Below are 70,568 nucleotides of genomic sequence, written 5' to 3' on the forward strand. Positions count from 1 at the left end.
CCCACAGCCAAAGCTCTCTGGGCGGTTTACAACCGTTTGTCCATGATTGACTGCACGTTTAGGTGAGGTGCAAGCAGGGGGCAAGGCAATGCCTGGCACCACCACCACCACTAGCCAGGCTGCCTCTCTCCAGCAGTCCACGGGTCGCCCTTTGGAGTGCCCTGGGAGTGGAAGACGTACTCCCTGATCCAGAAGTATGGTTTTTTGAGAAGCAAACAGGCGAGTCCTCGCCTTTGAGAAGCAACCTTTCACTTGAACTCATGGAAGTCATTGACTTCAGCACAGCCACTACATAGAGGCTGTGGACCTCTGGGTGACTCCATCAGTGTGCTGATTTTGAGAAGCAACCTTTCACTGAAACTCATTCACTTCCCCAATTGAGGGTGAGGGAGGTTACACTCCAGCAGTCCACGGGTCGCCCTTTAGATAGCTCGGGGATCAAATGGAGTCCTTGATCTGTGTGCTGATTTTGAGAAGCAACCTTTCACTGAAACTCATTCACTTCCCCAATTGCGGCTGGTACTCCAACAGTCCACCGAACGCCCATAGCACAGCCACTTAGTGCATAGGGACAGTTTAAGTTTCCTCCTGAGAAGTGAGCACTCACTTCAACTCATGACAGCCATTGACTTCACCACAGCCACTACTGCGGATGCTGTGGTCCTCCAGGATGTGGGGATAAGTAGCAGTCGCTGGTCGAGCTTCTCTCCCCAGTCTCATATGGAGCAATTTTGAGCTCTCACTTCGACTTCAAGTTCAGACACTTGAGCACAGCCCCTACGGTGGAGGCACAGCTGGCCGTGCCTCTCTCCCCAACCACTGACTGCACAGGGACAGTTTAAGTTTCCTCCTGAGAAGTGAGCACTCACTTCAACTCATGACAGCCATTGACTTCACCACAGCCACTACTGCGGATGCTGTGGTCCTCCAGGATGTGGGGATAAGTAGCAGTCGCTGGTCGAGCTTCTCTCCCCAGTCTCATATGGAGCAATTTTGAGCTCTCACTTCGACTTCAAGTTCAGACACTTGAGCACAGCCCCTACGGTGGAGGCACAGCTGGCCGTGCCTCTCTCCCCAACCACTGACTGCACAGGGACAGTTTAAGTTTCCTCCTGAGAAGTGAGCACTCACTTCAACTCATGACAGCCATTGACTTCACCACAGCCACTACTGCGGATGCTGTGGTCCTCCAGGATGTGGGGATAAGTAGCAGTCGCTGGTCGAGCTTCTCTCCCCAGTCTCATATGGAGCAATTTTGAGCTCTCACTTCGACTTCAAGTTCAGACACTTGAGCACAGCCCCTACGGTGGAGGCACAGCTGGCCGTGCCTCTCTCCCCAACCACTGACTGCACAGGGACAGTTTAAGTTTCCTCCTGAGAAGTGAGCACTCACTTCAACTCATGACAGCCATTGACTTCACCACAGCCACTACTGCGGATGCTGTGGTCCTCCAGGATGTGGGGATAAGTAGCAGTCGCTGGTCGAGCTTCTCTCCCCAGTCTCATATGGAGCAATTTTGAGCTCTCACTTCGACTTCAAGTTCAGACACTTGAGCACAGCCCCTACGGTGGAGGCACAGCTGGCCGTGCCTCTCTCCCCAACCACTGACTGCACAGGGACAGTTTAAGTTTCCTCCTGAGAAGTGAGCACTCACTTCGACTCATGACAGCCGTTGACTTTACCACAGCCACTTCCTGGTGGATACTTTGTTCCACCACGATGTGGGTGAGGAGGATTAGTTGCAGCAGCTGGCCGTGCCTCTCTCCCCAACTACTGACTGCATAGGGACAGTTTAAGTTTCCTCCTGAGAAGCAAGCTGTCACTTCAACTCATGGACTTCCCCTATGTGCGGGTGGTACTCCAGGTGTCCACCGATCGCCCATACCACAGCCACTTTGTGTGTACGGACAGTTTAATTTTCCTGAGAAGTGAGCACTCACTTCAACTCATGGACTTCCCCAATTGCGGCTGGTACTCCAACAGTCCACCGAACGCCCATATCACAGCCACTTAGTGCATAGGGACAGTTTAAGTTTCCTCCTGAGAAGTGAGCTTTCACTTCGACTCATGACAGCCATTGACTTCACCACAGCCACTTCTCGGTGGATGCTTTGTTCCACCAGGATGTGGGTGAGGAGGATTAGTTGCAGCAGCTGGCCGAGCGTCTCTCCCCAGTCTCGCAATTCAAGTTATCTGAGAAGTGAGCTTTCACTTCGACTCATGGACTTCCCCTATGTGTGGGAGGTACTCCAGCAGTCGACCGATCGCCCATAGAACAGCCACTTAGTGTGTACGGACAGTTTAATTTTCCTGAGAAGTGAGCACTCACTTCAACTCATGAAACTCATGAAAGCCATAGACTTCCGAAGCAACCTCTCTCTCCTCAGTCTCATCCTCTTCCTCTTCCCCTTCTGCTGTAACCCGTCTTTGAGAAGCAAGCTTTCACTTAAACTCATCATTCACTTCCCCAACTGAGGGAGGTAAAGTCCAGCAGTCCACGGGTCGCCCTTTGGAGTGCCCTGGGAGTGGAAGACGTACTCCCTGATCCCGAAGTATGGTTTTGAGAAGTAAGCTGTCACTTGAACTCATGAGCCTCTGTGCAAAAGCTGTCCTTGTGTGTGTGGTTGTGAGTGTTACTGCAGCTGCCTGTCTCGCTGCGAAAATGAAACAGGCAAGTCCTCGCCTTTGAGAAGCAACCTTTCACTTAAACTCATGGAAGTCATTGACTTCAGCACAGCCACTACGTAGAGGCTGTGGACCTCTGGGTGACCCGATCAGTGTGCTGATTTTGAGAAGCAACCTTTCACTGAAACTCATTCACTTCCCCAATTGCGGCTGGTACTCCAGTAGTCCACCGAACTCCCATAGCACAGCCACTTAGTGCATAGGGACAGTTTAAGTTTCCTCCTGAGAAGTGAGCACTCACTTCAACTCATGACAGCCATTGACTTCACCACAGCCACTACTGCGGATGCTGTGGTCCTCCAGGATGTGGGTGAGGATTAGTCGCAGCAGCTGGTCGAGCTCCTCTCCCTGGTCTCGTCCCACCCCTCTTCCGCTGTAACGCCCTCTTTGAGAAGCAAGCTGTCACTGAAACTCATGAAAGCCATAGACTTCCGAAGCAACCTTTCACTTCAACTCATTGACTTCCCCTTTGAGAAAAAGCTAAGCTCCAGTAATGCACCGTTTTTCCGTGGGACAGCTCTCTTTCGAGAAGCTGCACTGCATATGCAGCAGTGCCATGGCTTTGAGAAGCCGAGACCCATCCCAGCCACCGGGAACCGGAGGAAAACTCCAGCAGTCCACGGGTCACCCTTTAGATAGCTCGGGGATCAAATGGAGTCCTTGATCTGTGTGCTGATTTTGAGAAGCAACCTTTCACTGAAACTCATTCACTTCCCCAATTGCGGCTGGTACTCCAACAGTCCACCGAACTCCCATAGCACAGCCACTTAGTGCATACTAGGGACAGTTTAAGTTTCCTCCTGAGAAGTCAGCACTCACTTCGACTCATGACAGCCATTGACTTCACCACAGCCACTTTGTGTGGGATGCTGTGGTCCTCCAGGATGTGGGGATTAGTAGTAGTCACTGGTCGAGCTTGTCTCCCCGGTCTCGTCCCACCCCTCTTCCGCTGTAACCCTGTCTTTGAGAAGCAAGCTGTCACTTCAACTCATGGACTTCCCCTCAGAGAAAAAGCTAAGCTCCAGCAGTCCACCGATCTCCCGTAGCACAGCCACTACGTTTCCTGAGAAGTGAGCTCTCACTTCAACTCGTCTTGTAGTGCGCCCGCCGAGTTGAGCACAGCCACTACAGTGGAGGCGCCTGCCCGCCTGCCTGGGAGCCATCCTTGTGAGGTAGCTGGATCTGCTGGGACTGACTCCCCCACAGATCTATGGCTTACTTGTGCAAGGTACCAGCTTTTCTGGGCCCGCCAACCCATGCCTGCCTGCCTGTCTGCCCGCCTCCCCCGGGGTGCTGCTGTGGTGGGGCATCTGCCAGGACTGACTCCTCGCCTACTCTGCCTGCCTCTCTGCCCGCCTGGTGCCTGGTTTGCTCCCAATCGTCCTCCTCTGTGCCCCTCAAGGCGTAACTGCTGGCTTAGAAAGAAAGAACCAGCCATCTTTGCCTCACTTTGCGCCCACTTATGGGTTGGTTTGCTATGCGTTAGTGCTCAAGCCATCCTTGCGGCACTACAATGCATGCTGCCTGCCTGCTTTCCCTCCCTTCTCCCCTTCCCGCCTTGCAGCGATGGTGTATGTGTCTTGCTTTGACTAAGGGGAGAAGTCCTTCCTGCGCTCACTTAGACTTTATCAAATTCAATAATCCCTTTTTCAAATGTGCCAGAAGATTTAGGGTTATCTCGTGGCATGTTGGGATTGCCTTGGAACTGGCCCCATTGAGCTGTCTGCAATTGCAACTTTAAATCCCTGACATACTGGAGTGTTCAAATTTCAAAAGTTCCCCTAACATCAGGGGATGATGGGATTGCCTTGAAACTTGGTGTCCATGGGGACACATGGGTAAGCTGTCATGGGACCAAAGGATAGGTTTCTAACGTGCAAATTGACGTAGTTGTAGAATGGGACTTGATTTGGGGTGAGTTAAAAAGTTTAAGCCGCGCCAAAAATCAGGGGATGATGGGATTTGCTTGCAACTTGGCGTGCATGTGGACACATGGATAAGCTCTCATGGTGCCGAGTTTGAGGTTTCTAACATGCAAATTGACGGAGCTATCCCAAGGGGTGTGAATGGGGTGCCCGATTTTCATAAATTCCCCAAAAATCAGGGGATGATGGGATTGCCTTGAAACTTGGCGTGCATGTGGACACGTGGATAAGCTATCATGGTGCTGAGTTTGAGGTTTCTAACGTGCAAATTGACGTAGTTGTAGAATGGGACAATTTGGGGTGAGTTAAGCCATGCCAAAAATCAGGGGATGATGGGATTTGCTTGCAACTTGGCGTGCATGTGGACACATGGATAAGCTGCCCTGGTGCCGAGTTTGAGGTTTCTAACATGCAAATTGACGGAGCTATCCCAAGGGGTGTGAATGGGGTGCCCGATTTTCATAAATTCCCCAAAAATCAGGGGATGATGGGATTGCCTTGAAACTTGGCGTGCATGTGGACACGTGGATAAGCTATCATGGTGCTGAGTTTGAGGTTTCTAACGTGCAAATTGACGGAGCTATCTAAAGGGGTGTGAATTAGGGTTATGGGAGGTGCGTTAGAGGGTAGAGCCGCGCCAAAAATCAGGGGATGATGGGATTTGCTTGCAACTTGGCGTGCATGTGGACACATGGATAAGCTGCCCTGGTGCCGAGTTTGAGGTTTCTAACATGCAAATTGACGGAGCTATCCCAAGGGGTGTGAATGGGGTGCCCGATTTTCAAAAATTCGCCAAAAATCAGGGGATGATGGGATTGCCTTGAAACTTGGCGTGTGTGTGTATACGCCCATGAGGTGTCATGGTGCCAAACGTGAGGTTTCTAACTTCAACGGAAAAAAAGTTGTTTACTTTTTTAGCTTTCAATGCAACCCTATGGGGGGGCAAAAACGGAGCTCCGGATCCGGATCCGGAGCTCCGAGCGGAGCGGAGCGGAAGTGGGCGGAGCGGGGGCGGGGCGGAGCGACCCGCTCCGAAAAATGGCGGATCTGCAAGTGAAGCGGAGCGGGGGGTCCGTGCACACCCCTACTTTCTACATTTGCATATATAGATATAAATCAACATATGCAAATTTTATGTGGCTTTACGTCCTGTGGGCCTGGGTCCTGTATCTTTTAAGTGCCCAGTGACCATCCCTGGGGATCAGTGTTGTGCTCCACAACCTCCTTTCTGTGCCTGAAAATGGGTCTAGAGTTATGTAACTGCCACGTGTGGATCAATCTCGTGGGCTGTGACCGTCGGCCCTGGGAGAAGGTTGCATTCCCAGACTGAAATAGGTAGAATGTGCAACAACATCTACCTACTAATTTTTCTTAAAGGGTATTATTTTTCTCATCAGGGTACATCCCTTTTTGGGGCCGCCTCCTGGCATTCAGATCAGGTTCTGAGCTCCAGCATTCAAATGATACCCTGCATATGTAACCTTTGTCCATCTTCCGGATATTTCTGCCACCAGGGCTTGGGAATTAGCATTAAATTTATTTATTTATTTATTTATTTATTTATTGCATTTCTATACCACCCAATAGCCGAAGCTGTCTGGGTGGTTTACAAATTTAAGACAATTCAAAACAAAACAATAGTATAAAACCATAATATGAAATACAATATAAAAGCACAGCCAACAGCAGCAATGCAAAAATACAAATTTAAAATACAAATTTAAAACAGCAAAGTTAAACTTAATTTATAGACTGTTAAAATGCACTCAGTGATGCAATGCAAGGAAGCCCTGATGTGGGACCACTTCCTTGTTCCTGGTTCTTTCTTGTCCATGCCCAGGTGCATATTTTTAGAACAACAGAATCACGCCCGTGCAACAGCTGACATCACGCTGCTTTCTCTCCCACAAAAACTGCAGTATAATGGCTTGGCAAAGACAAAAGCCTTGAACTCCAGCCAGGATTCCTCATGGCTAGCTGGACTTGTATCCCCAAATGACCTGGCAAAATGCCCCTGAGAAATTGTTCTATATATCAAAGCATTGTCTCTAGTTCAGAGAATGAGATAGGATGTGGGATTTTATTATTGTTGTTGTTGTTCTTATTTATATATTTATTTAAATTTTTATATCCCGCCCTACATCACAAGGATCTCAGGATGGCATACAGAGAAAACCATACATATAAAACAGAACAATAAATATACAATTCTAAAACAGATTAAACCATTAATATGTTAAGATCAGTATGAAATTTTAAAACAGTACAATCCAATTAAACCAAGACAGTGTGTGCAGGCTGGTGGATTTAGCCATCAAAGGCTTTGTTAAAAAGCCATGTCTTAACCTGGTGCCGAAATGAAGCCAGTGTCAGCGCCAGTCGGGCCTCCAGGGGGAGGGCATTCCACAGCCAGGGTGCCACCACAGAGAAAGCCCTCTGCCACATCCCACCATAGCGTATGTCTCGTGTTGGTGGGACACGGAGAAGGGCTCCTCCAACAGATCTCAGGTCTCGGGCAGGCGGATATGGGGAGAGGCGCTAGTAATAACGTTTCTCATAAGATCTATCTAAACAGATATAGATCTATAGATATGGTGCTTTACAGACCACAAAAGAACTGCCCTGAGAAGTTTACAGTCTGACATTCAAAAGGGGAATAACAACAAAGGAAGGGGATTGAGAGACAGAGAGACAAAGGCCAAAGGGATGACAGGCAGGGCCGGCGCTACCATAGAGGCCACTCAGGCGGCTGCCTAGAGTGCCAAGGTAAGGGGGGGGCACCAAACGCCGCACCCAGAAGCTGCTCTCCCACAGAGGCTCTAAGAGGGCGGCTTCTGGGCGCACCATTCTGAAGCCCCAGCATCCTGGCTTCACTTCGGCTGGGCGCCCACCCAACTGAAGCGAAGCCGCCCTCCCCACTCCAGCGTCCTGGCTTCGCTTCGGCTGGGCACCCACCCAGCTGAAGCGAAGCCCCGCCCCACCCTCCCCACTCCAGCATCCTGGCTTCGCTTCGGCTGGGTGCCCACCCAGCCGAAGCGAAGCCACGCCCCCTCCCACTCCAGCATCCTGGCTTCGCTTTGGCTGGGTGGGCGCTGAAGCGAAGCCAGAACGCTGGGGTAGGGGAGCGGGTGGGCGGCTTTGGAATGGTGCACCCAGAAGTCGGTCTCCCAGAGTGGCTTACGGCTGGGCGCACTGTTCCGAAGCCGCACCCCCCACCCCCCAGCTTTGCTTTGGCTGGTTGGGCGAGATGGCGCCCTGCGCCCAGGTACGCTGGGGTGGGGGTGGGGGTGGGTGGGTGAAAGCAGCTCACTTGCCTAGGGCACAAAATAGTCTGGCACCAGCCCTGTAGACAGGGACAGAACATGCAGCCATTTCTGTTACACGTAATTGCAGAAGCTGCGACGGCTGGCCGGGGGTGGAGGGGTCTCAGGTGCCAAAGCCTTCGTGGAAAAGGTTAATTTTTAAATTCTAAAGGTTATTTTTTTATAGGCATGCAGCTTCTACATCCAATGCCAACCATCCTTATATATCATTTATTTATTTCATTTCTATACCGCCCAATAGCCGAAGCTCTCTGGCTGGTTCACAACAATTCCCAAAATAAAATGCAGCATAAAAAATAAATAAAAAATGCCTTATATTTGTGTTATTTCAATACAAGAGAACTTTTTTGAGGAGGGCCTTTTTATGGTCAAAGGACAGCATGCAAACACTTTTAAAATAGATAAATCTGCGGTACTCCGGTGCTGCTTTTATCACACGTCAGATGCCGGCTGTGCAAACCAGGAGCAAATGGTCACATGTTGATTTAACGGCTTGCTTTCCCCAATGACCCCTGGACAATACTTGGCCCACCCCTTTGTCTGCCCCACAGCGGCCTGGCTGGTGTGGGGGGGGGGCGGGGGGCATGAGATGGCCATGGGCAGGACTTCAGTTGTGAAGCACACAACTTACACACACACACACACACACCACGCACATTCCTGATAAGGTAGAATGTCTGCCAAGTCTGGAAGATGGAAGACTCTGAGCATGTGCAGAGTTTTTCCATTATAAACTCGCTTAAATCTCAGCAGCACCGTGACTCCAGGACTCAGTGGCGCTTCTGCTGCTGCCCTCAACACCCGCTGCTTTCTGGGGCCTCAGGATCCAGGTGGAAGACTCTGAGCATGTGCAGAGTTTTTCCATCATAAACTCGCTTAAATCTGAGCAACACCGTGACTCCAGGACTCAGTGGCGCTTCTGCTGCTGCCCTCAACACCCGCTGCTTTCTGGGGCCTCAGGATCCAGCCCTAAGAACCACCTCTGGATCAGACCAAAGTCCCGCAGCCAGGTGCCCCCCCCCCCCCGGGTATGCACTATGCAGGCATCAGGGCCCGGGCGCTTTGGGGCAGCAGCAGCAGCAGCAACAACAGGGCGGGGCGGGCGAGTGTCTTTAGTACGTCGTCTGTCATGGAACGGAAAGGGTTCCCTGAGCATGGGCAGAGCGCCCTGTTCCCCGATTATGGCACCGGGCGGCGGAGCTCTTGCGCCAGCCCTGGCCCCGGGGGAGGAGGCGGCGGCGGCGGCGGCGGGGCCGGTTGCCCGGAGACGAGGTACACAATGGGGGCCGGGCGAGCTCCGGCCCCGCCGCCCGGCTCAGTGCTGCGGCCTCCGCTGTTGCTCCACAGGCGTCTCTGCGGTCCGTCTCGCCGCGCGGCGGCTCTCTCTGCGGTCCGCCTCCAGGTCGGTGTTCCAGCCTCGCCGGATCCCAAGCCGTTTTCGCGCACGGTGGATTCCACCACCCACACCCCCATTTTTTTTTTTTTTTTTAGTTAGCTGAAAGATTTTGAAAGGGGTGCCTCCCGCCCCCGCCCCCGCCCCCCCGCCGCCCGATCCGTCCCAACGGGGATCCCTTTTCCAAAAGGCCCCCCTCCGCGCCTCGAGGGTCTCCCCTCCTCCTCTCCTGGTCCCGAACGCGGTCTGCGGGGGTGGGAGTGTGGCGCGGGGGCGCAGAGCGCTGCGGGTGCCGATCCCAGCCCGCTGGTGCCGAGGAGAGCCGGGGGCGCGCACACAGCCCTCCGCCCCCGAACCCTTTGGCGGCCTCTCGTTCATGACCGACTCCCTTGGGGCCTGCCTGGCGAGGGGGGGGACAGGTAATCCCGGGGCTCCTCTCCCCCCCTCCTCCAGGAGTGCGGTATCACTTCCAGACTTGCACACCTGTGCCAGGCGCCGGACAGCACAAGTCCCTGTGCCCAGCCTCCATCTTCCCTGCTGCTGCCACAAACTGTCATTATTGCCGCCGGTGTGGTCCGGTGGCGGCGAGCATGTTGGAGAGCCGGGTTCTAGTCCCTGCTCGGCCAGGAGGCTCACAGGGTGACTTTGGGCCAGTCACTGACTCTCAGCCTAACCTACCTCACAGGGTTGTTGTGAGGAGAAAATGGGGAGGAGAAGGACCAAGTAGGTCCCTTTGGGCTCCTTGTTGCAAGAGGGCGGGGGGAAGGCAGGAATACTAAGAAGAATTGATTTATTGCACTTTTTATACCGCCCAATAGCTGAAGCTCTCTGGGCGGTTCACAGAATAAGAAGGGTGGCTTTGCAAAGGGGTGTGTGTGTTATACAAAGGCCATGGTGCTGCTCACGGGCAGCTGGGCAGCCCCTGTGTGAGCAGAGGGCTTGACCAGATGGACCCTGGGCCTGATCCAGCATCAGGAGGGCTCTTCTGCTGTTCCTATGCAAGGGAAGTGCTCATGACCAAGTGCCTGTTCTGTTTTGTTGTCCCTGAAGACCTAGCAACCAGGGCACAGAGAGGAGTCCCGAAGCCGCTGCCCTCTGGCGTCTCTCTGTGTGTTTCGTTTCCTTTGAGAGTTATTCAACAGACTAGCTAGGCAGCACCCACCCACCAAAAGCCCCCTGTCTTAGTTACATTTTCCTAGGGAGCAGGTTCCCCCACCCACCCCGAGATCTGTGGGGGTCCCTAGCACGGTTTACGAGCACTATTTTTCTTCTTCTTCTGGCACCAGTTTTGGGGAACAGTTAATGTATACGAAACAAATGGCGTCCAAGTCCTGTGGCAAAATCAGGCCTCCTGAATTCATTTACACCCACCCACCCCTGTTGCTAAAGGGGATCGATGCATTATATAGAAACGTAAAGCACTTATCGAAGGAAGTACGTACAAATGGAAAGTACGACTAATTCTACCCCTAACCACCATCCCCGCTTTCCGCCAGCAAATGCCAGCCGGTATTAAAATGTTGTGCGATGCCTTTTTAAAACAACAGCAACAGCAGTTATTTCGTTGAGCTCAGGTTTTGGTGAGTGTTTAATTAATCAATCAATTAATTAATTAATTAATGCATGTCTATACTCTAGCCTATTTCAGCTTAAAGTTCTTCCTGCTGGTAACTAAGGCTTTGGATTTCAACTGTTTAGAATGGCAGCGGGGTGGGGTGGGGGAGACAATCCAACGATTGGAGGGCGGGGAGATACAGGTGAGGCCATCTGGGGAACCCCAAAGGGCTGGACTTGGGACCCCAAGAGAGCCAGGTTCTGCACCCATGGCTTAGACTCTGAGCCTTTCCTGTGCTGGACAATTGGCTGAATTCTGTCTCCTCCTGTTTCCTTTCAGATCAAGTAGAAGGATAGCGTTAAGAATTGGACATGTCCACAGATGTATGGGTGGGAAGCTGGCGACCCCACCGTCCCCGGGGACCTATCGCTGCCCTCTACAGCAGCCCGGGGCCCAAATACGGGCTCCCAACGAATGTCGGTGAGCGAATACCGAGAGTTGGGCTCTGGGCACGGGCCCGTTCCTGTGAGAGGGGCGCAAGAACCCATATTCCCTGCCCTAGCCCCAGCGTGTGCCATGCTTTCACCACGGAGGAGGCATTCACACCTTACAAAGAGCAGCTCTCTCCACCGGACTACAACCCCCGTCCTTCCCAGCCAGCACAGAAGGTGCCATCTCGCAGAAGGCTGCCTTACGGAACGCCTCTTCATCCTGTTTGCAACTCAAGACGCTCTCTCCTCTTCCTCCTTGCAGGCTATCCACAACATGACCCTTCTCGGTACCGTGCACCCGCGTACAGCTTTGGCACCCGCCGGTTCCAGGAGCAAGAGAGCTGCTCTCCCGGTCCGGGCTACCTGGTCCCACCCAACATGACCATGAGGGGCCGGGACGGGATTCCTGCGTACTCCATCTACGGACGCCCCCGGGACATTACGCCTTTTATGACTCCCGGGCCAGGTCAGACTTGGGCATTTTGATATGAGCAGGGGCTGAGCAGGGGGTTGGACTCGATGGCCTTGTAGGCCCCTTCCAACTCTGCTATTGTACGATTCTATGACGCACCTCCAGGATGCCATTCAGAGGGAGCTAAAAGACTGGTCTCCCCATTTTTCCTCTGAAAATAAAGGGGTACCAACAAGTAGGGGTGCGCAGAGTGGGTCTTCTCCACTCCGAAATTCAGGACAGAGCTCTGTTGAGGCAATTTTCTGCCCCAATTTTGGAGCGGCTCCCTTTACTCCACCATGCTTTGATTCAGGGACTTCCTTCGTCTGCAAGTTCTATATGTTTCATTATACAGCCACTAGATGGTGCTGTAGTATGGCGGAACAGGACTATTACACAAAGCTGATATAGCAGATTAAAGTTCCTTGCTGAATTTTCTCAGATCTTAAAAAAAAAATGAGATAAAGGTCAGTTAGCACGGGAGAGGCCCTGGAGGTTGACGATGTCATGTAAAGGACTTGCAAACATCCATGAGTAACCAATCTTGATGGCAGGATAAAAGCCTGGTGTGGAGAAAGTGTCAAAGTCTTGTGTCTGAAAATGCTTGGTGAGTCGGTGAATTCACCCTGACTCTCATTGCTTTCCACAGGTCGCTATTCCCCAGAGAAGGCCGGGAGGTGGGCCTACCCCTCCGCCCCCAACTACTCACTTGCTTCGCGGACGAAGGACTTTGAGAATGACCAGACGCCAGGTGAGAAAAAGAGAGAGAGAGAGACAAAGGCGCAACAGGATCCCAAGTGTGGCTTCCGTACTTCTATCTCTACGCTCCTTTCCCACTAAGTCAGGGATCCAGTACCTCAGTCCCGGGTCCAAATCCGACCCTCCGGGGCTCCCCAGTTGATCAAACCACCTTCCTCCAACCCCACCTTTCCCCAAACTATTGGCCATTTGGTGGTTTTCCATTTGTGCAGCTTATCCCCTTTCTAAATGGTCTAGAAAGAGGAAGAAGGCCATTTCCAACCGGTTGCAGGGCTTGGCTAGGGAGGTCCTGCTGGTCTCTCGTGAATGAAGGCAGCGTTTGTATCCCTTGTCCAGAGTTGCCCTCAGCAAGAGCCAACATGTGGCAAAAGCCCTTTCTAACGCTACACCGCGATGCTGTGTCACGTAGAGGTTTCAGCAAGCCCGTTGAGACCTTGCAAGTTAGAACTAGTTTGGAACGTCAGATGCTGTGCAAACTTCTCTCCGTCAGCATTCTCAGGGAAAGATTATTATTATTATTATTATTATTATTATTATTATTATTATTATTTATTTATTTATTTATATAGCACCATCAATGTACATGGTGCTGTACAGAGTAAAACAGTAAATAGCAAGACCCTGCCGCATAGGCTTACAATCTAATAAAATCATAATAAAACAATAAGGAGGGGAAGAGAATGCACCAAACAGGCACAGGGTAGAGTAAAACTAACAGTATAAAGTCAGAGCAAAATCAAGTTTTAAAAGCTTTAGGAAAATGAAAGGTTTTTAGCTGAGCTTTAAAAGCTGTGATTGAACTTGTAGTTCTCAAATGTTCTGGAAGAGCGTTCCAGGCGTAAGGGGCAGCGGAAGAAAATGGATGAAGCCGAGCAAGGGAAGTAGAGACCCTTGGGCAGGTGAGAAACATGGCATCAGAGGAGCGAAGAGCACGAGTGGGCAATAGTGTGAGATGCGAGAGGAGAGATAGGAAGGAGCTAGACAGTGAAAAGCTTTGTAGGTCAACAGAAGTTTATATTGGATTCTGAAGTGAATTGGAAGCCAATGAAGAGATTTCAGAAGTGGAGTAACATGGTCAGAGTGGCGAGCCAAGAAGATGATCTTAGCAGCCGAGTGGTGAACAGAAACCAACGGATTGATGTGAGAAGAAGGTTGCAGTAGTCCAACCGAGAAATAACCAGTGCATGAACAAGCGTCTTGGCAGAAGAGACAGACAAAAATGATCGAATCCTGGCAATATTATACAGGAAAAAACGACAGGATTTAGCTACTGTCTCAATATGAGGAATAAAGGAGAGCGAGGAATCAAATATAAAGCCAAGACTACGAGCTTCCTTGACTGGAGTAAGCGTAACATTATTGACAGTAAGAGAGAATGGGAGATGAGGAGAAGGTTTAGGAGGAAAAACAAGCAATTCAGTCTTTGCCATATTAAGTTTCAAACGACGATGAAGCAACCAAGCTGAGATATCTGAGAGACATGCCGAGATACGATCGTGAACATCAGGAGAAAGATTCACCTACCTCCCCCAGCCTTGAGATTGTAAGACTTCTCTGGGAAATGGATAAAGTGTTTAGAAAGGCAGGGGGAGGGTTGTTGCTGAAGGAGTCGCTCCTTCAGTCGCTCCTGTACAGCACCGTGTACACTGATGGTGCTATATAAATAAATAAATAATAATAATAGTAGCGTCATCTTGGTGGGCTGAGCAGTGCCACCCTGTCTGAACATGGCCCTCAACGGGCTTGCTGAAACCTTTTCCCGACAGGAGCATTGCCCAGTCATTTGTACCCATGCCAGCTCTGAAAGCAAGTCCAGGCTAGCAGTCAAGGACACAACCCGGGCCTTTGTGGTCCATGTATAACTTGCCACTGCAGGCTGACAGGTTATGATGTGGGTGGGAATCCAGGGTGGGATTCAGGTCAAGTCAGGCTACCTAGTCTTTTAAAGCAGGGGCGTGGAACCTCAGGTCTGTGGGCCAAATGCGGGCCACCTGGGGGTAGCACCCCAGCTAAGATGACCATGTGTAAAGGAGGACTGGGCTCCTGTATCTTTAACAGTTGTATTGAAAAGAGAAATTCAGCGGGTGAAATTCCCTCTTCATCATAGCAGTTAAAACTGCAGGAGCCCTGCCCTCTTGACCAGATACAAAAGAGGGCAGGGCTCCTGCAGCTCTAACTGTTGTGATGAAGAGGGAATTTCACCAGGTGCTGCCTGCATACAAATGACACCTGCTGAAATTCCCTTTTTAATACCACTGTTAAAGATACAGGAGCCTGGTCCTCCTTTCCATAGGGTCACCCTAATTCTGGCCTTCTAGGGTTCCCCAGAAAGCCACACCCCCTTTTCCCTGATGGCTGATTGTTTGGTGGCTTCCTGGTCTTTGTGCAGCCACCACCTGCCCACATTCTAAAAGACTGAAATGCCTCTCCTAGGCCTTAGTTACTGGCAAAAATGTGCTGGTGTTTTTGCTCCTCCCCCTTTTGCCTTGGCCCCGCCCACCCCTGGAATGTCAGCTCACCAGTGCTCCTCTGAAATTGAATTCGGCCCTTGGACCTCCAGAGGTTTGAATCCAGTCCTTCATGGCTGGCTGGGGGGATGGTGGGAATAGCAGGACTTTTGTGTCTAAAGGGAAGGTGCCATCAATGTCGCTAGAGAATTCCATCCATACAAAATAAAAAAGCACTTGATAATACGATGCAGAGATGCGTGTGTTAAATGTTTTGTCACTTGATGGGGTGGGGGGTGTTCTGTGGAGGAGGTCGTGCACTTGAGTTATTGGCTCTGTGCGTATTTCTAGATCTTGCCATGTTGTTGCATGGATCATGTTAGGTTGATAGCGGCAGCCTCGTGTCATCAGTGGGGGGCAGCCTTATCCCTCAGTGAGAATCCCACCCAGGGTGAGCATTGAATACGAGCCGAGTGGTGAAATGGTTCCGGCCAGAGCAAGATCACTGCATCTCCTGCTGCTGCTGCTGCCTTGGGTGTGGGTCTGCGTGTGCTGTGGAACAGCTGCCACAGCTTGGTGGCCAAGGCACCATTCAAGAACGACAGGGAGATGGGACGGAGAAGGCCTCTCTCCAACAGCACTCCTGTCTGTCAACCGTCCCTCATGTCACACCCTTTCATCATGTGACTCCTTTGCTGAGGGAACTGCACTGGCTGCCTATTGGCTAGGTTTAAGGTTTTGGTACTAGTGTACGAAGCCCTAAACAACTTGGGACCAGGATACCCGGGAGAGAGCGCCTTCTCCCCTACCAACCTGCCCAATCACTGAGGTTGTCAGAGGGCAGGCTCCTGGTGGTTCCAAGTGGACCTGTGGCCCAATTGGAATCCACCAGGAGAAGAGCCTTGAGTGTGGTGGCCCCTTCTCTGTGGAACTCCCTGCCCCTGGAGGTCAGGCAGGCGCCAAGACTAGGCTGCTTCAGGTGCCTCCTGAAAACCACTCTGTTTGAAGAAGCCTTCTCCAGCTGACCAGCCACCTTCTTTTCTGGTCCTTTATTTTAAATTGAACAATTTTAATTTGCTCTTTATCGTCTTTCTTTTTATCTTCGCTGCTCTGGAATCTTTTTTAGATATTGAGCGGTATAGAAATAATAATAATAATAATCTTTTGGGTGTAGTATGAATCATCATCATCATCATCTTTAGGGTGTAGTATGAATATGCCAATCACCATGCTAGTTGGGCAGGGGGATAGAAATTGCAGTCTAACGCAACTGGAGGGCATCAGGTTGGGGGAAGGCTGACCTGGCCGAAGGAGAGCTGCCTGGAGGGGCGGGGGCCTGGCTATAGCTCAGTAGGGCAGAAGGGCCCCTGCTCCGCATGCAGAAGGCCCCAGGTTCGATACCCGACATCTCCAGGTGGAGCTGGGAAAATCTACCTGATCCCCTGGAGAGCCATCGCTGCCAGCTAGAGTTGACAATACTGCGCCGGATGGACCATGGCTCTGGTTTTGGTAATGAGGCAGCTTCCGATAGGGTTCCTATGGGATTTGCGGACCCCTCCTCCTCCCCCTCCCCCTAGGGCAGCCTTCCTCAACCTGGGGCGCTCCAGATGTGTTGGACTGCATCAGTCCAACACATCTGGAGCGCCCCAGGTTGAGGAAGGCTGCCCTAGGGGAACCTCCTGCCTCTTGGTCTCACTGATGCCCTTTCAGGACGTTCCTTAGCTCCCCGGATGCTGGAGGCCTCGTCTCCGCCTCTCTCGCCCACGGCGCTTCTTTCCAGGGTTTGGGGAGCCAGAGGCCTCTGCTGGGTTTGCATGGAGCTTCTCCCAACTCCCCCACTACCAAACCTCTGTACGCTAGCTGGGGGTTATGGGATTTGTATTTCAACACATCTGGGCGCTGCCAGGCAGGGGAAGGCTGGTTTGGGCCATCCCATGTGGAGTCCCGATTTTTCTCTGAGCCCCTCCCCTTCTCTCCCCTCCTCTAGGGCCTGCAGCCTATGGGCTCCCTCCCATGCTTGGGCCCAGGGTGGTCAACAAGAACTCAGCCCCCAATTATTCAATTTTTGGACGCAGCACAATCGGCAGCTTCTACGAGGACCTCAGCAAGGTGAGCAGCAGCCCTGGCGAGTTTTTGACACCTAGGATGGGGGGTTGGACTAGATGGCCTTATAGGTCCCTTCCAACTCTACTATTCCATGATTCTATGATTCTTTAAGCCAACCACCAAGCCCTGGGCCGATTTGCCTGCATCTCAGATCCCAGGCAGCAAAACTTCGTGCCCTCAAGGAAAGACGGGCCGGCTTGCATACCGGAGTTCCACCCTCATCCCATTCCATGGCTTCCTTCTAAGCTTTCTGTTTCCAGCACTTGGACCCCCAACCAGGCCTGAGTAACACTGAGTAACGCTGTCCCTATTCCTGGCCTCCACGTGTTCAGAGGGCTTTAGGAAAGACAGCGGCAGAGAGGCACCCCAGGGGGCTGGGGCTGGGGCGGGGGCAGAGGTCCCAGCCTGGAGGTGCAGCAGCTCCTCCTGGGAACGCACTGCTGGTGACCCTTGGCCTTTCTTGTACGGCAGACTCCTGGACCCTGCAACTACCGCCTGGTGGACCCCAGCATCTACAAGTACCGCCAGCCTCAGTTCAGCATGCTGGCTCGCAACATGCCCCCCGGGGACAACACGGTGAAACCGGGCCCAGGAGCGTACAGTCCTGAGAAGGTGAGAAGGGGAGGGGCATCTGTAGCACACGTGTGTGTGTGTGTGTGTGTGTGTGTGTGTGTAGGAGGGGATGTCTTGCAGCAAAGATGTGACGATTATGGGCTGGTGGTGGTAGAAGAAGGGTCTCCCCTTGCATCAGAACTGGAGTGAGTCTCTTTAGCTTCATTAGCTTCCCTTCTTTGGAGGACCCAGCAGTGACCCTTACCTCTGCAAGCATTCACACACGTGCCGACAACTTTAGCGAACCCGTGAAATTCCTCCCAGCCACCCAGCGGTGCTCTCGGTAAAGACTAATCCACACATGACCTTGGTGGCATTGCTGACACGGCTCCAGGAGGGCTTGGATCCAGGCGCCCCGTGGGCCAAGCCAGTGCTGTGGGCCTCCTCCCATGCTCAGCAACTCCCTTGCCTCCGGTTTCTTGGCAGACGCCACAGCTGTTATAGAAGGCGCTGGGATAAGCCAACGGTCCAAGTTGCTCAGATGTCAAGCCTGAGTCATCTGAAAGTTGCGCTTAGGCTGGGTCCCAAGCAAGGCTCCCTGGCACCTAGGTGTCCCCACCACAGGACTAACTACATGAAGGGGGGCAGGTTAGGCCAGGGAATCTGCAACCCCCCTTGAGCTCCTTGGAGCAGAATGTGGCCTTGCTTTGCTCATCCTGGGATCTTTCATCGGAAGTCTCTCGGTGGGACTGAACCGGCTCTTCTCTGCATGGCGGTGACCTGCTTTTCTCCTCTCCTCTCCCTTGCAGTACGCCCAGAATCGTGGTTTGACCTTCGGGATCCGCCACTCGGACTACGTAGCTCCTCTCATCGTGGATGTGGTGGAATAAGCCGGCCCAATTGGCTGGGACGGGTTGGGCAAGAAATGTTCATTTGGAAACACTCACATCTCTCCACGCTTTGTGTGGTTGTTGCTGGCGGGGCTGGGGAGGGTTGGCAGCATCGAAGGCTTGGGAGGCTCCTCCCAGCCGGGGGCTCAAGGACCACCCGCCTCAGTCTCCTGCAGCCTCCTTAGAATCATAGAATCATAGAATAGTAGAGTTGGAAGGGGCCTATAAGGCCATCGAGTCCAACCCCCCTGCTCAATGCAGGAGGTTTGCGTCTCCTTTCCCCCGGATCCTTTGGCTAGATTGCCCTGGGGCTAAAAGAGAGTAGGGGCAGGTGGGCTGAGCCAGGGTGGGCTGCTCTAGGGAAAGAGGATCGAGCGACAGTGGGTGGAATGAGGTCCAAGGAGGCGAGGATTTCCCCTATTGATATCCCAGAGCTATTATCAGGGTTTTGCGTTCTCTGCACCCAGAAATGCTGGATTCTGCAACCTGTATAAATTATGCAAACTAAGCAAATTTACATACACTTTCCAAGTTGCATAATTTATTCTGCTTCTGTCAGTCAGTAGCCCCACCCTCTGGCATCCAGGACCCCTAATCCTCCAGTCTTCAGATACTTTCACAACCATCATGGCTAGGAGCTTGGCACTTTTTCCAAATGGAAACTGAGATTCTTCGGACGCTAAAGTCTGTGCCCAAGACCAAACGCTGCACTTTGACTGTGCCTGTGCACAATCGCAGCCGGCACAGGGCTCTGGCTAGAAATCTGGTCCCACTGTGCAGTTGTCACTGCATATTAGACAACAGAGTTTGCAGAGCTGGAGCTAGAAGGCGTTCCGGTCTCGTTCAGCCTGCGGCATTAAGGTTCTACTGAAACATCTCCGTTGGCTGACGTTTTCCTTGCAAGCTTTCGACAGAGGAAATTTTGCAATCCTGCTGAGAGGCTGATTCCATTGATGATGGGCAGAGAAGTATCCGCACTGGTGTGTTGCAGCAAAACCAGCAAAGAGTCTTGTGGCACCTGTAAGGCTCACACATTTATTCTGCCAGGAGCTTTCGCAGACACTGTCCTCTTCATCAGATGCTGAGGTGTTCTTCCTGAGGAGGAGAGCTTTCTGATGTTCAGCCTAAATTTACCTTCCATTCTTTGCAGCTGGGATGGGGTGGACCTGCTTGAGTGGTGGTGGGGGGAAGGGGAGTTAGCAATGAGCCGGATCTTGCCTGTGGGTTTTGCTCATTTTGGGGACTGGCAGCAATCTAGAATCAGATTTTGGCAAAAGTAATAGAACCTGGTGGGGTCCTGGAGGCATCAGCAATCTTGCTGGCTGTGCCATGCAGGACCTGGGGCTTCCTGCCTGTTATAGCCCAGTCTGCTCATCCTAGGAGTCCCTGAAGTTGCTGTTGTGTTTCTTAGAAGGCTCCTGCTTTCGATGGGAGACAAATGCTAGGTAAAATTGAGGGGAGACATGAGAGCACTCTTCAAATACTCGAAAGGTTGTCACACAGAGGAGGGCCAGGATCTCTTCTCGATCCTCCCAGAGTGCAGGACACGGAATAACGGGCTCAAGTTACAGGAAGCCAGATTCCGGCTGGACATCAGGAAAAACTTCCTGACTGTTAGAGCAGTACGACAATGGAACCAGTTCCCTAGGGAGGTGGTGCGCTCTCCCACACTAGAGGCCTTCAAGAGGCAGCTGGACAACCCTCTGTCAGGGATGCTTTAGGGTGGATTCCTGCATTGAGCAGGGGGTTGGACTCGATGGCCTTGTAGGCCCCTTCCAACTCTGCTATTCTAGGATTCTAGGATTCTATGAAGGCAGTTGGCCTCTGCATGGCAGTTGCTGGGAATACACCCAGGAGAGTGCTGTTGCTCACCCGTCCTGCTTGTGAGCTTCCCAGAGACACCTGGTTGGCTACTATGTGAACAGAGTCCTGGGGCAGATCCGCACGTCGGCCCCAGAGCGCATTTATGCGACCCCAGGGCACCCCGAAAACGATAGTCTGTACTTGCCTGTAAAAAGAAACGAGGAAGAGATGCCGACGCCACCCAGCTTCCTGCTCCCCGGCTGGGACGGAGAGCTGGGTGGAGAGCGGAAAAAGCTCTCTACCTCGCCTCCTTCAAAAAGAGCTCTCTGAGCCGGCCGGGGAGCAGGAAGCTGGGTGGCGTCGGCGGCGTCATCATCGTCATCTCTTCCTCGTTTCTTTTTACAGGCAAGTACAGACTATCGTTTTCGGGGTGCCCTGGGGTCGCATAAATGCGCTCTGGGGCCGACGTGCGGATCCGCCCCTGGACTAGCCAGGCCTCTGGTCTGATCCAGCTGGGCTTGTCTCGTGTCAAGCCAGCTGGATTCCATTGACTCCCGGTCTGGGCTGGTGTTTTTTCTGCTGTATAAAAGAGAAGTCTGCGTCCGTCACTTTGCAACCATTGCGTCTCTTCCCATCCTCATTGGAAACAGTGAACAGCTATTCCAAGTCCCTTTTTGTTATGGAGATCTTTCTTTTTAAAAAAAACATCTCTCCTCCAACATTTCTCCTCTCTCTCTCAACCCCACCCCACCCCTTCCATCCAAGAGCGGAAATGAATTTGGTTCGCAGGGAGGGGTATCTCAAAGGCATTTTCGTAATTACTAGCTGTACCCGGCGTAACATACGCCGATGTCGCATATCTAAAAGTTTATTGATTAAATATCATTGTGGGGGTGTGGGCTGCTTGGACACCGCCGATACAGTGCCGTCTGGCAGACCTGGGGGGCAGGGGAGCAGGTGTCCCCCTCTCCCCAGGGTTCCTGTCAGCCTTGGGCCGCCCGCCCAGCTCGCATGAGATTAGGCCGGGGCCGGGGCTCGCAGCAGGTGAGCGGCCACCCACCTGGCCACCAAGGGCCCTGGCCGTGCCTCGCTCATGCTCCGGACTGTGGCGCTGCCCCCTTCATGGGGGGGCGGGGGGAGCAAAGAGGCAGAAAGGAGGGGGTAGGATTACCTTGGAAAGCCCAGAGGAGTCAGGCGAGGGGCTTAGCAACCTGTATCAGCTGAAACCTTTACGGAAACATACCTAAGCGTTATATATAGATAGATTTCCAAAAGTGAGGATTTGTATTCACCCAATGTAACGTTTTTTCTCCTAATATGCCCAGTTATGGAGGTCTTTTCATTTAAGGACGTGAAAAATAAATTTAGGGTCCATTCCTATGCGGGTACAGCTGCTCAGCCTACGGCTTAAGGGCGCTCCCTCTTCCCTCCCCCTCCCATCTCGTGCCTGCACTGCAGCCCCCTCTGCAGCAGATGCAACAGGAGAGCGGAGCGCGCGCCCCACCTCTCCACCTGGGGACCACCGGCCTTAAGTGCGCGTAGCCCTGCTCTAGATTGCACAGAGAGAGATGCATGGTGCATGGAGTGGGATCATTGCAGCCCAAGGTGTAAAGGTATTGATTGAACAAGTCGACGCTTCATATTATTCCTTTTGCAAGACATGATGTCTGTGTTCTGAGAGTATTTATCCCCCCAAACGTGAATTTTGAAAGGCGCCGTTTGAATGTAGAGGCCACCATCTGTGCGCCGACCAGCCCAGAAGCGATCTAGATGAACCTCTCCAGCCCAAATAGCCTCCGTCAGCCTTTCCCGCCTGGCGCCCCTCCAGATGTGGCTGAGTGAGAGGGAATAGCACCAATGGAAGTTGGAGAGAAAGGAGAGGCAGGCGCCGGGGCTGTGGCTGATGTACAATGAACTATTTTATTGTTTCGAAATTTAAAATGGTTCATTTTAAATTTGGAAACAATAAAAAGTTAATTGTACATCAGCCACAGCCCCGGCGCCTGCCTCTCCTTTCTCTCCAACCAGCCCCTCCAGATGTGCTGGACTACAGTCCCCTCATCATTCCTGCATGATGGGAGTTGCAGTCCAACACATCTGGCAGGCACCCAGATGGGGAAGGCTGGCTTGTGCTAGCCAAGTGACATGTCAGATCCCCCTCTGGGCTAAAGGGGCCAGGATCCATCCTGCCTGGAGAGTTCACATCCCCTGGATAGGGTGACGGGTCCCAGCCCCACCCACTCCGATGCTTGCAACCATCCTGAAGCTGGTGGCGGTTTGCCGTGTGTGTGTGTGTGTGTGTGTGTGTGTGTGTGTGTGTGTGTGTGTGTGTGTGTCGGTGCTGTATCTTACCTCCTGCCCCAAAGACTGTGCACAAGTTGCTGTTGGTTTGATGTATCATTCTCCCTTCACCGATTAAAAAGGAGTGATGCCTGCAAAGCACTTTGCAAAGTGGGAAATAAACAAAAAAACCTCTCGGCTGTTTGTGGGTTATTGCTGGCCCACGGGCTCATTACACACATCCTGGCCGGTGGAGGTGTTTCCTTCTCCTTCTCTCCCCCTCTCCCTCTCCCGGATCCCACCCCCTCCTCTCCCAAAGACACCACAAGTGCTTTGGGGGCTGCCAGGCTCTGCTTGCAAAGGAGAGTCCAGACCCACTTTGTTCTTGCAACCCCACAGGCACATCCTGCTCCCCTCTCCGTCCCCTCAATAGGCACGGGGGCGGCCCCCTTTGCATGCGTGTTACAGACGCAGCACCTGGGCTGTAAGAAAAGAAGGCAACCCTACCTGGCTGTGCTTTGGCATGCAAGCTCAACACTTGGGAAGGTGAGGCTACCGGCCAGGGCTGCACACTTTGCACAGCGTTTCCAGGGCATCCAGTGTCCAGGATTATTCTTATTCAGAAGTTGTTGAAATTTGGCTCTGACTCTGGAAGGAAAGTACAGTGTTAACTTTGCCAATTTCTTCGCTGACCTTCACAACTGTCCTTTGAATGGAGTGGTATGCACACACAACCCTTCCCCCTCCCCCTGGCAAATTGACATGCTGTGAAAAGTTCCACCAGCTTTTTTCTGCTCATCAGGTGGCTGCTAAAACTACAAGAACAGGTCAAGCGACCACCCACCCACCCCGGTCTGCCACCCCACAGTCAGCTGTAAACAAGGGGAGACATGAGAGCACTCTTCAAATACTGAAAATGTTGCCACACAGAGGAGGGCCGGGATCTCTTCTCGATCCTCCCAGAGTGCAGGACACGGAATAACGGGCTCAAGTTAAAGGAAGCCAGATTCCGGCTGGACATCAGGAAAAACGTCCTGACTGTTAGAGCAGTACGACAATGGAACCAGTTGCCTGGTGAGGTTGCAGGCTCTCCCACACTAGAGGCCTTCAAGAGGCAGCTGGACAAGCATCTGTCAAGGATGCTGTAGGGTGGATTCCTGCGTTGAGCAGGGGTTGGACTCGATGGCCTTGTAGGCCCCTTCCAACTCTGCTATTCTATGATTCTATAAGGAGCCATCCTGCCTATAATCAATCTCCAAAGCTATTTCCAGTCCCAGCAGTCCCAGGAGTCAAAGGAAGGCATCTTTGGAGAGTGTGGGGCAGAACCCATCAGCACCATTTCCTTGAAATAAGAAAGGACTGAGCTCTCTTTTGGAGCAGCCCCAAAACCCCTGCCCCAGACCTAGGGGTGGGTATCTCTATACCACATCACTTTTTATTTATTTATTACATTTATATACCGCCCCACAGCCAAAGCTCTCTGGGCGGTTTACAACAATTAAACTTTGCAGCTGATGTGGTATAGAGGTGGTGGGCTCTCCCACCCTAGAGGCCTTCAAGAGGCAGCTGGAGAACCATCTGTCAGGGATGCTTTAGGGTGGATTCCTGCACTGAGCAGGGGGTTGGACTCGATGGCCTTGGAGGCCCCTTCCAACTCTGCTGTTCTATGATTCCCTCAAACCCCTGCAGCATCGCAGCTGTGGGGCAGGAATAATACATTCAAATGGCAGGAGGGAGCATGGGCTGTCTGGCCAAGTAACTGCAGCACCAGTGGCCAGTCAGCTCAGCAAGCCCACCCTCCGCCCCCTGCCCTGCCTTCCCGTGCTTACCTGAATTTACCCTGGGACTTTCACCCACCCCCAGCAACACCCAGTGACTGAACCTGCACTGAGGCCACCACTGGCAGACAGAGGAACAGCACTGAGCTTGGAGCAACAGCAACAAAATCATGGTAAAATCACGCTGCAAAAAAAGAGAGAGCAGTTTTTCGGGTAGAAGCCCAATGTGGCTGCGAGATGGGGGCAGCGTCATATAAACTGCGCAGCCCCGATAGGGTAAGCAGACTGTATAGACACTTCTTTGGGCTCCAAGCTTGTCCCTCTGCCTCACGGGCCCATTTGTGCAATGCAGTGCTGGAGCTGACCAAGCCAACCATACGTGCCTCTCCCCATATGGACTACTATTGAGTAACGTCTGGAACACACCAGGACCGGTGCTAGACTATTTTGCACCCTAGGCAGGTGAGCTGCTTTCACCCACCCACCCCCATGTACCTGGGCACGGGGTGCCATATCCCCCGCCCAGCCGAAGCGAAGCCAGGATGCTGGGGGGGGGGGGGCTGGCGGGCAGGCAACTTCAGAACGATGCACCCAGCCGGAAGCCACTCTGATAGAGCAACTTCCGGGCGCGCCGTTCCGAAGCCACCCGCCCACCCCCGTACCCCAGCGTTCTGGCTTCACTTCGGTGCCCACCCAGCCGAAGTGAAGCCAGAATGCTGGAGTGGGGGGAGGGCGGGCGTGGCTTTGCTTCAGCTGGGTGGGTGCCCAGCCAAAGCGAAGCCAGGATGCTGGGGCGGGCGGGCAGCTTCGGAACGGTGCACCCGGAAGCCGCCCTCTCAGAGCTGCTGTGGGAGAGCGGCTTCCAGGTCCGGCGTTCGGCGCCTCCTTACTTTGGCGCGCTAGGTGGCCGCCTGAGTGGCCTCTATGGTAGCGCCGGCCCTGGAACAGACAGTGGCCTCCCCCATCCTGATGCTAACTGGAAATGCCCGTTCAAAGCTGGTGCCCCGCCACTGACCTTCAGCCTCTCCCCCTCGGAAATCAACAACCGGGGCCGGTGTAATCATTGATGGGGCAGATTAATCAGCAGCCCAAACCCAAGGCGATCCAAGCACGGGCCTAAGGGATTAGAAGCCAGAGGCTGATCAGGGCAGGAGATCATAGCCAGGGCACTGGGCAAAGGAGATGCTCCCTTGGTGGTGGTGGGGGGGGGACAAGACAAGCACCACCGCTGTCCAGGTGGGAGCAGGAGGCAGGTGAACGAGCAGGTTGCAAGGGTGAAGGAGAGAAGCAGCTCCCCGGGTGGGGCGGGGAGGGCTTGGGAAACAGAGGTTTTATTAACCCTTAAGCCTCCCAGTTGACTAGTCTGGAAAGACGTGGAGCTTATGAAGAGGAAACCACCAGAAAGAAAAGCAGAGCGCGACGGCTCACTTTTGCCGCCAGGGCTGCTAGCCAGGACAGCCAGGCAGCCGTGGGCCTAAACGTCTGGAGGGCGCAGGTTGGCTTGCTCTGTAGCCCTAAGTGGAGCACGTCCCCCTTTGACTGGCCCTCTTTCTGTCCCTTTAACAGCAGCCTGCCTGGCCTATGCAGCTCTTGCTGATCAGGTTTCCCCATCTGCATGTGAGTAAAGGCCCTGGGGTGGGGGTGGGGGTAGGGTGACCATATGAAAAGGAGGACAGGGCTCCTGTATCTTTAACACTAATGTAGGAAAGGGAATTTCAGCAGGTGTCAATTGAAGTGAGTGAAATTCTCTCTTCATCACAACAGATAAAGCTACACTAGCTATAGTAGAGTGGCCAGATACAAAGGAAGGCAGGGCTTCTGCAGCTTTAACTGTTGTGATGAAGAGGGAATTTCACCCTCTTCAACTGACACCTGCTGAAATTCCCTTTCCTACATTACTGTTAAAGATACAGGAGCCCTGTCCTCCTTTTCATATGGTCACCCTAGGTGGGGGCAGGTTGCTCTTCAAGGCACAGGAGCAGAGCTAGTACCAAAAAGAAGCTGGCAACCCCCACTGAGGAAGGAGAGGAACGGGGACAGTCACTCTGGAACGTTTTGAGCCAACGAGGTGAGGGCAAACGAAGTAGCCAAGCTAGAAACATTAAGAACATCAGAAGAGCCCTGAGGCTGGATCAGACCAAGGGTCCATCTAGTCCAGCACTGTGTTCACACAGGGGCCAACCAGCCATCGGCCAGGGACCCACAAGCAGGACACGGGGCAACAGCACCCTCCCGCCCATGTTCCCCAGCAACTGATGCACACTGGCTTACTGCCTCAAATACTGGAGGTAGCACACAATTCTTCCTGGCCAGCTGAGAAGAGAGGCAGAAGCAAAGGGAGCCCCACAAATGCTGCTGCCTTCTCTTTTCCGCCTTGTGGCTCCCCTGGCTCACAGAGCAGTGTGTCACTGGCTCATTTACAGATTTTCATATACTGCTCTCTCTCTCTAACAACATTCCTGAGCAAAAAAAAGAAAAAGGGATTGAAGTCCAGAGGCGGGCAACCAGGATGATGAGGGGTCTGGAAACAAAGCCCTATGAAGAGAAACTGAAAGAACTGGAGAAGAGAAGGTTGAGGGGAGACATGACAGCACTCTTTAAATACTTAAAAGGTTGTCACACAGAGGAGGGCCAGGATCTCTTCTCGATCCTCCCAGAGTGCAGGACACGGAATAATGGGCTCAAGTTAAAGGAAGCCAGATTCCAGCTGGACATCAGGAAAAACTTCCTGACTGTTAGAGCAGTACGACAATGGAACCAGTGACCTAGGGAGGTGGTGGGCTCTCCCACACTAGAGGCCTTCAAGAGGCAGCTGGACAAGCATCTGTCAGGGATGGATTCCTGCCTTGAGCAGGGGGTTGGACTCGATGGCCTTGTAGGCCCCTTCCAACTCTGCTATCCTATGATTCTATGACTCTATGAAACACAAAATAATCATATTTAAAATCAGAGTGTCATCAGACCAGCATTTTATTGCACGCAAGCTACTGCCCACTTATGGATGTTTCTGTATCCTTTAGACAACCTTGTCCGCTTCCTGCATGCCTCCCAGTCCTTCCTGCCTGTTTTCCATCACAAAACACCCCCCTTTTAATCTGACTTTAAAAAAAAACACGGAATGTGCTGCCATCTCCTGCTGTTTGCACGATAAGCACCCCTGAATGGTCCACGTGATTTTTGTTTAATTCCTCGTTCTTCTCCTGGTAGAAAGAGGAAGTATTGTGTGACAGGAGCAGGGGTGGAGAAACGACAGTAGGGAACCACGATTTCCCCCCATCTGATGACGCTCTCAGATTGTGACAAACAACCACGCAAACGCACGGTCAGTCAAAGAAGGCTTGTTCGAATTAAACTCTCGTCAGCAGGTACGGAAAACAAAGCAAAGTAATTGCTTGCCTGACTTCAATTAGCTGGGAGTTCCATAGAGGGGGAGCCAAAACACCAGGGGGTCTCCCCCAAATGGACTCCAGATGGACCAGAGGTCCATGTAGAAGACCCACCAGGGGTGCCTGTTCTGATGACCTCAGTGACCAGGCAGGCTGATCCAGAAGAATGTGCTCCCCCAAAGTGTTTTGACTCGAAGTGAGGCAGGTGGCTACTAGGAGGAGGGCCTTCTCCACTGTGGCACCCCGGTTGTGGAATGAGCTCCCCAGAGAGGTCCGCCTGGCGCCTACACTGTACTCCTTTCGTCGCCAGCTGAAGACCTTTTTATTCTCTCAATATTTTAACACTTAATTTTAACTTAAATTTAAATTTTACTGTATTAACTCTGTGTTTTAATCTTATATCAATTTTGCTGCGTGGTTTTTATCCTGGTTGTGCTTTTTATACTGTATTTTGTAATTGTGCTTTTAACATGTTGGTTGTTTTATGATGGTTTTAACTTTTGTGAACTGCCCAGAGAGCTTCGGCTAGTGGGCAGTATAAAAATGTAATAAATAAATAAATAAATAAATTTGGGCGACTCTAGATTTTTAAAAGAGAGGGGGAAAGAGGCGCTGCCCTCTGCAACATGGTCTCTATCCCCACGCTTGGGATGTCTCTCTGTTTGGGGCCTTGTGATGAGAGAGAGGAATCTCGGGGAGAATTCGTCGCTTGCTCAAACCTGAAAGGGTCACAGGGAGCAGGGTGGTGGTGGTGTCCTTGCAAGTTGGCACCAAGCCGCACCAGGAGGCCACATGCACCCAGCGCCAGCGTGCCCGACTTGGACGGAGCCCTAGGGCCTCACTCCTCCCATTCCAAAATGTCATTTGGGTAACCAGGGCGCTTCGTCTTTCCCAAGCAGCCACTTGCGACACAGGGAGGCACCAGCAGCAAGCCAGCCCCTGTGGAGCTGAACGGAGATGGTTTGCCAAGAGCACCGTGGAAGCCCCTCGTTTGCCTCGGCTGGGTGGTGCAGGAGACTTTGAACTGCTGCCCATGTAAAGAGCTTTGCAGAGTCCACTGCAAAGTACAACAGCAGCGGGAAAGGAAAGGTGAGCAGAGGACACGGACGGACGGCTGGGATTCAGCCGGGGAAGCGGCAGAGGGCCAATCCTCATCGTCGCTGGCTTCTGGATCGCTCGTGCTTCAGTACTACCAGCTGGAGCCGGAGTAGAGGGTTTTTGGCTTGCAGGGGGAAAAGGATCTTGAATATTGTGATCAGACGACTGTGGTAAGAGCCAGGGTGTTGGGACAGCGATGAGCTGGGGAGAGAGATGAGGCTCCGGGGGATTTTTGGGAACTCAAGAGTAGCCTGTACAAATCAAACGCATGTGCTCCTGAAACAGCCCCTGTTCCGCACCACCACCAATACTGCCAGTTATGCACGTTGGCTTTGCACGTTGGGTCTGGAAACAAAGCCCTATGAGGAGAGACTGAAAGAACTGGGCAGGTTTAGCCTGGAGAAGAGAAGATTGAGGGGAGACATGAGAGCACTCTTCAAATACTTAAAAGGTTGTCACACAGAGGAGGGCCAGGATCTCTTCTCGATCCTCCCAGAGTGCAGGACACGGAATAACGGGCTCAAGTTAAAGGAAGCCAGATTCTGGCTGGACATCAGGAAAAACTTCCTGACTGTTAGAGTAGTATGACAATGGAATCAGTTACCTAGGGAGGTTGTGGGCTCTCCCACACTAGAGGCCTTCAAGAGGCAGCTGGACAACCCTCTGTCGGGGATGCTTTAGGGTGGATTCCTGCATTGAGCAGGGGGTTGGACTCGATGGCCTTGTAGGCCACTTCCAACTCTGCGATTCTATGATTCTATGATTCTAGTTCCATTTTAGCCAACCGGGTGAGCTCAGGGCTTCATCAGATGAGTGATTTATTGAACACTCGCTACTATCCAACTTACAGATGTTCGTGTGTCCTTTAGTCAATGACATCCGCTTCCTGCTCCTTTCACTCATTTTTCCATCGCAAAATAGACCCCTTTTAATCTGACTTTTTTTTTAATGGAATGTGCCGCGATCCCTTATTATTATTATTAGTATTAGTATTATTATTTATTTATTTATATAGCACCATCAATGTACACTTGCACACTTGCTGTGTGCAGGAAAAGCGGCGTGATAAAAAACGCCCCGTGAATGGGCCACGTGGTCATTGCTGCTTCCTCTTTCCCCTCCAGGCAATGGAACCAGTGACCTAGGGAGGTTGTGAGCTCTCCCACACTAGAGGCATTCAAGAGGCAGCTGGACAAGCATCTGTCAGGGATGCTTTAGGGTGGATTCCTGCATTGAGCAGGGGTTGGACTCAATGGCCTTGTAGGCCCCTTCCAACTCTAATATTCTATGATTCTATGATTCTATAATGAAGGGCAAAAGTGGGGGCGGGGAAGCAACGGTAAGGAAATGCGATTTCCCCCTGTGTGATGACGCTCAAAATCCTTCAAAGAAATTTCGTCATCTTATTATATAGTTCATTGAAATTTCTCTTTCATCTCCGGGGCTACCTGCAAATTCATTTCAAACTTTGATATGTGCAAAATTTCAGTGACAGACACCTTATTGTCCAAGTTGTCCCACCTCCCGTTATCGCTAGATGAAGTTTGAGCTGAGCCGGCTTTGGTCCTCTGCCAACACCTAGGGCAGAAGGGCAAAGATCACAGGACCAGCATGAACCCTGCTGTCTCCATAATCCAATATTGAAAATCAAGCCAAAACACCCCTCCAATTTTAAAGCCCTTCATTGTTTGGGAAAAGTACCCCCACCCTCCACATGACTTGACTTTCTGCCTCTATCCCATGTGAAATGATTTGCTGTTTTTCATTCATTTTATATCATTCCATTCTATTTCTCATGACCCCCAACATGAAACCTGCCTCTTTCACAGCTGCATGGCCCAGTGTTTACACTGGACTAACCACCAAAACCCCAAGATATTTTTCTTTGAACAGACGTCACCAACTCAGACCATATCAGTTTAAATATGAAGGTGGTATTTTTTGCTCCTATATTATAATTACAATGCATCACATTTATTTATTTATTTATTTATTTATTACATTTTTATACCGCCCAATAGCCAAAGCTCTCTGGGCGGTTTAGATGCCATTTGCCATTTAGATGCCCATTCTCCCACTTTGAAGAGATCCTTTCGGAACTTTTCCGCAATTCCCCCCTTTTGTTTTAACCATTCTAAATAATTTGGTGTCTTCAGCAAAACTGGCCATGGCCTAATCTACACCAAGCAGGATATTGCACTATGAAAGTAGTCTGAAAGCGGTCTGTGGTCTGTGTCAAGAGGCCCCAACAGTTGTCAGTGCACTTCAATATCGCTATACTGCTTTCATATCGCTTTCATGGCACAATATCTGATGTAAGTGATAATAAAGGGCTTTTCTTTCCTTGTTGCTGTAAACTAATCCGCCCCAAGTATTTTGCCTCAAGCCTTATATGGTCAACGCTTGCTCAAGGCATACGAACACTATGCTTAGCTGGCAAAGGGCCAATAGGCATTGGCTATTTGCGCGCGCACCTTATGTACATAGTATATATACATCGGCTACATCTTGTAGGGCGTTATTCGGTTCCGTGTACTCACTGCTTGTGTGCGTTTTGCCTAACCTTGTATTGATACAATAAACACCAACTTAATTGGATTAAGTTTCGTCTCTCCTGTTTGATTGTCCGGTTGGACACGAACCCCCATCATCCACATCAATTGGCGAGCCAGCCAGGAGGACAAAGTCCGACCGAGGAAGGTCGGCCGCCGGACCCGTCCGGGGTCCCTCATCAGGCTAGCCGCAGAGTGATTTCCTCCTGGGACGCCGGACCACTCGGGTCGCCGATTCCAACCTCCACAAGGGACATCCTCCTGACAGGGGAGACGAACCCCCTATCATCCACATCGTATCCTGTTGGTGTAGATCTGGCCTGTAAAATACAAAAGGCTCCTCTTCAAAAAGGAAACCTTTCTCCCCATGTTGGAGGTAGCGCGGGGCATTCCAGTGGTCATCTAATGCCCCCGGAGTGGCTCCGAGTAAGGACAGACCAGTGGAAGAGCTGGGCTGCCCTCATTCTGTCTGGAAAAGTCAAGTCACCTAACCAGTGCTGCAGAGATTTGGAGCCACAAAGAAGACGTCAAGACATCCCCCTGGTGCTCAAACACACATCCGTGGTCCCAGAAACCTTTAATCCATTGCCTTTTACACTGGGCTCCAGTTAGTGCATCTACTAAAAAGCAAAACAGATTCACAAGCCTGAAGTTTGCCCACCCTGGGCTACGGAGGGAAGGGCATTTAAGGAGAGCGAGCCCAGGCTGGGCTTTGTGGTTTCAGGCTTTGTGCCCAGAAGTCGAGCCCTGGCACGCTTAGCTAAACCAAAACGTTCAAATGGGTGATGAATCTGAACAGTAATCCGTTGGATTGTGTTGCATTCAGGTCTCCTTGGCCCCACCAATGGTTAGCCGCAGCATTTTTTTTCTACCAAAGAACATGACTGATATCGCAAACGCCTTGCAGTGTCCAAGTGCCTTTTCTGTTCTCTTGCAGTAGGACTTGCAGTAGAGAAGACCTGGAGACATCCCAGTAGAGGAGCTCAACAAGGCCCCCAAAGAGCTGGGTGGTGGGTGCAGATAGGTCGAGCAAGGAAATTACGTAACCCCTGTTTCTTTGTAAACTTTACTTTCCCATGTGGGCCACTGACGTCCTTTCCTTTTTTTTTATGTACAGTAATATTGTCTGTCAAAAAATGTTCATGGGCGTAGTCTTCGTTGAGGTCCTCCTCCTCTTCCTCCTCCTCTTCTTCCTCCAGAACCTCTCTTAAACCCTCCTCTTCTCTCCTCCTCTTCAGCTGAGAAGACGTTCTGGACATCTCCAGAGGGAGCTCCAGGAATTCAGCTCCTGGCTTTCGTACCACAGGAAAGATCTCAGCACTGACAGGCAAGTGCTCCAAGTGTGGACGGTGGACCCAGGCATGCTGAGCAGCCTCGGAGGAGACCCCTTTGGGTGGGAAGGGCGGTTGGCTGATGCCACCTTGAAATGGCCGGGGTCCCTGTCTGGCTGCCTCATCCTGGGTCCATGCCATCATTCCCCCTTTTGGATTTCTCCTCCTCCTTGGCCCATGCTGATCTGCCTGCAGCTCCATTTCAGCCCCATCACTGGCAGCACTGAGTTCTCCCCCTTCCTCTTCCTCTCCGAATTTGAATATAAAAGACGTCCAAACTCAATGCTGCTCCTGCAGCATTATGGGAGGGCTTCCAAGGAGGACTTTACAGTGTCCCTGCTGGAGGGACAGCGAGAGCGTCATCAGACAGGGCTCCTGTATCTTTAACAGTTGTATTGAAGAGAGAATTTCAGCAGGTGTCATTTGTATATATGGGGAACCTGGTGAAATTCCCTCTTCATCAGCACAGTTAAAGCTGCAGGTGGTTAAATTATAGGCAATTAGAACAATGGACTAAAAAGTGGGTTAGAGATAATGGAGAGTGTAGAGAATTAACAAAGTTTGAAGAATTAATAGTTAAGAAAGATAAGGAAAGGGAGAAAAGAACAGTCTTAAAAGGGTTGATGAGTGAAATATATAGAATATTGGTGGAGGAAGGGACGGTGGATAAATCGGGTAAAATGGTTTGGGAGACAGATTTGAAGGTACAAATAGGACAACAGGGTTGGGAGGGATTATGGAAACAAAGAGCGTTGAGAAATATGTCAGTAAGAATAAAAGAGAATTATTATAAAATTGTATGGAGGTGGTACCTAACTCCGGTTAGATTGAATAAGATAAACAATCAGCAATCAGAAAATTGTTGGAGAGGTTGTGGAGTTAAAGGAACGTATTTGCATATGTGGTGGGAATGTAACTATGTTCAGAAATTGTGGAAGATGGTGTTTTTGGAGATTGAAGAAATTGTGGAAATGAAGATAGAAAGAACACCAAAAGTTGCATTGCTATCACTATTTGAAGAAGATTTTAAATGTAAAAAGGAAATTAAGAAACTGATAACGAATTTGTTGATTGCAGCAAGATTAATTGTAGCTAGGAACTGGAAGATTCAAGGGGGATATTCTATTGAAGAATGGTATAAAGAAGTATGGGATATAGCTATTAATGATAAATTAACAAGTAATATTAAATGGAGAAGAGGTATAGCTAAATCAAATGATTTTGAAGGAATTTGGAAACAGTTCCTAGTGTTTGTGTTTTCTAAGGGAAGTGGGAAACCACCAGCAGAAGAAAGTATGAGATTTTGGAATCAGGAATGAGATCCCGGGTGGGGGGGTGCACTTGTAGGTTTTATTTGATTATGTTATTAAGATAAGATATTTTGTATTCAAAATTGAACATTATGCAGTATGTTGTTGTGGTTGTTGTTTTTATGTGAATGTAATGTGTATGTTTAAGTATTGTAGAAAATAATAATAATAAAAAAAAGCTGCAGGTGCCCTGCCCTCTTTGAAATCCGGTCACTCTAGTATAGCTCCTGCACTTTAACTGTTGTGATGAAGAGGGAGTTTCACCAGGTTCTCCATATATACAAATGAGATCTGCTGAAATTCCCTTTTCTACGCAACTGTTAAAGTAGGGTGACCCTATGAAAAGGAGGACAGGGCTCCTGTATCTTAAACAATTGCATAGAAAAGGGAATTTCAGCAGGTGTCATTTGTATATATGGAGAACCTGGTAAAATTCTGTTTTCATCACAACAGTTAAAGCTGCAGGAGCTATACTAGAGTGACCAGATTTAAAAGAAGGCAGGGCTCCTGCAGCTTTAACTGTGGTGATGAAGAGGGAATTTCACTAGGTTCTCCATATATACAAATGACACCTGCTGAAATTCCCTTTTCTATGCAACTGTTAAAGATACAGGAGCCCTGTCCTCCTTTTCATAGGGTCACCCTATTAAATATATGAGTGCTGTCCCCTGAAACACTTCATTTGGAATGTCTCCTACTCACTTGGAAATGTGAAGAAATTCCCCCCACCCTCTCTCTCTCTCTCTCTCTCTCTCTCTCTCTCTCTCTCTCTCACACACACACACACACACACACACACACACATTTTTGCAACACTGGAAATGTATTGCCAGAGGCGTAGCCCTGTTCTTCTGTTGCAGCAACACCAGCCAAGGGGCTTGTGGCAGTTTAAAAACTGATGAAATACACAAGTGTCCACAAAAGACACTTTGTGAACCGCCCAGAGAGCTCCGGCTATTGGGCAGTATAGAAACGGAATAAATAAATAAATAAATAAATAAATAAATAAATAGCTAATGCTAGAATTAGGGTGCAATCCGATGTGTGTTTAGACAGACAGTAGCCCAACAGCCAGCATTTCCCAGCTAGCATGGTTGGCTAGAGAATGCTGGGAGTTGTTAAAAAGGATTAGACAAAGATCATGGACGAACAGGGATCTGTCAGCAGCTGTTAGTCAGGATGACCGTGTTGAACCTCAAAATTCAGGTTCAGCAGCCTGCTATTGTCACACCTTGCTAGCCGGTTTCCTGGACTGAAACCAGATCAGAAACCAGATGCTGAACTATAAGCCTTTTGGTCTGATCCAGCAGGGATCTTCTTATTTTCTTAAGAGTCAATGGGGGATAGGAGATACTTGTTTCACTAAAAAAAGAAAAAAAATGCAGTGAAACCAATAATTAAAGGCTTTCCCTATCAGGAACAAAAGCTGAGTAATCACTAGCCCGCCTGACCTGCCCCACCTCCCTCCACACCCCACCTGCCGCTCTGAACTGGAAGAAATTAAATGGGCAGAACCTGCAAGCAGAAAGCTTTTAATTAACACGGCAAGGGACCTTTGCTGAATTGGGCCTACTTGTGAGTAAACTTTATGGAAGGATCTTGGTCATCAGGGAGGGCACTCCTGGAAAATATCACCCTATGTGAGACCACAGTTTTAATTCACTTCCAGGTAACTGTCGAAAAGCGACCCCGAAGGCCTCTGTGGTAGCAGCCACCCAAGACTCTCTGGTTAAATGAGATCTAAAACTAGATCATCGGAATCCATGTTCATATTTCTATCTACTGGACTATCCTGGTTCCCAAGTGTTTCTCTGCAGCAGTGAGCTCAAGGCGCTTACTTTTAAAAAAAGGACGTTGCAGCTGGATGATATTGGGGTGCTGGGTAGTTCCCACAGTATACACTCTGTGGTTCAGGCAACTCTGCATTGCAGAATTGCAGGGCTCGGGTCTGGCTTATTCCTGGTGCAGAGATTGGTTGACTTGCAAGTTAATGGTGCATAGAAAGGTCATCAGGGAGCCGGTGGATGAGAGAGAGAGAGAGAGAGAGAGAGAGAGAGAGAGAGAGAGAGAGAGAGAGAGATGATGATGATGATGATGTAGCCATTGACCATGTCGCCATCTTTTTTTTTCAGGTGATGTCATTCTCAGAAGGCATCAGTGACTCAGGTGATTTCTCCACGTGGCTTCAGGGTCAGCTCAGTTGTGTGCGTGCGTGCAGAGATCTATTACTATTCTGTTACCACAGTGAGCAAAGAAAAAGCCCTCATGCAGTGGTCATGGGTGTGGCACCATTGTGGAAGCTTCTTGCTCTCCTGGGCGGAGCTTCATCCAAGTCAGGACTCGCTTGAGAAGTGTCATGGAGCCTGTTTCAAATGCTCAGCCTCAGCCCTACCCTGTGCCTGTTTGCATTCTCTTCCCCTCCTTATCGTTTTACTATGATTTTATTAGATTGTAAGCCTATGCGGCAGAGTCTTGCTATTTACTGTTTTACTCTGTACAGCACCATGTACATTGATGGTGCTATATAAATAAATAATAATATTAATAATATTAATAATAATAATAATAATAATAATGACAGCGTGTTAAAGGATCTCTGAGCACGTGCAGAGTACATTTCCCCTCCTAACGAGGGTGGGGCTCCTGTACCTTGAACAGTTGGGTGGAGGAGGGAATTTTAGCAAGTGCAGCTTCTCATTCTGCCCCTGCTGAGATCCACCTTCCGACACTGTTGCGTATGGTATACTAGCCTTGCCCACCTCGAGAAGGGAAATATGCACTTTGCACATGCTCTGAAGCACTCCTTGTTCTTGGCTTGAGCCAGGGCTGATCCCATGTGAGCTCTAGGCACTTTGTAGCCGAGCTTTGCACACACGCAACCCGCTTCCTGTCCGGGAGGGTGGTAGGGTTGCCAGAAGGGCAGAGAACAGCAGCTTTTGTGTTAGGAATTAGCCGCTGTCAGCACAGCCCATTTGTTCTGCCTGCTCACTCGGGATGGCCCAGGAGCAAATGTGGGCTCGGAGCCGTCCCGCCAAGCATCTCTTCCTCTTCCAGGTACAGGCTCAGTGATGGTTGCCACCTTTTTATTTCCATTAGGGCTCCTGTGCCTTGTGAACAGGTACACAGAAGCTAGAAATTCAGCGGGGCCAGCTCTTCTTCTCATGAAGATGGAGCAATGGGGAAGACTCCACCAGTTGAATATCTGTCTGCTGCGCATCTGTTAGAGGCATGAGAGCCTGACAGAAGAAAAGGTGGCAAAAGTAGAGCCTGTGCAGAAGCCAGAGCACCCCTGTAGCTGCCTCTATCGATGGACTCTTCCACTTTTATTGCTTGTACTTATCTCTCTTTATCCGTATAATCATCATGAGTTGACTTTTATATAAAAACTGCCCTCTTCTTCTCCCAAGCATTCAGCAGCTTATAATGAGTTTTCATAGAATCATAGAATCATAGACTAGCAGAGTTGGAAGGGGCCTACAAGGCCATGGAGTCCAACCCCCTGCTCAATGCAGGAATCCACCCTAAAGCATCCCTGACAGAGGGTTGTCCAGCTGCCTCTTGAAGGCCTCTAGTGTGGGAGAGCCCACAACCTCCCTAGGTAACTGGTTCCATTGTCGTACTGCTCTAACAGTCAGGAAGTTTTTCCTGATGTCCAGCTGGAATCTGGCTTCCTTTAACTTGAGCCTGTTATTCCGTGTCCTGCACTCTGGGAGGATCGAGAAGAGATCCTGGCCCTCCTCTGTGTGACAACCTTTTAAGTATTTGAAGAGTGCAGTTTTAATGAGCTGCCTTGGGCTGATGGTTTAAAAAAACATTTTTAGGTATATATTATCTGTGAATATGTTTTTACGCAAATGCTTTCTTGTACTTTATGCAGTGCATTTTAATGGTTTTTCATTTTTGTGAACCACCGGAGAACTTTGGCTATGGGGTGGTAGAGATGAAATGAATGAATATAGAGCCAACTGTAGGCTTGACACAGAGTATAAGAGGACAGGTCCCTGCCTCAAGGAGCTTACAATCTAACACAAGGGCATTAATGGAGGAAAGCAGAGTGGGGAGGTGGGGGTGCAACAGGTTGCCATCCTTCCAGTTACACCCAACTAGGGTTAGTTAAAGGCTCAGGTACAATGTGCACCTGGATTATTTATTTATTTATTATTTATTTATTACATTTCTATACCGCCCAATAGCCGGAGCTCTCTGGGCGGTTCACAAAAATTAAAACCATTCAAAGTATAAAACAACAGTATAAAACCATAATATAAAATACAATATAAAAGCTCACCCAGATAAAAACAGCAGCAATGCAAAATTTACGAATTTAAAACACTGAGTTAAAATTTATTTATAGACTGTTAAAATGCTGGGAGAATAAAAAGGTCTTCACCTGGCGTCTAAAAGCATATAGTGTAGGTGCCAAGAGAACCTCCTTAGGGAGCTCATTCCACCGCCGGGGTGCCACAGCAGAGAAGGCCCTCCTCCTGGTAGCCACCTGCCTCACTTCCTTTGGCAGCGGCTCACGGAGATGGACCCCTGAGGATGACCTTAGGGTCCAGGCAGGTACATACGGGAGGAGGCGTTCCTTCAGGTAGCCTGGCCCCAAGCCGTTTAGGGCTTTAAATGTCGATACCAGCACTTTGAATCGGGCCCAGACCTGGACTGGCAGCCAATGAAGCTGGAAAAGGCCAGTCCGTGTTAGTAATCAGATTACCCAGTCTGGTACCCTCCAGATGTTTTGGTCTGCAACTCCCAGCATTCCTGACCGTTGGCCACGCTGGCCGAGGATGACGGAAGGAGTAATCCAACACTCCTCGAGAACACCGGGTTGGGGAAGGCTGCAATAGGGCCAGTGAACCGGGGTGGTTGGGCCAAAAGGCTTTCTGGGAAAGGTGGGCTTTTGAGGAGGGAGTTAAAGGAAGCAAGACAGGCGCTGCTTCACAAGGCGTCTGGAAGGCAGCGAGGGACAAGCAGAGGAGGGTTTTGCACTTCACCTTAAGATGGTGGAGGAGCTGGAGGAAGGAAGACCACAGGCAAGGAATAATGGGCTCAAGTTACAGGAAGCCAGGTTCCGGCTGGACATCAGGAAAAACTTCCTGACTGTTAGAGCAGTACGACAATGGAACCAATGACCTAGGGAGGTGGTGGGCTCTCCCACACAAGAGGCCTTCAAGAGGCAGCTGGACAACCATCTGTCAGGGATGCCTTAGGGTGGATTCTTGCATTGAGCAGGGGGTTGGACTAGATGGCCTTGTAGGCGCCTTCCAACTCTACTATTCTATGACTCTAAGGAGGTGCAAGGGTCTCTGCTGAAAACATCCTTTCTTTCTTCCACCTGGGAGGGGGGGTTATTTCTCACCGTCCCTTTCACAGCTGACATGTTGGCTTTGCCTTGCTTTGGCAGCGCCTGGCCCCACCAGCTCTGCGGCCCCCAATCCAAGCGGCAGGCTCAGCATTCCGGAAATAATCCGTAAGAAGCGGGATGGAGAGAACTTGCAGCAGGACGAGATCCGCTACTTTGTGCAGGCTGTGACCAGGAGGGCCTTGCAGGACGGGCAGATCGGTGAGGAGGATCGCAAAGGGCAGAGGGTCGGGCATGGGGGGTGGGAGGAAGAACTCTGGAAGCGGGGGAGAAGTGTTGTGCTTCAGGCCCAATCAAAGCAATCGAACCTTACGGGGGGTGGAAGAAGCCTCAAGTTATTTGTAATGTATGTAAACATTACTCGTTTCCCTCTAGGCTTTCATTTCCTTAGAACTAGAAAGGAAGGTGGTCGTGTGCCTTTTTTATACAGGACCATCCTCTATTTGAAATGGCTGTCCTGTCCAATTCTGGGTTAAAGATAAAGGACCATAAAAACTGCGGCCCACCCATAATTCGCACTTGGACAGCAGGCTGAAGAGGCAGGCTCCCTCCAGATCCAGGTCGCCTCCAGACGGTTCCTCTGGCTCTTTTTCTTACAGGAGAAGTGTCACGCTCTCTAAGAGCTTCTCTACATGAATGATTTATTGCACGCTCATGGATGTTTGCTGATAGTTTACAAGACTTCACCAACCTCCAAAATCTCTCTCTTGCTTTTCCCAAGTAATCTTGCTTTTTTTTTTTTTAATGGAGATAATGCAGTATTTAAAGTTATTGCAGGAAGTCTTCAGTGTGTAAAGTCATTGTAGCATTATAATTCTGCCAGTAGATGGAGCTGTTTCATTGAACATAATAGCATTACCGAGAAGGGAAGTTTTCAATTCAAAATCGTGTGGCCACTGTCTAAAGAAGCCTGTTGTAAATGCAGAAAGACTTCAGAAGAAGACACCCTGGTAAGGGTGCAGGTTCCCGCCCCCCTAATGTAGAGAAACCCTAACTCTGATGGCTATTACATTCCAAAGCTAGAGAGAGAGTCCTAGGCATTAAGGAATATTAGTAGTCTTTTGTTGAAGAAGATACTGAACTCTCAGGCTGCAATCCTTTACCCACTTACTTGGGAGTTCTACTTTGGCCTCTGGCCAAACAGGTTTTGCAGGTTTTTCAAACACTACAAAACCCTTTACAGCTTCTTGACCACACTGGATTCAGCCCGCGGGAGCTGCATGGTTGCTTGCTGGCCCAAGCTGAGCTGTGGGTTCCCTTTGCTTCCGAGTTAAGCAGCTCACTTCAGCGAATCCCTGTCTTCTAGGAGCCATGCTGATGGCCATCCGATTGCAAGGCATGGAGCCCAATGAGATTCTGGCGCTGACCCGGGAGATGGCCACATCCGGGAGGATCCTTGAGTGGCCGGAGAAGTGGCGGGGGCTTCTGGTGGACAAGCACTCCACTGGCGGGGTGGGCGACAAAGTCAGCCTGCCTCTGGTGCCGGCCCTCGTGGCATGCGACTGCAAGGTGAGTGGGTCCAGAAAGCCACCAGCCTCCCCAGGTCCTGGCCAAGGTTACAGGCGGCCAGATCCCTGTTCCCAAGCCACACTGGCTCTCCTGCTTCACGTGAGGCACACTGGATTGCAAGGGACATTGCTCAAGAACCCTCTCCTTCTTCACCTTCGAATTCAGGTTGAAGAGGAATCATAGAATCATAGAATAGCAGAGTTGGAAGGGGCCTACAAGACCATCGAGTCCAACCCCCTGCTCAATGCAGGAACCCACCCTAAAGCATCCCTGACAGATGGTGCAGCTGCTCTGCAAACCAAGGTGCGCTTTGCGAAACCAGAGCTGCTAGACAGATCATATCTAAGGTCTTGCAACAAACAAACCGATTGGAACAACAAAGAGTGAAGCCAAACACCACATTTTCAGAGGGGGTGGGGAAGGGAAGCAGCCCTCGCTGTGGTCAGTTCAAATGTGCCTCCCCATCTCTTGACTTCAGCAAAGCTTTTGACAAAGTGCCACATGACATTCTGATCAACAAACTTGCTAAAAGTGGGCTAGATGGAACAACTATTAGGTGGATTCACAGTTGGCTACAGAATCGGACTCAAAGAGTACTTATCAATGGAACCTTCTCAAACTGGGGAGAGGCAACGAGTGGGGTGCCGCAGGGCTCAGTCCTGGGCCCAGTGCTCTTCAACATTTTTATTAATGATTTGGATGAGGAGGTGCAGGGAACGCTGATCAAATTTGCAGATGACACAAAATTGGGTGGGATAGCGAATACCCTGGAAGACAGAAACAAACTTCAAAGTAATCTTGATAGGTTGGAGTGCTGGGATGAAAACAACAGAATGAAATTTAATAGGGATAAATGCCAAGTTCTACATCTAGGAAATAGAAACCAAATGTACAGTTACAAGATGGGGGATACTTGGCTCAGCAATACTACAAACGAGAAGGACATTGGAATTGTTGTAGATCACAAGCTGAATATGAGCCAACAGTGCGATATGGCTGCAAGAAAGGCAAATGCTATTTTGGGCTGCATGAATAGAAGTATAGTTTCCAAATCACGGGAGGTACTGGTTCCTCTCTATTCGGCCCTGGTTAGGCCTCATCTTGAATATTGCATCCAGTTCTGGGCTCCACAATTCAAGAAGGACGCAGACAAGCTGGAGCGTGTTCAGAGGAGGGCAACCAGGATGATCGGGGTGGGTGGGTCTGCAAACAAAGCCCTATGAGGAGAGACTGAAAGAACTGGGCATGTTTAGCCTGGAGAAGAGAAGATTGAGGGGAGACATGATAGCACTCTTCAAATACTTCAAAGGTTGTCACCCAGAGGAGGGCCAGGATCTCTTCTCCATCCTCTCAGAGTGCAGGACACGGAATAACGGGCTCAAGTCACATAGGGTGACCATATGAAAAGGAGGACAGGGCTCCTGTATCTTTAACAATTTCACAGAAAAGGGAATTTCAGCAGGTGTCATTAGTATATATGGAGAAGCTAGTGAAATTCCCTCTTCATCACAACAGTTATAGCTGCAGGAGCTATACTAGACTGACCAGATTTTAAAGACGGCAGGGCACCTGCAGGTTTCACTGTTGTGATGAAGAGGAAATTTCACCAGGTTCTTCATATATACAAATGACACCTGCTGAAATTCCCCTTTAAATACAGCTGTTAGAGATAGAGGAGCCCTGTCCTCCTTTTCATATGGTTGCCCTAAAGTCACAGGAAGCCAGATTCCAGCTGGACATCAGGAAAAACGTCCTGACTGTTAGAGCAGTACGACAATGGAACCAGTTCCCTAGGGAGGTTGTGGGCTCTCCCACACTAGAAGCCTTCAAGAGGCAGCTGGACAACCACCTGTCAGGGATGCTTTAGGGTGGATTCCTGCATTGAGCAGGGGGTTGGACTTGATGGCCTTGTAGGCCCCTTCCAACTCTGCTATTCTATGATTCTATGATCTCCAGGGCTTAGCTGGGGCCAAGGTGGGTGAGCAATTCTGAAAGTTGGAAGCTGAACTCCAAGGCTACGCTGGGTGCTGATAGGCTGCCTACAAAGATGACCCAAGAAACCTCCCCCTCCTTCCCACAACTACAAATGAGTTTGCACTTGATATAAGCCCCATGCCTGGGAGGGAGGTTCAGTTTCCCAGGGTACAGGGGTGGGCACTAGAAGCATAAGCAGCTTAAACAAAGAGAGAAGGGTGGTGGTGGGGTTGGAGGGGGTCGGGGGCTTAAACCTGCTCTTCAGATTTTGTGTTAAGGGGTGGGGTTTAACTCTCTCTCCTTTGGCTTCTCACATGGAGTCATTAATGTTCAAAGCAAAAGAGCAGCAGCCAGAAGACTGTGGCCTTCGTGGCCCTGGCGGCATGAGCAGAGGGCGCTTCCTTCTTCAAGAATAACACTCTGTTCTTCTTAAACTGTCAGTTTCCAAGCGGACCGCTTCTCCTCCGCTTCCCAACCAAGTTAGTGGCAAGATTTTCCTCTTTCTTTGAACCAGGTGCCCATGATCAGTGGCCGAGGCCTGGGCTACACCGGCGGCACGCTGGACAAGCTGGAGTCTGTGCCTGGCTTTGTGGTCTCCCAGAGCCCAGAGCAGGTGAGCTACCCCGCATCGTGATGGACCCCAATAAAGGGCTTCTCTAAACGAGCAATTTATCGCACACTCCTGATTAGCCACTCACAGAAGTATTCGGTCCATTACATGACGTCGTCGAACAACCAGGACATCTCCCGTAGTATCACCTGGAAAGCCCTCAATGAAAAGAACCAGTTTTAATCTAGTAATGTCTGGGAGAAAGTGGGATCTTCTGCCACAAGATGGCACTGTCTCAAAAGAAGTGGAGGGAGGGGATATTCAATTTTTCGCCCATGTAATGCAGCACATAACAATCACGCAAAAGTTCCGGGTAAGCAATGTGATTGCCCCTTAATGCAGAGATGCTCCAAGGGGCCTGGAGACTTTGTTGGGAGTGCACTGCTCTCTGGAAGGAGTGGGGGGGAAGAATGGTCAGTACCTCCAGATGTGGTGCTCAGAGGTGGGTGAGGCAAGGAGCAGGCCCCTGGGGAAAGAGCAGGGAAGTCCCTTGCAGTCAAGCCAGCAGAACTGGGGATCTCTGGATGGTGTCTGACCAGGGTGATGTCTGCCATCCCAGGCAGGAGGGGCTGAGGCACCTTGGTGGGGCACATGTATTTGATTTATATCTCACGTTCCCACCCAAAATGGTGCCCAAGTTGGCTAAAAGTTAAAATACCAAAAATAAAACTAATAATAATAATAATAATAATAATAATAATAATAATAATAATAATAATAAATGCTGAGGACAATTAGAAATGCAACAATGAAAGCGATAACTTCCATTCGCACGTGTCTCCAGCTGAAAGGGTCTCAGATATTAGGACTGGCACAGACCTTGGCGAGCCACTGCCAGGATCTGGACCAAGGATCTGGCTCAACGCAAGGCAGCTCCACGTCTTCTGCGACGGAAACTTCTCAGATCCGCTCCGAGGCTGGCTGTGCTTTGCTTGGTGGGTCACACAATTCCAGCTGAGCATTAGTTACGGGTTGTTGCGGGGGGACAGGCATCATTGGTGGCACTGGGGTAAGCTCCTGCCGAAATGTGTGGTCTGTGACTGAGGACTGGTGGTGCCTCTTCTCAAGATTTCTTCCCGAAACCCTCCAAGCAAGACATTCCACAAGCTAGTTCTGTGGCTGCTGTCCTGTTGCAGTTCCTTAACGTGGTTGTATTGCATTACACGGGAGCAGGGCATGATGGTTGCAGGACGGTTGGACTCCGGGTTGGCGCCAAGCTCCTGGAGCTGGAAGTGCCGGCCCAGCCTTAGCAGAGAGGCTCATGGGAAATGGACTCTCTTTTCCCTCTGTACTTGGCGTCGTCTTCTCCAATCTAGTGACCCCCTGATGTACTGGATGAAAACTCCCAGCATGCCCCAGCCAGGGGGATGCTGGGAGTTTTCATCCTACACGTCTGGAGGACACCAATTTGGGGGAAGGCTGACGTAGAGATTTCTCCTCAGAACTCAAGCTTTGCCTTGGCAATGAAGGCAGGTCATGGGGATGCTTTGCTCCATGGGCAGGACGGAGGATCTTGGACGGAGAGAGCCTAGCTACAGTGATCCATGCTCTGATAACCTCTCGCTTGGATTACTGCAATGCGTTATACGTGGGGCTGCCTTTGAAAACGGTCCAGAAGCTTCAGCTGGTACAAAACAGGGCAGCCCGTTTACTAACAGGGACTGGCCGGCGAGATCACATTACGCCAGTCCTTTTACAACTTCATTGGCTGCCAGTCCAGGTCCGGGCCGGATTCAAAGTGCTGGTATTGACATTCAAAGCCCTAAACGGCTTGGGGCCATGTTACCTGAAGCAACGCCTCCTCCCATACATACCTGCCTGGACCTTAAGGTGATCCTGAGGGGGTCCTTCTCTGCGAGCCCCTGCCAAAGGAAGTGAGGCAGGTGGCTACCAGGAGCAGGGCCTTCTCTGCTGTGGCACCCCGGCTGTGGAATGAGCTCCCTAAGGAGGTTCGCTTGGCACCTACATTATATGCTTTTAGATGCCAGGTGAAGACCTTTTTATTCTCCCAGCATTTTAACAGTCTATAAATAAATTTTAACTTGGTGTTTTAAAGTTGTAATTTTGCATTGCTGCTGTTTTTATCTGGTTGAGCTTTTATATTGTATTTTATATTATGGTTTCATACTGTTGTTTTATACTTTGAATGTTTTTAATTTTTGTGACCTGCCCAGAGAGCTCCGGCTATTGGGCGGTATAGAAAGGCAATAAATAAATAAATAGCGCAGGCCTTGTTCCCCTGCAGATGAAGCACATCCTAGAGGCGGTTGGCTGCTGCATCGTGGAGCAAAGTCAAGAGCTGGTCCCAGCCGACAAGGTCCTCTATGCCCTGAGAGATGTCACGGCTACTGTGGACAGCCTGCCCCTCATCACAGGTACGGGGGCAGGTCCTGTCATAGAATTGCTGAGGCTGAGCCCTTCGGAGCCCTTCTACTGAAACAGCCCATACTGTTTATATGTGCCTAGCATATTTGATCTGCCTGCTGTATTTTCTGAGATGCTTCCGGACAAGGCTGGTATGGTGCAATCATCCTGCCTCATCTATTATTATTATTATTATTATTATTATTATTATTATTATTATTATTATTATTATTATTCTTTATCACTCATAGCGGTTTTTCTAGACGGACATGATGGGCTTTGCCAAGTCATAGAATCATAGAATAGTAGAGTTGGAAGGGACCTACAAGGCCATTGAGTCCAACCCCCTGCTCAATGCAGAAATCCACCCTAAAGCATCCATGACAGAGGGTTGTCCAGCTGCCTCTTGAAGGCCTCTAGTGTGGGAGAGCCCACAATCTCCCTAGGGAACTGATTCCATTGTCGTAGTGCTCTAACAGTCAGGAAGTTTTTCCTGATGTCTAGCTGGAATCTGGCTTCCTGTAACTTGAGCCCATTATTCCGTGTCCTCCATCCTGGGAGGATGGAGAAGAGATCCTGGCCCTCCTCTGTGTGACAACCTTTCAAGTATTTGAAGAGTGCTATCATGTCTCCCCTCAATCTTCTCTTCTCCAGGCTAAACAGGCCCAGTTCTTTCAGTCTCTCTTTATAGGGCTTTGTTTCCAGACCCCTGATCATCCTGGTTGCCCTCCTCTGAACATGCTCCAGCTTGTCTGCGTCCTTAGGATAGCTGCCCACTGTGGCTTGAATATTCAAAATGGCCACCAACATGCACCATGACCCACCATGGCTTAAATAAGCCCATGGTGGGCTGTTGTGATCATGTGAACCTGGTCAATAACAGCTAACTTCTCCTGTACTGTATGTGGACCAAGGGAGACCATGAAGGCAGGGGTCCACCAAACAGGATCCATCCTTTTCAATCCATGCATTTCCTACCAAGGCTCCATCTCACCAAAGCAGCTTCCTCTCTCTTGGTCCGCAGGCTCCATCATGAGTAAGAAGGTTGCAGAGAACATCTCTGCGCTGGTGCTGGACGTGAAGTTTGGCAGCGCTGCCCTCTACCCCACCCTGGAGAGTGCCCAGCAGTTGGCACAAAGCCTGGTGAGTCAGCCAGGGCAGATCCGCAGCGCTCTCAGCTCTGTGCGCGCCTGGGTGGTGGGGCCAAACGCTCAGGTGAAGGGGGAGTTCTGGATCACGCGACATCCAAAAAAGAGTGTGGCTGTGTCAGGCTCTCCCTTGGTGGAACCCTGCGTTCTGCTTCGTGCAAGAGGCAGGTCGGATGCTTCCATTGATCCACAGGACGCCTAGGGCTGGCGGACCTTGCTGCAATGGCCGGGAGATCTTTGTTAGCATGGCCTAACCTAGCTTTCCACAAATGTGGTGTCTACCATCTCCATGCCCCCTGACAAAAAGCTTCATCCCACCTTCCTGTTTCCCTCGAATTATCCCCTACAGCACTAACCTGTTGTTGTTGTTGTTGTTGTTGTTGTTGTTGTTGTTGTTGTTGTTGTTAGCTAAATCACACCCTGGGCAGCAGCACTCCTAAGATCCTTTGCATATCAGAAATTGCGTTTTAGGGAGAAAATGTGAAAAAAATCATAAAAAATCAACGGATGACCCAATCCAATTCAAATTTGGTGTGCTTAAAGCTCTCCTTAATTTCTATTACTGTTCCAGTTTTGATGTCTTTATCTTTAAAGCTTATGCAGATGTAAGCATTTGTTTAATTTTTCTTCAAATCCTGCTCCTGCGCCCCAGTGGCCGCTTGGATGATACGCTCGAAAACTAGTATCAAAATACGGCGAGTCTTTTGCTTTTATGGCACAATTAAGGCAGGATGCCTGGGAATACTTCACAATAAAAGCAGATTATAAACTGGAAAACTTCGGAGTCCTTTGCATGCAATTCGCAGTGATTGCACAGTATAACGCTGGTGTGATAAAGCTCTAAATGCCCCACTCCCTCAACCTTGCTACCAGTGGGAGGGTTGAATCATAGAATAGCAGAGTTGGAAGGGGCCTACAAGGCCATCGAGTCCAACCCCCTGCTCAATGCAGGAATGCTAAAGCATTCCTGCTAAAGCATCCCTGACAGATGGTTGTCCAGCTGCCTCTTGAATGCCTCTAGTGTGGGAGAGCCCACAACCTCCCTAGGTAACTGATTCCATTGTTGTACTGCTCTAACAGTCAGGAAGTTTTACCTGATGTCCAGCTGGAATCTGGCTTGCTTTAACTTGAGCCCATTATTCCGTGTCCTCTTCTTGCACCAAGCATGGATGGTTCCCCTGAAATTCTCTCTCTCTCTCTCTCTCTCTCTCTCTCTCTCTCTCTCTCTCTCTCCCTCCCTCCCTCCTTCTCTCTCTCAGGTGTCGGTTGGGACCCAGCTCAAGATCAACACAGCTGCAGTGCTCAGCAGGATGGACGGGCCCTTGGGACGTCGAGTGGGTCACTCCTTGGAGGTGCTCGAATCCTTGGAGTGCCTGGAAGGACGAGGCCCTGAGGATCTCCGTGAACTGGTGACCACACTAGGTCTGCCCCGACGGGTGCCTGAGCGGCATTCTTTCCAGATGCTTGGGACTTCTGTCCTGCTCTTCGGACAATTGCTTCCCATTGTGACACCTGCGAGTGTGTGTGTGCGAGTGTGTGTGTGTGTGTGTATGGGCAGCATCAAGCATAGGCATGGTTGGGCAACAGCCGAGGGGGGCACACCCCAGCAGGGGCTGGCTTGCAAGGGCCCCCTGGATTTGTTCATCTTCTTCTGCGTGGCAGCAAGTAAGCGGCAGTTACTGCAGCCGAAACTCTCCCCACGGCCTGAGTTCGATCCCAGCGGAAGCTGGTTCTCAGGCAGCTGGCTCAGGTCGACTTAGCCTTCCATCCTTCCGAGGTCGGTAAAATGAGTACCCAGCTAGCTGGGGGAAAGGTAGCCACGACTGGGGAAGGCAATGGCAAACCACCCCGCTACAAAGCCTGCCAAGAAAACATCGGCAAAAGCAGGTGTCCCTCTAGGAGTCAGTAATGACTCAAGTGCTTTGCACGAGAGGTTCCTTTCCTTTCTTATGCTAGGCAGGGCTCCTGCAGCTCTAACTATTGTGATGAAGAGGGAATTTCCCCAGGTGCTGCATGCATACAAATGACACCTGCTGAATTTCTCTTTTCTATGCAACTGTTAAAGATACAGGAGCCCGGTCCTCCTTCGCATAGGGTCACCCTAGCCTCATGCAGCTATTCTGTCTTTTTTCCCTAATGTGTTTTCCACAGTAGGAAGTGATGGGAAAACATCCTGTGGAACCCTTTAAAAAGTGCATGATGGAGGCCAGGCCACAGTGTAATAAACACCTTGTCCGGAAGGGCCAGGATGCTCCCCTGCAAAGGCCTCTCTGGCAGCCCTGGTATCGGTGCACCCAGGAAACAGAGGCCGAGGGCTCCCAGCCTCGTTTGGCCTCACGGCTTCTCCCTCCATCTCTGCAGGAGGAACCTTGCTGTGGCAGTGCGGGAGAGCCGGATCGCTGCCCGAGGGCACGGCCCACATCGCCAGAGCCCTGGACAACGGCACCGCCCTGCGCACCTTCCAGGCCATGCTGCAGGCGCAAGGGGTGGAGGCCGACGTGGCCCGCGCACTGTGCGCGGGGACGGAGGAGCAGCGCTTGCAGGTGCTGAGGCGGGCCCAGGCCCAGGAGGAGCTGGTGGCTCAGCGTGGTGGTAAGGAGCGGGTGGCCGTGGGGAGGGAGTGCGTGGCGCTCCCTGCTTCTCCGAAGAATGAGAAGATCCGGGGCAGCACTACCGGGGTTGTTTCCTGCGGCTCACGGGGAACGACGGAGATCTACAGGTGGTCTCTTTGTCATATTTCTGCCAGCTGAGGCAAAGAGCGCTCTTCTAAGCAGGTGGCGCATCCCTCTCCAAAGACAGCAATTGCAGGCGAAGGGCGTAGTCTAGGGTGACCCTATGGAAAGGAGGACAGGGCTCCTGTATCTGTAACACTTGCATAGAAAAGGGAATTTCAGCAGGTGTCCTTTGCATGCATGCAGCACCGGGTGAAATTCCTTCTTCATCACAACAATGAAAGCTGCAGGAGCCCTGCCCTCTTTTGTATCCCTCAGGACAGGGCTCCTGCAGCTTTCACTATTGTGATGGAATTTCACCAGGTTCCCCATATATACCAATGACACCTGCTGAAATTCCCTTTTCTATGCAGCTGTTAAAGATACAGGAGCCGGTCCTCCTTTCGATAGGGTCACCCTAGGTAGCTGCTTCAGCCAATTCATAGCACCTCTGCTCCCTTTAAACACCTGCAGGTAGCAGCCATGGGGGTGGAGCGAGGGTGTGTGTGCATAGTTTGTATCAGGACTCTGGCAAGGGAGAGGGGGGTTGACCCCTCGTCACACATGTGGTTGGTTGGTTTTTCCTAACGGGGCCTTGGTAGGAGAAACATCTTTGGCAGGAAGTTGATTTTCTCTGGGGAATTGATTTGGTGTGTAAGGAAAGGGTGAAACTCACCTTGTCCCCCGCTGAACCCTTCTCCTCTTGCACACAGCTGCCGCCCCCATTACCATGTCTACTTTGGTCCCAATTCTCTCGGCATTCAAGTTCTGAAACTAGCCCACAATGGCTCGGCAGAACCTGGGTCCCAGAGCCCACACCTTCTCAGGTCCGCTGGCCATTCAGGAAAAGGAGCAACCGTTATTGAGAAACGAGGAGTCAGCCCCACGTCTCTTCAGAGAGTGGGGTGGTGGCGGTGGCGGCATGGGTGCTGCCTTCTGCCACCAGTGGCAGAGGCTTCCAAGGAAGAGGGGTTGCGCACCCGTCCCTACAGATCCACCGGCCCACGCTTCTCTGCCTCAAGACATCTTGCTGCCCTGCTCTACCTGCCCAGGTTGGCTTGGAGGTAGCAGTGACATTTGGCCAACTGTGCTCCTGACCTTTCTCCACAGGGACCGTCCAGCAGATTCTTGCTCTGCCCCTTGCTCGGACGCTACATGGTTTGGGAGCCGGCCGCACCCAGAAGGGGCAAGCCATCAACCACCGTGTGGGTGCTGAGCTGCTGGTCTCCGTGGGGCAACGGGTGAGGAAAGGTAACACCCTGCAGTCCTTGGGGGTGGGGGGAAGGTTAACTGCGATCCACCAGGAGGCCAGGAGGGGTTTTGCAAACTTTTCAGGGCCCAAAACACGACTGCTGCTGAGTCTAAAATGCCCAGCCCAGCCCAGCCCAGCCCTGATGGCCCTTCTGAGCAGGTAAGAAAGAGGACCTAAGAAATAGGGTTCAATTTCCTATATTGACATTAACAAGGAGTACCTCAAAAATGTTGTTCAATAGTGTGTATTTACACATTGTGTTTTAATGGCATGCATGCACTACGTTGTTGCGATTTATGTGATGGTTAGCCTGTATATTATTGTTACAGGGCCGCATCCCCCGGGGACTGTTTGAAGTGACGAACAGTGATTTACAACTGAAGAAGACGGGCATTGAAACGGAATACACAATCCGGAATGTCTGTTTTTATTTGATGGATGTTGTTGTGTCACTACTATGTATATTTGGCCTGCATTATCATTTATTTCTTATCCCTATTGAGATTTTGATTGTATATTCATATTATTATTTATTTATTTATTTATTTATTTATTTATATAGCGCCATCAATGTACCTGGTGCTGTACAGAGTAAAACAATAAAATAGCAAGACCCTACTGCATAGGCTTACATTCTAATAAAATCATAATAAAACAATAAGAAGGGGAAGAGAATGCACCAAACAGGCACAGGGTAGAGTAAAACAGTATAAAAGTCAGAACAAAATCAAGTTTTAAAAGCTTTAGGAAAAAGAAAAGTTTTTAGCTGAGCTTTAAAAGCTGCGATTGAACTTGTAGTTCTCAAATGTTCCGGAATATCTGTAATCTTGACCTTTACTGTTGTCTGTCAATTGGACTATGGTTGAGAGTTATTACATGCACTGATTAATGTGTAAATACACACTATTGAACAACAATTTTTGGGTACTCCTTGATAATGTCAATATAGGAAATTGAACCCTATTTCTTAGGTCCTCTTTCTTACCTTCTCTACGTGAGGGCGACTCCCTTTTCTTTTTGGTGTGACTGAGCAGGGCCAGAAGTGCTGCACCAGTGTTTCTCGTCTCCTGAAGCCCAGGCCTGCAGCGTGTATCTGATTGGGCCCTGATGGCATCATTGGGAGCGCAACCGGCTCTGACCCCCTCCCCTGTGAGCCTGCAAATGACTTCCTATTCCCAACCCACCTGCTCATTTGAAAGCAAGCAGGTCTCTCTCTCCCTCCAGCACCTGGGTCACTGTATAGCAGCACTCCGGACGCCGGGGATGAAGGGAAACTCACTCACTCACTCCCACCTGCCTGATGCCAGAGCAGTAGGGAAGGAAGAGCATGGGAGGGATCGGGCTTGTAAGCTCAGGGTGGGGAGGGACGGTTTCTTCGCTCATTCAGATAAAATCCAAGCCAGAGAAGAACTATGACGCTGTAGCGCTTAGGTTCATGTTCCAAGCCAAGGAGTGCAAATTTCAGCAACCGGCTAGGGTGACTATTTGGAGAGGAGGACAGGGCTCCTGTATCTTTAACAGTTGTATTGAAAAGGGAATTTCATAGAATCACAGAATAGCAGAGTCGGAAGGGGCCTACAAGGCCATCGAGTCCAACCCCCTGCTCAATGCAGGAATCCACCCTAAAGCATCCCTGGCAGATGGTTGTCCAGCTGCCTCTTGAAGGCCTCTAGTGTGGGAGAGGCCACCACCTCCCTAAGGAACTGGTTCCATTGTTCCTTTATTGTTCCAAGCTGAACAATCCCAGCCGTTGTAACCTTCCCTCATAGGGGAGATGCTCCAGACCCTGGATCATTTTAGTGGCCCTTCAGAGTTATGTTGGATAAGCCTGAAGGGAGCTCAGTTTGCAGGTCGCGTGGTAGTGGTGGTTGGGCGACGTGGCGGCATTCTTGGCTGGCAGCCATTTCAAAGCCGCAGAAGCCAACCAGCCACCATCACTGCAATTCCTAAATAGGCTAAATGAGTTTGTCTTGCCTCTGAGCTCCCACAAAATGGCAGAGGGAACAAAGTTAAGCTCACCATTTCCTTCGGTAGGGTGACCCTATGGAAAGGAGGACAGGGCTCCTGTATCTCTAACGGTTGTATTGAACAGGGAAATTCTAGGGTGTCCTTTGTATTCATGCAGCACCAGGTCAAATTCCCTATTCATCACAACTGTTAAAGATACAGGAGCCGTGCCCTCTTTTGTATCTGGTCAGGAGGGCAGGGCTCCTGCAGTGGCATCCTGGCTGTGGAACGATCTCCCCAGAAAGGTCCGCCTGGCGCCTACACTGTACTCCTTTCGTCGCCAGCTGAAGACCTTTTTATTCTCTCAGTATTTAAACACTTAATTTTAACTTAAATTTAAATTTTACTGTTCTAACGCTGTATTTTAATCTTATATCAATTTCTGCTGCGTGGCTTTATCCTGGTTGTACTTTTTTTATTGTATTTTGTATTTCTGTTTTTAGACTGTTGGTTGTTTTATAATTTATTACCTAGGGAGGTTGTGGGCTCTCCCACATTAGAGGCCTTCAAGAGGCAGCTGGACAACCATCTGTCAGGGATGCTTTAGGGTGGATTCCTGCATTGAGCAGGAGGTTGGACTGGATGGCCTTAGAAGCCCCTTCCAACTCTGCTATTCTATGATTCTATGGTTTTAATTTTTGTGAACTGCCCAGAGAGCTTCGGCTGTTGGGCGGTATAAAGATGTAATAAATAAATAAATAAATAAATACATAAATAAATTAGGGTGACCATATGACCGGATTTGCCAAGATTTGTCCGGCGTTTTGATGACAAATCCGGGAGGGGGAGGGGAAATCAGGATTTTTCCAAAGAGCAGCTCTAATGGGAATTAACAAAAATGCTTATATGTCCGTCATTTTTTAAGATAAAGACATGAAACTTGGCACAATGGTAGCTCTTAGGAAGGGCTTTAGTCATACCAAATTTGAAACAGATCTGTTCATCCATTGATTTTTTAGTTTTTTTTAAAAAATTGAGGTTTTAAAATTATTATTTTTTAATTTGTCATTTTTAAAAATAAAGAGATGAAACTTGGCACCATGATTGCTCTTAACAAGGACTTAAGCTATTCCAAGTTTGAAACAGATCTATCCATCCAATGAGTTTTAGGATTTTTTTTTAAAGTTTGAAGTTTTAAAGTTATTTTTTTTTAATAATTCTAACATGGCGACCATGTTGTCCTCCTTTTTTGGTTTCCAAAATATGGTCACCCTAAAATAAATACCTTTGACTTCTAAAATCAGGGGAGGAACGCAGCCTCCCCATCCCTCAAGAACCACCTTCCCTTCACTTCCCCACCCATTTCCCCACGCATAGTTCTCAGAGGGGGGAAGGTAGATCACAGCAAACTGATCCCTTCCTCCTCTCTTCTAGGATCCCCATGGATCAGGATCCACTACGAAAGCCCTGCGCTGAGTGACGCTGACCGACACAGCTTGCAAGGAGCCTTGATTCTGGAAGACTCGGAACCTTTTGCTCCCAGCTTGAAGGTGGTGAAGACGATTCTCCCGCAAACACATCCGGAGATGGCGAGGCGGAAATGACGGCTTCCCGAGCAGCAGCACAGCTCGGAGGACTACACAGAGAAGCTCCGGTTGGGGCCTGGCCTCAGCCCTTGGATGGCAGGCGGCAGGGGGCTTGCCCATACAGCGGGTTACACCGCCGTAAACGCGCATCTTTCCATTTTCGGACAGATGACGCAGCCGCAAATGCGAAGCCATCCAGGGGCAAACCCTGGAAAATCCACTCCAAAGAAGTCAGGCATTTACCCCGACTTTTTTGGGCAGTGAAGGAGGCTTTGCGGCTATAAAACAGTAAAAGAAAAAGATTAAAATGGGGGGGGGGGGAGAACAACAGTGCCGTTTCTCCCCCCCCCTTTTTTTAATGTTATGATTTAAACATATGGAGCTCTGCATTAACAAATTTTTGGAGGACCAGGCAACCTCCATTCTGAATATGCGGACCTCTGCATATTGTGGTCTTTAAATTAGAAAAGGGGGGGCAGCTTCGTTACTTTCCTTCTCCCTCCCCCCCCGCCCGGGTAGAAATGGCCCCGTTCCTTTCCTCCCTCCCCCCATTTCCTTTTTTTTTAATATAACATTTCAAGCGGAGGTCTGGGCAACCTCCAATCTGAATATGCGGTGCTCCGCATATTCATAGAATCATAGAATAGCAAAGTTGGAAGGGGCCTACATCGAGTCCAACCCCCTGCTCAATGCAGGAATCCACCCTAAATTAATTTTAATTTAAAAAAGGGGGGAGAGCCCCGTTTCTTTCCTCCCTCCCCCCAGGGATGAACGACCCCATTCCTTTGCACCACCACCCACCATTTCTTTTTTTAAAAAAACTTTTCAGAGGCGCCGGGAAGGAAAATTCGCACTTGCCTTCCTTCCCGAGCAGATACCGGGAAGGAAAGCAAATGCGGGTGCAAGGCGCCTCCCGGCACCAAAGCACCTCCGTTTAGCTGGGGGCAGGGATAGGCACTTGGCATGGGGGTAGGGGGGCTGAAGACACACCTGTCCTCAATCATTTCAGGATCCCCTCTTTTCTTGACCCCCCCTTCCAGGTTTCCCACACCCATGGGCCAGGCACTATTTTGTTCTTTTTTTTACTGAGCCCATTAAGCAGGGTGACTTGCCCATAAACAGGTGGAATTAAATGCTATCTCAGAAGCCTTTTGTCTGTTCCATAATGTGAGTTGCCAAGATAGCATGCACCCAGAAGCAGAGGGGGTGTTTGAAAGGGGGAAGGGAATCAGGAAACAATACTCCCTCTTCCCTCCCCATCCCCTTTTCCTTGTGTGTCATGTCTTTTTTAGAATGTAAGCCTGAGGGCAGGGACTGTCTTCTTTACTGATCAATTGTAAGCCGCTCCGAGAGCCTTTTTGGCTGAGGTGCGGGATAAAAATATTCTAAATAAATAAATAAATAAATAAATATGGAGGGGGGGCACTTAACCCCTCCTGTACCTGCCAATTCTTCCCTGCCAGTGCCCCCCTAAATAGGGTGACCGTATGAAAAGGAGGACAGGGCTCCTGTATCTTTAACAGTTGTACTGAAAAGGGAATTTCAGCAGGTGTCGTTTGTATATATGGAAAACCTGCTGGTGAATTTTCCTCTTCATCACAACAGTTCAAGCTGCAGGTGCCCTGCCCTCTTTTAAATCTGGTCACAGTATAGCTGCAGTATAGCTCCTGCAACTTTAACTGTTGTGATGAAGAGGAAATTTCACCAGGTGCAACATGCATACCAATGACACCTGCTGAAATTCCCTTTTCTATGCAACTGTTAAAGATACAGGAGCCCTGTCCTCCTTTTCGTATGGTCACCCTACCCCTAAAGGCTGTTGCCTTCTCAGCGGGGCTTTTTCCGGGTGCCTGAACTCAACTGGGCCGGTGGGGTAGGGTGGGGTTGAGGGAAGAGACCTTGGAGCAGCAAAGGAGAGAACAAGAAATGTCACCCTGGTGGGGCAGTTCAGATGTGACCATCCCATGAAGCTAAAGTGGTAGTGACGGTGGGGAAGAGAAACAGTCCGGGTAGAGCAGCCTTCCTCAACCTGGGGCGCTCCAGATGTGTTGGACTGCATCTCCCAGAATGCCCCAGCTGGGGCATTCTGGGAGATGCAGTTCAACACATCTGGCGCGCCCCAGGTTGAGGAAGGCTGGGCTAGAGGCTCGGAGGAAGTTGGGTAGGGTGACCACACGGAAAAGAGGATGGAGCTCCTTTACCTTTAACAGTTGCATAGAAAAGGGAAGTTTAGCAGGTGTGCTTTGTATGCAGGCAGCACCTGGTGACATTCCCTCTTCATCGCAACAGTTAAGGCTGCAGGAGCCCTGCCCTCTTTTGTATCTGGTCACTCCAGTATAGCTCCTGAACCATGGGAAAGACAGCCCAAGAGAGAGTCATGGCAGTATAAACCAAGGAGCTGGCACAACACTGGCCAGTGACTCAAGCTGTTATGGAAAGTATGCAGCCATGGCAAACGCCGTGAAGACAAGAGCAGTGCAAGAATACACACACACACACTCTCACACACACACCACGAGCCTTCAGAGAATACGACACCTCCTTTATTACTTGCATGTACAGAGATGTCCGCTGAAGGTTCCCATGAGGTGAAAGAGGCCACTAAGTGAACGGAAGAGCGAGGGCTGCAGCAGAGGAGGGGCGAAGGGTGCCTGGCAGGGGCTCATTCGAGCACTCTCTTGCAGAGACAGTGGTTTGCCTCCTTACAATCCTTGGCGACCACAGAGCCACTGCCCATTAAGACACAAACGGCCACTGGAAAAGAAGGCCAGTCCTGTAGTTCAGGCCTGCCGGGGAAAGGAAAAGACTTGCCTATAAAATGCAGCCTTGGCAACTAGAAGTTTCCTCTTACCTAATCCATCAGCAGCAACAACAAATAGCAAGTACTTGTTGCAAGGCAGAGATAAAAGATAATTTATTATTTATGTTACTTATTTATTATTACATTTATATCCCGCTTTTTTCCTCCTTAAGGAACCCAAGGCAGCGGCGTACATAACCCTCTTCCTCCTCTCTATTTTATCCTCACAACAAATACAAATATTTTGTATTTGTGCTTTTAACCTGTTGGTTGTTTTATTACGGTTTTAATTTTTGTGAACCGCCCAGAGAGCTTTGACTATTGGGCGGAATAAAAATGTAATAAATAAATAATAAATAAATAAGAATAGGCTGGCCTGCGAGTCTGTGCCTGGCCCAAAGTCACCCAGTGGGTTTCCATGGCTGAGTGGGGACTCGAACCCGGATCCCCCGACTCCCAGTCTGACACTCTTGCCACTACACCACACTGCTGTAGTGGGGGTGGGGAGAGCAATATCAGCCAAATTCTCCTATCTTGAATTTTCCAGTGTGTGTGTGTGGGTGTGTGGGTGTGGGGGTGTCTTATTTTAAATTATTGCACTCTATTTGCATTTAAATGATGGTTCAGTTATACATACTGTTGGATTCAGGGATTAAGATAGATGGAATTTGACAAGTCAATTCTTGCTTGGCTGCAAGCCTAGCACACATGTCTACCCAGGTGAAAGCCCCCCTTGAATTATTTATTTATGTATTTATTTATAAAGCCCCCCCCCTTGAATTCAACGAGACATACTCCAAAGTAACTGCAGCCCCCATTTCTTTTTGTTGATCTAGTTTGTCTCGGAAAACTAAGGCCAGATCTACACCAAGAAGGATATTGCGGTATGGAAGCGGTATATAAAAGGCAGGAGCCACACGACTGCTTTATAGCGGTATTGAAGTGCTCTGATGTCTGTTTGGGGCCCACTGACACAGACCATAGACCAATTTCATACCGCTTTCATAGTGCTAGATCCTGCTTGGTGTAGATTACATTAAAATGTTGAGATGTTAAAACGTCAAAATGTGAGACTTTAGATTCTAATTTCAAACAATTAACCACATGTGATATAAATAAGAACATCAGGAGTGCCCTGATACTGGATCAGACCCAGGGTCCATCTAGTCCAGCACTCTGTTCACACAGTGGCCAAGCAGCTGTCAGCCAGGGACCAACAAGACAGGACATGGTGAAACAGCACCCTCCCGCCCATGTTCCCCAGCAACTGGTGCACCCGGGCTTACTGCCTCAAATACTGGAGATAAAATTTCCAGAAATTTTGAAGCCATGGGGGGAAAACTCTTCCCCCCACAGACATTTCAGGGGGAAATAGGGGGGACTTATTTTTTAAGCGTTCTTCACAGATCTAAAGTCACTTTGTTACTTTAAGGCAGCTTTCCCCAACCTGATATCCTCCGGATATTTTGGATTTCAGCCTCATTGGGTTCAGGCAGCCTGGCCAAAGGACATGAATTCTGGGCACTGCCACTGCAGCCCAACACACTCAAGGTCAGCAGTTGCCTTTCGGTTCCTAAAGTTACATCATGTAGAACTTAACTTCCTCCAAAAATAATCATTGTATATTAAAAACAAACAAACATTGACAGTAAATTCAGATAGCAAAATTGTAATTATTGTCTGAATAAACTATGCTTTTAAATTTCAGATACCAAACATGACAAATTTATGAGCAAGCCAAGTTATACATAACAGGGCTGTACAAGCTTGGAGATTTGGCTTCGGAAAGTCGAAGCCTGTTGGCCACTTTAAGAGCGACCCACCATTTTATGATGGATCCGCCATTTCCCCTGCACAGCTCACGGGACCCAGTACTGTAGTAAAGTCCTACAACTCCCAGGATGCACTGCCTGGGAGGGAGGGACCTACTGGGGTCCCAGGAACGGCGCATGGCCGTGTCTTCGTCACTGCGATCGCCACTGCTGCGATCATCCGGGCACCGCAGCAAGCAGCCAGCCAGCCGCCGCAGGGATCACCCAGCCGCCCATGTGCTTCAGGACGCGCATGTCCCTGGATGGGGCGCTGCACATTCTGCAAGCATCCCCAGAGAGCCTGTGGGATCCACCCACCCCACCCCAGGATGGGAATTCCACAGCTATTCCCCACCACCACCACCCACTGAGAAAACTGCCAAACAAATGTAAAGCGCATGTAAATAAGCTGTGTGGCTTTTTAGCTTTGGTTAGTACATGCAGGTCAAACGTGCTAAATGCGATCCCTTTTCATTTAGGGCGTCAGAAGATTTTCCAATGCAAAATTTACCAGAAAAAACACATCACTACTCTCTTCCGAAATGCCCTCCTTCTATACCGCTCTCTAAAAGGAACCAAAGAGGCCCTGTCCCTTCACATATTTTTGCCTGGCCAAATCCTCCAGGCAGAAGGCCGAGTGTCCTCAGGACTGAATGGGGAAAGGCAGTGGGATGGGTGCTTTCGGCAGCAGATTCCAGAAAGGTCTCTATTTCCATATCTCTATCCTCAGTGCTACAATCACTGTAAGGAGATGTAGCAGAAAGGCAGGGCCGGCGCTACCGTTAGGCCAGCTAGGCAGCCGCCTAGGGTGCAGACCTCAGAGGGGCGCAGCACTGCCCTTTAAGGGTCACAGTTTTAAACAAATTAGCTGTTTTAAGAAAGAAAAACACAATAAAAGGAAAATATAATAGTTCAGGAACTCTTCTTGAACAGCTGAATCGAAGTTGGCAATTTGGGGTGGGTGTGGGCAAGTACTTGCCTAGGGCGCGAAACAGTCTGGCACCGGCCCTGCAGAAAGGGCCCTGCTTACGCTCAGCCCCTGTGGAGCGCACGTATAGTCAGTGGGGCTTGCTTCGAGCACAACTGATTATCTGAAGGCCTTGAAGAGACAGAGGCGGCAGGTGCAGAAGCTCAGACCACGAGGGTTAACCGTAGAAGCAGAAAAACAGGATTCGTGCAAAGTTTGAATGATGCCCATCCTATCCCAGCCATAGCATGGAGCTCATTTCTTCCTAAACAACAGAAAGGGGTGGAGATATTGAAATGGAGTCCTTTCTGGAACCTGCTGCCTAAAGCAATTGCCTCCCATTGCCTCATAATAGGGTCAGGTGGGGCCTAGGGGTGGGGTGGCAGGGGCGGGGGCGGGAAGCCTCACAATCTCAGGTGCAGGTTCTCTCCATCTTCCCAGTGCCAGATTTTCTGAGTCACGTTGTACTTCAAACCAATCCAGTAATGTTCAGGTATGCGCCCGCTGGCCTCTATGACGAACCATTTACGAGACTCCATCATCAGGAATTCCTGTGGAAGAGGGGGCGGGGGACGTAGACCATGTTTGCTATTGTTACAAGCTCCAAGGCTTCAGGATTGTTACCTGAGTAAAGTCACCTGAGTCAATAAATACATGGGTTAACAGGTGCATCTTTACAAGTTTTACAACTTTACTGATCATCCTGGGCAACCAGGATGATCAGGTGTCTGGAAACAAAGCCCTATGAAGAGAGACTGAAAGAACTGGGCATGTTGAGCCTGGAGAAGAGACGATGGAGGGGAGACATGAGAGCACTCTTCAAATACTTAAAATGTTGTCACACAGAGGAGGGCCAGGAGCTCTTCTCGATCCTCCTAGAGCGCAGGACATGGAATAACGGGCTCAAGTTAAAGGAAGCCAGATTCCGGCTGGACATCAGGAAAAACTTCCTGACTGTTAGAGCAGTACGACAATGGAACCAGTGACCTAGGAAGGTTGTGGAGGCCTTCAAGAGGCAGCTGGACCACCACCTGTCAGGGATGCTTTAGGGTGGATTCCTGCATTGAGCAGGGGGTTGGACTCGATGGCCTTGTAGGCCCCTTCCAACTCTGCTATTCTATGATTCTGTCCAGCTCCCCAATACTACGGGCATCATCAGACGAGTGTTTTATTGCACGCTCGTTATTGGGCACTCACGGGTTTTCTCAGGTCCCTCTCCCGACATCGTCTGCCTCCTGTGTGCCTCCCGCCCCTTTCGGTCTTCTTCACATGACAAAAAGGCCCCCGGTAAGTCCATATTATTTTTAAAGGCGGAAGTTGCCACTATCTCCTGCTCTGTGTAGGAGAAGTGTTGCGATAAAGACAGCCCACTGAACGGGCCACGTGCACTTTTTTACTTCCTCTTTCACCTCTCTGAGAGAAAGAGGAAGTATCGAGCAACGACAGCGACGGTAGGCAAGCGTGATCCCCCCACCCCAGCTCTACAACCCACCCAAACCGCAGGGGAAAAAAAAAAAACCAAGGAGCTTTCACCAGTTCTCCTTCTGAGCTCCCAATTAAAAGACCGGCTTTGTACTCCTGGCAGTGGGCCATGCATTTTCCCCAGGGTATGGCTGCAGAGATGCGCAGGTAGCACGCGTGTCCCCACTGGATCCAAGGCTCTTCGCACGCTTTACAACTCAAAGCTGGGGAGAGAAAGGGCAGGGGGTGAGGCTGGCTGCTCTGCTCCACCCCAACCCCCAGCAACGGTCCAGAATGCTCCCCTTCCCCAACACTCATGCACTCCAACCAAAATGTAAGTTAAAATAATTAGGCATGTGCTCAGCTCCGATTAGGAGCGGAGAAGCAGTAGTGGATTGGCCTGCTCCGCCTTACCCAGAGGCGGAGTAGAAGTGGACCGCAAACCCCTAGAAGCAAGGCGAAGAGAAGCGGCCATTTTTCAGAGCTCCTAGTTCAGGCGGAGCGCTCCGATCGCCATCTTGAAACATTTCACCCATAGGATTGCATTGCGGAAAACAATCGGGGATAACTGGGTTGATTTTTAAGCTATCGTTCTGAAAATTCTTGTGCACAGAGAGTCGTGGATGGGGGTCATTTTGAGACTACTCTCACCTCTCTGCGTGGTGCGGGTCGCGCGCTAGAATTTTTTTAAAAATCGGCGGGAAAAATACCTTTTTCAAAGGGCTGAGGGGCAGAGTCAGCTCCCGGTCATGATGATCCCAAAGCTGGAGGAGGGCATAGGCAAAACGGGTAACTTGGGATTCTGGGAAACTTCTCTTTCTTAATCTGAATGGACTTTTCCCAGTGTTTTTTAACACAGTAGCCCCACCAAATGCACAAACACAACCTGAAATCATATACTAAGCCAAGAATAAGAGATAGAAACACAGCACTGCTACCCACCCTAACTTTGGGGAACAACTGAAAAGATGCGGTGCAAGGGGATGAGCTCCCCTAGGGCATCTCATCGTGGACGTGCCCCCACTCTCTCCTGTACTGGAAGGCCATCAGAGCCTTCCAAAGAGAGTAAAACGGTGGAGCAATGCCTATCATGAGTCGAAGTGAGCGTTTACTTCTTAGTGGTGGAGCGATGCCTGTTATGAGTTGAAGTGAGCGTTTACTTCTCAATCTCAGAGCTGTTGGTGAAGCAATGGCTTTCTTGAGCTGAACTGGCAGCTGCTTCCCCCTCCCCCGGGCACGTCCCCCTATTGCTGGTAAAAGACAGATATAGCCTTTTTTAAAAAATTCTTCTTGCTGTTTATTGAGCAACACTGCTGCTTTTAATTCCACCCCTCCTTTGTTTATTTGTTTATTTATTCCATTTTATATGCATTACTGGCTTATCCTTAGCTCACTTCCTTATGCCCCCAGAAGTGCCAGCTGCATGCCTGCCTGCCTTCCCTCCCTCCTCCCCTGCCCACCTCGCAGGGATGTTGTGTGTGTGTGGCTTTGACTCAGGGGAGAAGTCCTTCCTGCGCTCACTTGGAGTTTTGGAAGTTCCAAATTTTGCAGGTTTAAGCCCCGCCAAAAAACAGGGGATGATGGGACTGCCTTGAGTCTCGGCGTGCGTATGTATCCCTGGATAAGCTGTCATGGTGGTGAGTTTGAGGTTTTTTTTTAACGTGCAAAATTGACGGAGCTATGGAAAGGGGTGTTGGATTTTCATAAATTCCCCAAAAATCAGGGGATGATGGGACTGCCTTGAGTCTCGGTGTGCGTATGTATCCCTGGATAAGCTTTCATGGTGGCGAGTTTGAGGTTTCTAACGTGCAAATTGACGGAGCTATGGAAAGGGGTGTGAATGGGTGTTGGATTTTCAAAAATTCCCCAAAAATCAGGGGATGATGGGATTTGCTTGAGTCTCGGCGTGCGTATGTATCCCTGGATAAGCTTTCATGGTGGCGAGTTTGAGGTTTCTAACGTGCAAATTGACGGAGCTATGGAAAGGGGTGTGAATGGGGTGCCCGATTTTCAAAAATTCCCCAAAAATCAGGGGATGATGGGATTGCTTTGAAACTTGGCGTGCGTGTGTATACCCCCATGAGGTGTCATGGTGCCAAACGTGAGGTTTCTAACTTGAACAAAAAAAAAAGTTGTATAATTTTTTAGCTTTCAATGCAAGCCTATGGGGGGGGGGGAAACGGAGCTCCAATCTGGATCCGGAGCTCCGAACGGAGCGGAGCGGAAGTGGGCGGAGCGGGGGCGGGGCGAAGCGGCCCGCTCCGAAAATCACGGATCTGCAAGTGAAGCGGAGCGGGGGGTCCGTGCACACCCCTAAAAATAATAAAGCCCTGACCCCTCTCCCCCCAACCCCCGATTCCCCCAGCTCAGTTCCTTCCCTCTACTGATACCCGCTACTCGCAGAGAGGAGAGAAGAAGCCAAGACGGGAGGCCACACCTCCCGCAGTCCCGGGACAATCTCGAGACTGTGTGAAGTATCGGATTTTCTTAGGGATTATTTATCCCTGGAAAAACCCGTTCTCGTCCTCCCTCCCTCCCAGGAGTCCCTGTGCATCATTTGGACGCACAGGGACTCGGCTGTGACCAGCCCGGATTTTGGGGCAGGTGTAGAAACGGCCTAAGGTTCCTCATAAGCTTACAAGGCAACAGGGATGATCAGGGGTCTGCAAACAAAGCCCTATGAAGAGAGACTGAAAGAACTGGGCATGTTTAGCCTGAAAGAACTGGGCATGTTTAGCATGTTTAGCCTTCAATTATCCATTGAAGATGGAGGGGAGACATGAGAGCACTCTTCAAAGACTTAAAAGGTTGTCACACAGAGGAGGGCCAGGATCTCTTCTCCATCCTCCCAGAATGCAGGACACGGAATAACGGGCTCAAGTTAAAGGAAGCCAGATTCCACCTGGACATCAGGAAAAACTTCCTGACTGTTAGAGCAGTATGACAATGGAACCAGTGACCTAGGGAGGTTGTGGGCTCTCCCACACTAGAGGCCTTCAAGAGGCAGCTGGACAACCCTCTGTCAGGGACGGTTTAGGATGGATTCCTGCATTGAGCAGGGGGTTGGACTCTATGGCCTTGTAGGCCCCTTCCAACTCTGCTATTCTATGATTCTATGATTCTATGAGGGACTCCTCAGTGAAAAGCAGGGCCAGCTGAAGCCGTTGGGTTGCCCCAGGCGAAAATAACAATTTTGCTCCCCTTTCGCTTCGTTGTTGTGGGGGAAGAACTGTATTTTCTCGTTGAGGGTTGCTTTCCCCTGCTCCCTATAAGTGAAAAGGCCAATAATGGGGAAATCATGTGTGTGTTTGAGATGGGGGGAACTTATATTCCTCTTGGAGGATATTCCCAATTGGTGCCCGTGGTGGCCCAGGGGTGAGGGGGGAACAGAGGGGAAGGCGCTGTACATCTCTCGGGCTCCTTGGACACTCACTTCGGTTTCCCGCTTCGTGCCTCACAGCCCTCTTCAGCCTGTTCTCCCAGCGTTGCATACGAGAAATCGCAACGTTCATGTAATTCACCTCCCTGATGACTGAAACAAATAAGGAGTGGTTAACCAAGAGGTGCTCTTGTGGATCGAAGAGATGTTTCTGCAGGAAGGAGCCCTCCCTGCATAGTCCAGCTGTTTACAGGGCAAAGGTGGCCAGAGGATACTCCCTGGGCTCATCTACACCAAGCAGGATATTCCACTATGGAAGCGGTATGAAAGCAGGATATAAGAGGCAGGAGCCACACTGCTGCTTTATAGTGGTATTGAAGTGCACTGACAACTTTTGGGGCCCATTGACACATGCCATATACCGCTTTCATACCGCTTTCATAGTGCTAGATCCTGCTTGGTGTAGATGCATCATGGGCCCCAACAATTGTCAGTGCACATCAGTACCACCATAAGAGCTTCATCACACCAGGGTTATACTGTGCAATCACTGCAAATTGCGTGCAAAGGACTCTGAAGTTTCCCAGTTTACAATCTGCTTTGACTGTGAAGCACTCCCAGGCATCCTGCTTGAATTGTGCTTCACATATAAAAGAACTGACCTATTTAACTACCTCTTTAGGAGCGAATCTTTTGTTGTTCTCTGAGCAGCTACTGGGGGCGCCGGAGAATGATATGTTTAAAGTACAAATTAAAGAAATGCTTACATCTGCGTAAGTTTTAAAGATAAAGACATCAAAATTGGCACAGTAATAGATATTAAGGAAGGCTTTAAGCATACCAAATTTGAATCAGATTGGGCCGTCCTTTGATTTGTAATGATTTTTTTTTTTTTACATTTCTCCCCCTTAAACCCTTTTACTGGTAAGCAAAGGATCTTAGGAGCGCTGCCGCCCGGGGTGTGATTTAGTTAACAACAACAACAACAGTGACAGCTTAGCACTGTAGGGGATAATTTGAGGGAAACGGGTACGTGGGATGAAGCCCTAAATCAGTGGTGTGGCTCCTGCCTTTTACATACCACTTTCATACCACTTTCATAGTGGAATATCCTGCTTGGTGTAAATAAGCCCCCTGTCTTGCTTCCCAAACCCAGAAGGGCAGGTAGAATCTACGCCCTGCTTCCTCTAACTGGTTGGGGAATTTTCAGTCGCGCAATTCAGATTTTGAGGTCTACATTAGATCCCCAAATTTGACACCTGAGCTTTGGAAGTTAAGGGCTTTTCTACACGAGGCTTTTAACCCACCACTTTACTGAGGCTTCTATTTCTGGATTCTTTAGGGGATTCTGATAGGTTTCCACTTAGTCCTATAAAGCTGCTGACTCTGGCTTGGCTCTTCGGTCATCCCTGAGGGGCAAGCTGACGTGCTATACAGCTGCATCTCCTATGTAGCCATTGGCTGAGGAGGGCAGCGTTCGCCATCAAACTACCTGTTTGTGAATCCTTACCCAATTGCCTGAATGTTCGCGTACTTCGCTTGTTGGACTCCAGAAATTTAGCCCTTGACAAAGGCTAGAAAATACTCATGTGATGGCACGGGTCTTGAGAGAGTTGGACGTAAGTCCCTATATTGCAACCCAGCCATAACTTCTGTGCTGATTTCCATGTCGAACAGGACAAGGGATGCCCCCTCCTGGGACTACAGGAACAACTAGAGACTGGAGGAAAAGAGGCCATGGGAAGGTGGGTGTGGAGGGTGAGGGTGGGTTTTTTTAAAATCTATTTGGCTCACACCACATATACTTACAGGCACCAATAAAACTAACCAGAATGAAGAACATGAGCAGCGCTGCAGCCGCTAGAGCAAATGAAGATATGGGCCACCAGCCGACAATGCCGAAAAGGCCTAGTGGAGAAAAAAGAATATTTATTTTAGATATTTCTATCCTGCCCAAGAGCGTCACCAGACGAGCGTCTTATCGCACGCTTGTTACTGCCCACTCATGGTTTTTCGTGGGTGCTTTTGACGACGCCATCTGCCTCCCGCAGGTCTCCTGCTCCTTCTGGCCTTCCTTCCACAACAAATAAGACCCCAGGGAAATCCGTTTTTTTATTTATTTATATTGTAAGTGAAACATGCTGCCATTTCCTGCTGTGTACAGGAGAATCAGCACAATAAAAACACTCTCTGAATGGGTCACGTGGTCATTGTTTACTTCCTCTTTCTTCCGCTGTGTGAAGGAAGAGGAATTATCGAGGGACAGAAGCGGGAAGGAAACCGATGGTAAGGAAATGCGACATTTCCCCCATCTGATGATGCTCTTAGGATAAGAAGAAAAAGCAATGAATATAATCTATCTATGGCGATTGCTCGTGTCCGAGTAAGACTGTCTTCCAGAGTTAGAGACTTTAACGGTGGGTTTGCAGATGACTGTGGAGGCTGATCCTGGATCCGTGCAGCCTCCCATCGTGAGGACACAGGTTCCCAGGTGGAAGACAGTCACGATGAGGATTTGCTTAGCTCGTTTATCCCTGTCACCCTGTCTTTGCTCTTCTTCAAAATCCATAGCACCTTTGGTAATTGCCAGCCTCTAGTTGAGACACAGTGACTTATTAAGGCTATTCCTGTGCTGCAGTTAGGTAATTTTAGATACAGGTCTTAATGGTCTTACCAGGGGGGAGAGTGGAGTGGGGTGGAGGGGGGGGGCTTTAGAAGCCCCTGGTATTAATTTAGTTGTGAAGCACGCAAGTGACATTTCTCTACTCCTCTTTCCCCGCTGCACGACACACAATGCCACACTTTTACAACTGCTTCTGCAGTCTTGATATGTTAGGAGCAAAACTAAACAACACAAACCCGTTTGCCAACCCTGGTTTTAAAAAGAAGAAATACTCTGAGCATGTACAGTTTCACATTTTAAACTCACTTAAACCACAGCAGCATCCTAACTACAGGAATAAAATGAAGCTTTATTCTGCTGCTTGGGAATAAGCACATTTTTGTTGTAGAAAAGGATAGTTGATTTTTAAAGTAAAATTGAATAAAGTGACCACCTGTACCCATGTACATGCCCACCCATCTGCCCTCCTACTATAAAATATATATATTTAAAATGAAGGGTGCTGCGTTGAGTAATGTCATCCCAGGAGGCCCCCAGCCTGATGCAGCCCTGTTAGTTGCTTGCTGACCCCATCAGCTGCTGATCTCAGGTGGTCATTTGTCACCACCACCACGCAACTGCAGAGCCCTGGGCTTTAAACCTGAGGAACACCCTAGCTGAACCACCAGATCTTTATTTATTTATTCATTTATTTATTTATTTATTTTATTACATTTATATACCACCCCACAGCCGAAGCTCTCTGGGCGGTTTACAACCATTAAAAATGGTAAACATTAAAAGTATACAAAATTTAAAAGCCACCAAAAACATAAAAAACAGTATAAAAACAACAGTATCCATTTAAAAACAACAATTCTGGGGTCCATTAAAAACAAACTTAACGTAGTTAAATGCTGTTAAAATGCCTGGGAGAAGAGAAAAGTCTTGACCTGGCGCCGAAAAGATAACAATGTTGGCACCAGGCGAGCCTCATCGGGGAGATCGTTCCACAGTCAGGGGGCAACCACTGAAAAGGCCCTCTCCCTTGTTGCCATCCTCTGAGCTTCACTCGGAGGAGGACCTTAGATGTCGAGCGCAGTGTACGGGTAGGTTCATGTCGGGAGAGGCGTTCCATCAGGTATTGCGGTCCCAAGCCATGTAGGGCTTTATAGGTTAAAACCAGCACCTTGAATTGGGCTCGGAAACATATAGGCAGCCAATGCAAGCGGGCCAGAATCGGTGTTATATGCTCAAACCTCCCTATTCCAGCTATCAATCTGGCCGCCGCATTTTGCACAAGCTGCAGCTTCCGGACCGTCTTCAAAGGCTGCCCCATGTAGAGGGCATTGTAGTAATCTAATTTGGAAGTTACCAAAGTATGGACAACTGAAGCTAGGTTATCCCTGTCCAGATAGGGGCGTAGCTGGGCCACCAACCGGAGTTGGTAGAAAGCACTCCGTGCCATCGAGGCCACCTGAGCCTCAAGTGACAGAGATGGTTCTAGGAGAACCCCCAAGCTACGAACCTGCTCCTTCTTGAAGAGCAATGCTCATCTTGAAGAGCAATGATGCAAAAATCCACTACGTGGACCTGGACCTTAATGTGCTGAGGCTGTCCTCACTGCTTCCACCCTTTGAAGATTCCTTGGTGACTTGAGAGAGAATAGCCTCCACCCACCACCCCAGTAGAGACCTCCAAGGACTGAGGAGTGGACACTGACCTCTCCCCAGCACCACATCCACACAAGAGCCTTCATCACTCACCTGCCACCAGAAAGGCTTAGATGCTGTGAACTGTCCAGGTGCCCAGGTGAGGAGAGGCCCTGTCCTCTAGGACAAACAAAACAAAACCCCCCCAAAAAGATACCTTGGCCCTGAGGTTTGCGTGAGGCCATCCCATTGCTAGAAAAAACCTCTGTATGGCTGGCAGCCTTCCCCAACTGATGCCCTCCAGATGTGTTGGGACTGCAACGTCCGCAATGTGCAACTTCGTGGGTCATGCTGGATGAGAATTATAGGAGTTACTGCCCAGGTTGGGGAAAGCACCTAGACGGTTTCTCCTACATTTTCCCCTTCAGCTGCTTCTTATTTAACAGTAGCAGCAATAACTTATTCTATCCTCCCCCTTTCTCAGCACCTAAAGCGCTACCGCCACTTGGAAGGTGCACATGCTCAGGCTCTGGTGATTCCCCAAGAGGAAAGAATTTTAGCGCTAAGGGGGTGACTACCAAGCACTCCTCTATCCAGTTTTGAGGACCTGCTTGGATGCATAGGTGATTTGTTTACACAAGGGTTCTGGCTCGGTTTTGGATTGCAGGGGAAGATGTCGGAGGGTGGATGAGGCTCTTAAGCGTCCTTGGCCCAGGCCATTTAAGACTTTATGGTTGACATCACCAGCAACTTGATCTTGGAAAGTAATAGGCAGCTAATGCAGAGGGCTGGAATAATCTCCTCTCAGTGGTCACTCCTGTCTCCATTCCCCTCATATATAACCAGACTTCCCCAACTTTGGACTGCAAAACATCTGTAGGGTGCAAGGTTGGGTGAGGCTGATACAGACTTCCCATCACTGCTGAGTTAAGGACATAAAAAGCGCCAGGCTGGACCAGACCAAGGACCATCTAGTCCAGTGTTCTGTTCACACAGTGGCCAAACTGTGGGAAAGCCACAAGCAGAACATGAGGGCAACAGCACCCTCCTGCCCATGTTCCCCAGCAACTGGTGTACATACACCAGTACATTCTCAATCCTCCCAGAGTGCAGGACATGGAATAACGGGCTCAAGTTAAAGGAAGCCAGATTCCAGCTGGACATCAGGAAAAACTTCCTGGCTGTTAGAGCAGTACGACAATATAACCAGTTACCTAGGATGGTGGTGGGCTCTCCCACACTAGAGGCCTTCAAGAGGCAGCTGGACAACCATCTGTCAGGGATGCTTTAGGGTGGATTCCTGCATTGAGCAGGGGG

The 70,568-nt window shown here is 49.9% G+C and overlaps 2 protein-coding genes across 2 annotated transcripts; both read left to right on the forward strand.

Moving 5' to 3' along the window:
• Positions 1 to 11,244: 11,244 nt before the first annotated feature.
• On the forward strand, positions 11,245 to 18,724 carry CIMAP1B (ciliary microtubule associated protein 1B). Its single transcript, XM_063133946.1, has 6 exons — positions 11,245 to 11,362; positions 11,636 to 11,839; positions 12,474 to 12,575; positions 17,018 to 17,139; positions 17,608 to 17,748; positions 18,498 to 18,724. The coding sequence occupies exons 1-6, from the start codon at positions 11,254 to 11,256 to the stop codon at positions 18,576 to 18,578; spliced, it is 759 nt and encodes a 252-aa protein (XP_062990016.1). The 5' UTR covers positions 11,245 to 11,253; the 3' UTR covers positions 18,579 to 18,724.
• Positions 18,725 to 28,909: 10,185 nt separating this feature from the next.
• On the forward strand, positions 28,910 to 56,216 carry TYMP (thymidine phosphorylase). Its single transcript, XM_063134624.1, has 12 exons — positions 28,910 to 29,093; positions 32,714 to 32,802; positions 36,249 to 36,282; positions 39,521 to 39,679; positions 40,785 to 40,987; positions 43,476 to 43,574; positions 45,817 to 45,946; positions 46,960 to 47,078; positions 48,343 to 48,505; positions 49,445 to 49,675; positions 50,905 to 51,045; positions 54,428 to 56,216. The coding sequence occupies exons 3-12, from the start codon at positions 36,252 to 36,254 to the stop codon at positions 54,595 to 54,597; spliced, it is 1,446 nt and encodes a 481-aa protein (XP_062990694.1). The 5' UTR covers positions 28,910 to 29,093; positions 32,714 to 32,802; positions 36,249 to 36,251; the 3' UTR covers positions 54,598 to 56,216.
• The last annotated feature ends 14,352 nt before the right edge of the window (positions 56,217 to 70,568 follow it).

The sequence above is a fragment of the Elgaria multicarinata genome, chromosome 9 (assembly GCF_023053635.1).
Source record: "Elgaria multicarinata webbii isolate HBS135686 ecotype San Diego chromosome 9, rElgMul1.1.pri, whole genome shotgun sequence".
NCBI classification, from domain to species: Eukaryota; Metazoa; Chordata; class Lepidosauria; order Squamata; family Anguidae; genus Elgaria; species Elgaria multicarinata.

Excerpts from the sequence above, each read along its gene's own strand:
- CIMAP1B (XM_063133946.1), top strand. The coding sequence starts at position 11,254 with ATGTCCACAGATGTATGGGTGGGAAGCTGGCGACCCCACCGTCCCCGG. Across the intron at positions 11,363-11,635 it reads CGGGCTCCCAACGAATGTCG|GCTATCCACAACATGACCCT; the intron begins GTGAGCGAATAC and ends TCCTCCTTGCAG. Across the intron at positions 17,140-17,607 it reads TCTACGAGGACCTCAGCAAG|ACTCCTGGACCCTGCAACTA; the intron begins GTGAGCAGCAGC and ends CTTGTACGGCAG.
- TYMP (XM_063134624.1), top strand. The coding sequence starts at position 36,252 with ATGTCATTCTCAGAAGGCATCAGTGACTCAG. Across the intron at positions 48,506-49,444 it reads TGAACTGGTGACCACACTAG|GAGGAACCTTGCTGTGGCAG; the intron begins GTCTGCCCCGAC and ends CCATCTCTGCAG. Across the intron at positions 49,676-50,904 it reads GCTGGTGGCTCAGCGTGGTG|GGACCGTCCAGCAGATTCTT; the intron begins GTAAGGAGCGGG and ends CTTTCTCCACAG.